The sequence below is a fragment of the Phodopus roborovskii genome, unplaced genomic scaffold, assembly GCF_943737965.1.
Source record: "Phodopus roborovskii unplaced genomic scaffold, PHOROB, whole genome shotgun sequence".
Lineage (NCBI taxonomy): Eukaryota > Metazoa > Chordata > Mammalia > Rodentia > Cricetidae > Phodopus > Phodopus roborovskii.
Window position 1 is genome coordinate 6,850,560 of NW_026126636.1, and position 65,531 is coordinate 6,916,090.

At 52.9% G+C, this 65,531-nt stretch overlaps 3 protein-coding genes across 7 annotated transcripts; all 3 read right to left on the reverse strand.

Annotated features, from left to right (window-relative positions):
• Positions 1-4,823: 4,823 nt before the first annotated feature.
• On the reverse strand, positions 4,824-12,719 carry Dyrk1b (dual specificity tyrosine phosphorylation regulated kinase 1B). Of its 4 annotated transcripts, XM_051207650.1 has the most exons (12): positions 11,779-12,256; positions 10,586-10,749; positions 9,662-9,781; positions 9,376-9,564; positions 8,979-9,126; positions 7,574-7,860; positions 6,896-7,042; positions 6,674-6,814; positions 6,367-6,402; positions 6,087-6,282; positions 5,652-5,758; positions 4,824-5,554 (listed from the first exon to the last, which is right to left on the reverse strand). In XM_051207650.1, the coding sequence occupies exons 1-12, from the start codon at positions 12,239-12,241 to the stop codon at positions 5,183-5,185; spliced, it is 2,370 nt and encodes a 789-aa protein (XP_051063607.1). In that variant the 5' UTR covers positions 12,242-12,256; the 3' UTR covers positions 4,824-5,182. The 4 variants fall into 4 exon arrangements, with proteins under 4 accessions (XP_051063607.1, XP_051063609.1, XP_051063608.1 ...); XM_051207652.1 differs by lacking the exon at positions 11,779-12,256 and adding an exon at positions 12,553-12,719 and having other exon boundaries at positions 6,087-6,402; XM_051207651.1 differs by lacking the exon at positions 6,367-6,402.
• Positions 12,720-12,922: 203 nt separating this feature from the next.
• Positions 12,923-20,779, reverse strand: Fbl (fibrillarin). Of its 2 annotated transcripts, none has more exons than XM_051207659.1 (9): positions 20,647-20,779; positions 16,982-17,170; positions 16,799-16,906; positions 16,619-16,713; positions 15,693-15,863; positions 14,759-14,891; positions 13,755-13,867; positions 13,140-13,285; positions 12,923-13,043 (listed from the first exon to the last, which is right to left on the reverse strand). In XM_051207659.1, exons 1-9 carry the CDS (start codon positions 20,654-20,656, stop codon positions 13,019-13,021), a joined length of 990 nt encoding a protein of 329 aa, XP_051063616.1. In that variant the 5' UTR covers positions 20,657-20,779; the 3' UTR covers positions 12,923-13,018. The 2 variants fall into 2 exon arrangements, 1 of the variants encoding a protein (XP_051063616.1); XR_007835943.1 differs by lacking the exon at positions 12,923-13,043 and adding an exon at positions 14,088-14,161 and having other exon boundaries at positions 20,647-20,656.
• Positions 20,780-23,153: 2,374 nt separating this feature from the next.
• Positions 23,154-56,524, reverse strand: LOC127238879 (IgGFc-binding protein). The gene is made up of 19 exons (XM_051207640.1): positions 56,470-56,524; positions 54,971-55,320; positions 49,159-49,729; positions 47,211-47,815; positions 46,209-46,770; positions 44,322-44,914; positions 40,867-41,452; positions 40,563-40,762; positions 36,677-36,818; positions 34,231-34,568; positions 33,418-33,991; positions 32,519-33,135; positions 31,698-32,238; positions 30,198-30,766; positions 29,276-29,849; positions 27,841-28,040; positions 25,329-25,712; positions 23,405-23,676; positions 23,154-23,314 (listed from the first exon to the last, which is right to left on the reverse strand). Exons 1-19 carry the CDS (start codon positions 56,522-56,524, stop codon positions 23,305-23,307), a joined length of 7,743 nt encoding a protein of 2,580 aa, XP_051063597.1. The 3' UTR covers positions 23,154-23,304.
• Between the last annotated feature and the right edge of the window lie 9,007 nt (positions 56,525-65,531).

The window sequence follows — 65,531 nt, forward strand, 5'->3', positions numbered from 1 at the left end:
CATGAGGCTTGGGGTACCTGTCTAGCACAGAGCCCTTGGTAGCGCACATCACCACAGCCCCCCTCCAACCAGATGGTCCAGAAGGGCCCCCGCAATTTGTACAACCCCTGCTAGCAGATTTGTGAGCAAGAATGGAGGAGCTGTGGGGAAGTGAGCAGCAAGGCCACAAAGGGTTGGGGGCAAGAGCTCCCTCAAGAGTGATCAGTCACCCGCACGCACGGAGAGGAAGCAGCAGATGCTCAGAGGCGGCGGGAGGGTGATGTGCGGTCCTGAATTCAGCACTACTGAGACCGCTTGGTACCTGCCCACCACACTGCCCTGGTCCATACCAGTCACCTCACACGGCGGTTACTGTGCCTTCCAGGCCTGGGCTCCCTGCTCCTATTCTTATACCCACTTCAATCTGTTCCGTCTGTCATCTCACAGGGTTTTCATGCTAGCAATATGGCGGCCATTCTCAAATGTGCCTACCCCTGCCTGCTCTTCCACGTCCCAGGCGGGCACGATTCCTCCTCCCTCCACTCAGGCTGCTTCGGACTTCTCACCCTGCACCCCACACCCGACCACTCCTGCTACCACTATGGCCAGGCCACAGACATCAAAGCCAGCTGGGACGTCCTGCTGGAATGCTCCATGCCTCTGACCACATGGCTGCCAGAGGAAGCCCTTGAACACACCTCACTATGCTAGCTCAAAGGGACTGATGCTTTTCATGCCACTCATGCTGAGTAGAGTCCTTATCACAGTTGCTTGTGGACCCTTGCCCTTGCCCCCGTCTCTCCTGTCCAGTTTCTCTAACACACCAAGGATGCCTCGGGGCCTTTGATCTGGCTTTAGTCTTCTGACAGAGATGTCTTTCCTTTAAGAGACAGGAGGGAGGGCCTAGACCCTACTCCAAATGACTTGACAGATTTTAATGATCCCTCCCGGAAAGCATCACCCTCCCTGTGGAGTGGGTGGGGAATGGGATGGGAGGGGAATAGGGGGGCATGGGAGGGAGGGAGTACTGGGATCGATATGTTAAAAAAAAATGTACACACACACATAAAACAAAAACAAACAAACAAACAAAACAAAACAAACAAACAAAAAACCCCAAAAGAATACACAGCTTCCTCCCTTTTGGCCTAGTCCTCTAACATTTTTCTCAAAGACATCCTCACAAAGTCCACTATCTCTGTCCCCAACTCTCAGTGTCCATGGCTGTCTCCCTTGGCTTTGAACGACAGGGGCAACTGTTTACTGCTGTAGTCCTGGTACCCCAACAGTGCTCACTAAGTGGCAATTGCCTGCAACTGGATGAATCAACAAGCAGCGAACAGGACCCAGGGCTCAACTAGGACATCGTGGCTTCCTAGTAACAGGAGGCTCGATCTGACTTGGCTCTACAACCACGTGCGGGTTTCCCCGTGAGCGAGGCAGAAGCTGCTGCCTCGATGCTCTCCCTGTCCTGCCTAGAACGACACTCCTAGACTGCTTAATAACGCTTCTACTCACCATCCCGTCCCCTCCTCAACATCTACGAAGACCTGAATTCTGACAGAACTCAATGCTGATATTAATGACTGAGTACTCAGGATGGGCTACGGGTAAGGTACCTTGCAATGCTTTAGTGACATCTCTGTGCCTTGATTCTTCATCTGTAGGATGGGTACGGCAATACTATTTAGCTGTGAGAACTCAGTTATCCCATAATTACACAATTTCACCAGTGTATGATTTTGAAAATACTGCCTTAGTCCAGTTAGTTAGCTACAGCTGAGTAGCAAATTATCCTAAAACAGTGTCATAAAACTCTCAATTGCTTATTTCATGACTGTGGTGTATGGACACGGCTCAGGGGGAGTGGCTCAGGGTAGTGTCAGCTGGATTAGAAGATCCACAAAGCCATGCCCATAGCTGCACAGCTGAAATGGGTGGGGCAGACGCTGGACCTCTCTATATAAAGTCAGGGCACCAGGGGTGAACGGAGAGGCCGCTAGACCTGTGAAGGCCACTGGGCTCAGCGCCCCTTGTGTTGATCAAGTTACTGGCCCAGCCCTTACTCAAGGGGAAGGAGATTCCCCACCCTGAGTAGAAATAGCAGAATGGAGACTGTCTTTAAATGTAGCCATTGTAACACCTTTAAAATATACAGCTGGGCTGGACAGGTGGCTCAGTGGTGAAGAGCACTGGCTGCTCTTCCACAGGACCAGGGTTTGGTTCCCAGCACCCACACAATGGTTCACAATTATCCCTAACTTGTTTTAGGAGATCTAATGCCCTCTTCTGACCTCTGAAGGCCACTAGGCATGCTCATGGTGCACTCATACATACAGGCAAAATATTCATAAAGTAAATCCAAACTAAAATCCCAACACAGCTAACCTTACTCTGTCCCATGTTTAAATTCCCCTGCAACTGTCTGTACACAGGCAGTGGGGACTCATGGTTCGCCCGGGATGGACAAGGTATCTCAGTGTCTAGGAGCCAATCATCACATACACACTTCTCTCCGAATAGAGCTGATGCCAGCCCCAGGTCTGCAATCTCTTCCTTGGAGACAGATTAGACGCCTATCAAGGGCTCCTTCAATGCTCTTGATCCTGGCCACTTCTGTTGCTCATTGCTACCTGACTGAACTCCCACCCTGAGACTGAGTTCTTTAAAGCAGGGATGCTATCCTTTCTTCTCTGTTGTGTTTCCACACTGTGGAGTCCCCGGGAGGCTGGAATCCAGACCTATGCTCTGCAAGTACTCATCTGATAGTGAGCCCTGCTGGGTGCCACATCGTCTTCTGTGTGGAAGAAAAAAACAGAAAGTGACCCAAACGCTTGCTTCTAAGAAGTTCAAGGGCTCCCGCAAGGGGGGTGGGAGGGGCAGTTGACAAGATAAATTCCAGCACATGACGTAAGGAAAAAGTTGAAGAAGGGAAAATAGACAGGGAAGTTAGTAGTATAATTCAGAAGAGTGGTCAATGATCCAGGTAAAGGGAACACCAAGCACCAAGGCCCTGAGGCTAGTGTTTGGGGCAGAGGCAGACGGTGACTGCTCCCAGGTCATGTCACAGAAAGGCCTTGGGCTTTTACCCTGAGAGAGATGGAGTCCAGGAGGATTCTCAGCAGAGAGGGACAGGTAGGTGCTCAGAGTTTCTTTGGTTGCGTGGGGGAATGGTGATGCTACATACTCAGCTGCCGGAACTATGAGAGTGCCTGGGAGATACCCAAGGGGTCAGTCAGCCTGGAGCGTGATTCTCAACCACACATACAAATGACAACCCAGCCCATTCCGTATTCCTCACAGGGCCTACATGATCTGGCCCTGCTGATGCCTCCAGCTCAAATACACTTTGTTAAATCAATGACTGGTACACACACACACACACACAGACACACACACACACACACACACACACACCCCAACCTGAGCCTACTTCTTAGTCGTGTGACCCTAGGCAAGTAACTTAACTTCCATCTGCCCTCACTATCCCCAAACTCGCAGAGGTCACTGCAGTCCCTGTCTTCTAGGACTGTTCACTCAGTCTTTTTTACTGGGTGCTGTGTATAGCACGCTTGCCCAGCATCTGGGATCTTGGGTTCCATCCCCGGCACTACAAAAACACATTAAAAACCAAACCAAACCAAACAGAGACTACCAACGGGCACGGGGGCACTCTATGTGCTGGAGACTTCCCTGCCCCTCCCTCCTTCCTCCTTCCACTCAGCCTGTCCACTCAACCATCTGGAAAGCTCATCTGTCCTTTCCAGCCCTGCCTGCCCTGTCACATCCTAGACAGCTCTTGCCTAGGGGGGCTGCCACAAACTGCCAGACTCGAGTCTTTTTCTGCAACCTACTTGCATATTTCAGAAAAACCAGACTATGCACTATGCACTTCCATTGTGCTTCAGTCCCTTCGAAAAGGTCCAGCCCTCTAGATAACCAAAGACCCCGATAAATGTTAACCGGCACTCTCAAAATGACCACCAGTGCCCCACAAGTGACTAGGACTTTGCTCACCATGACCTCAGCAAGGGCCCTACACAGCCCTGCAAGGCGGGCTGACTACGCCCCACCCCGCCCCTGCGTGTAATCCAATCGTCACTCTTGCCATTGACCCGCCCACATCCGGGCCCTAATGCCCCACAGCTCATCGAAAACCAGTCCCCAGCCACGTGCGCAGGGACTTCTGGGCTTTGTAGTTCCCCAAGAAAAGTGAGCAAAGAGCCGGTCTTGTAAAACTCCATCTCCCAGGAGCCACCGCGCCCGCCCGTTGTGAGTGATCTTAACAGTTTGAACCAGGTAGTTCTTGCAAGGCTGGTTGGGAAGACAGCTGGTTCCAAATTGCCATGAAACAAAAATCACTTACCTGGAAGTCAGGGAGCGCCTTTTTGCCCGAGAATCTCAATATTCAGCAATGACTCCAGAATGGGGCAGGATACAGGCGGGGTAAAATCTGTCCCCATAGCCTCTCTGGATAGTACTAAGGAAGGCCTGTGGAGCACACCCAGAGCCTACTGGGTGCCTGCCTGCCACAAAAAAGCCCCTCCTGGGTGGGCTCTCTGGGACCCCTGACAGATGAGGGCTGAACGTTACAGTTTCCAGCCACAGGCCAGAAAGGGGCCTTTTACCCCCGAAAAGGCAAATGTGGGCCAGGACTCTTGTGCCCAGGGTGCCTCTATGGTTCTGCAGCCCGCCAACCTCCTGCCATGCCTGCACCGAGAAGTATGACGTCCCCAGGAAGGATATACCCACACCACAAAGCAGCCCTCCCCACACAACCTTCCCCACCATGCCTCTGAGGGTCAGGAGAGGGGGGCAAGGCCCTGCAAACGCTCAGGCAGGCATGTGAGAAAGCTCTTTACTGGGGTACAGCAAGGAGGAGCAAGGCCATCTCCCCCTACCTGCCCCCACCCCTCCTAGGGTCCTGGGGTGAGGGGGATCTCCCCTCTACCGGACCACCACTGTCTTTGGTACAATAAATAGAAAACAAGGGGAGAGGGGGCCAAGGGTCCAGTCTTAGCGGGGAGGGTGTGGCCAAAACCCCTCTCCCTTGACCCCCTGCCCTGGGCCCCAATCAGTGCAGGCCTCACCCACCCCAGCTGGGTAGCAGCAAGTCCAGTCAAGGGGAGAGATGAGGATGGGAGCCCAGGGCCCCCAGATGGGGGGGTATGGCTTCAGGAGGGGCCCCAGGGAGGGGGCAGGGTCATGAGCTGGCTGCTGTGCTCTGGGGCACACCATGAAGGCCCAGGCGAGGCCCCAGAGTGGCAGGGTCATCAGGGGGTGGGAGAGGCGGTCGACCTCCCGTCATCCGAGTCCGGAGTGCTGAGGCAGCCGGGTGCTGGGGGGCAGGCGCTGGATGAGGTGGGGAGCAGTCTGGAGGGCTGCCCACCAGGCTCACATCCATCAGCTCCGGGGGTGGTGGTGATGTTGGTGATGGGGGACGTCCAAGGCATCGGGGTTGGGGGGGTAACTGGGCCCCAGTCCCTGACAATGTCGAGGCAGAGGTAGGGGCTTGATGTGTCTTGTGGGGCACATCACCCCCTGCCCAGGGGCGCAGAGGCTGGGAGGGTATAACCTAAACAAAACCAAACCAGAAACACAAAGGATGGACGTTGAGGTCCTAAAGTCTTAAGCACCCGTCAACCACCTCCAAGGTCTCCCGGCTCCAGTACCTGGGGGCTGTTCATCTCACAGTCGGTGATGGGGGGCCCAGGTCCCCCACAATATCGGTTGCTGTAGCGGTAGGCCCTGTTGTCACTGGAGGAGCCACTGGAGCCTCCTGGAAGCACCGGGAAGGAGAAAAGAGGGCAGAGGCGGTAAGATGCCAGGAGTCTGTTCGACACCTAGACGCGCTTGGACTTTGAGGCCAGAGCCGTGTGAAGGCTCGAGCAGCCCAGTTTTGAAATCTCCGGGCAGAGCTGTGTGAGAGGGTAGAGTCAGCTTTAGGGGCTGAATCTCAAGCCTCAGTTAGGAGAGCCTGTTGGTCACGTGGGACTGTCCCACCCCACCTCACCCTGCAGCTCACACTCTGGTAGCTCTGGGACAGAGCTACCAGCGGGCGGTCTCCCAGGCTGGGCCCTGTGGCACACGTGACACTGGGCACCCACCAGAGCTGGAGATGGAGCTGGCGGTGCTAGAGGAGGGGCAGGTGTCGAGGGGTGCGGGCGAGGTGGAGGCACTGCTGCCTGCCGGGCCCGTGTTGGTGGCCTCGTCGGCCGTGCGGCGGAAGAAGCCGTGCTGCAGAGCGCCCAGCGGGCTGATGCGGGCGGCGGGCTCATACTCCAGCATGCGCAGCACCAGGTCCTGGAAGCGGAGGTAGTCGGCGGGGCTGTGGCCCGGCTCCCCCGCCCGCCGGCCCCCGGGCCCGCCCGTCTGCACGCCCAGCACCTCCTGCAGCCGCCGTGTCCCGGGGCCCTGGTAATCCTGGCAGGGAGGGGGTGGGAGGGGGGGCAAGAGAGTGGCCGTCAGTGGGCAGGAGGGGCAGGGAGACACACACGGGGAAACAGAGGCACAAGAGAGGAAGAGAGAAGCTAACGAGAGCCGTGGGGTGGGACGGTGATGGGGTAGGGAGGAAGGAGAGGACAGACAAGGTGGGGGGAGAGATAGACCGGGAAAGACACAGGGAGAGGGGAGCCCCAAGTGTGAGTGAGGGGCCACCCAGGGAGGGAGAAGTGGCACAGGGCAGGGGCCGCACCTTCCTGAGTTCCTTTGTCCTTCGTAGGGTCCAGCCACCCCCAGGCAGCCGCTCAAAGTACTTGCGAGCCTTGGGTGCCTGTTCCAACATGGGCGCGGGCGGGATGCCCAACACCTCGACAATGCGGCTCATCTGGTCCACCTGCGGGCAGGCGGCGGTCAGGGGCGCCGGGCGGCCAGGCTCCACCCCTCCACCTCCAGCACACCCCTTCCAGGGGCACACCTCATTGGAGCCGCTGAAGAGGGGCTCTCCGGTGTGCATCTCCACAAGGATGCAGCCCAGGGACCACATGTCGATGGCCAGGTCATAGGGTGTGCCCAGGAGCACCTCGGGTGAGCGGTAGAAGCGGCTCTGGATATACTGGTAGATCTGGGGAAGGGGACAGTTGTCAGGGCACCAGCTCCCTGCTGGTTCCACTGAATGCTCAACTGAAGACAGCCCCTGCTTGAAGACAGGATGGAGCCTCTAGGGTCTCAGTCAGCCATGCTATGCTGCAGAAGCCAGCCACTGTCTGGCTCATCAGTGTCCAGTCTTCCTGGGCCTGCTTTTAACCCTGCTTCCTTCCATTCCCAGCTCTGGCCGCTTTTGTTTGAGAGAGGCTGGCCATCCCATACTGAACTACACTAGTGTAACCCCTCTGCCTGCTCACAGAGGCTGCAAGAATTCAAGGTCCTCTACCTGTGACCTGCAGAGCACAAGTCAGCAGGGCAGGGCACAGGCTCAGATCTCAACCCTTTCTCTTCCTTGCTTGGGTCTCCTTTTCCCCTTCATCTCTGACCCCCTCCCTCCAGACCAGATTCCCTAGGCCCAGTGTCATCTCTCAGGCATCAGCTTCCAGGGTCAAAACCAAGCCATCCCATGCCATCCCACCCATGGCCCTGCCCAGAGTCAGAGCCGCACCCGCTGGCCAAGCTGACAGGAGCTGCCAAAGTCCACGATCTTGATGGCACTGCGCTTAGGATTGCAGAGCAGGATGTTCTCAGGCTTGAGGTCGCAGTGGATGATGCTGAGCTCGGGCGTGGCCAGGAAGAGCAGCGCTGTGCAGAGCTGCTGCGCCAGCTTCCGAGTCAGGTTCAGTGAGACACCGCGGAAGTGTGTGTTTCGCAGGAGGTCGTACAGGTTGTAGGACAGCAGCTCAAACACCAGGCACAGATGATTCCGGAACATGAAGTGCCGCTTCAGGTGCACTGTGGGGGAACAGCAGGCAACAGATGAGGGACAGGTGACAGGACTGGTGGCCTGGGGCCACACAGTAACCTCCGCTAAACTGCAGCGAGCCCTAGGTGTTTGCGCACTGGACTTAGAGGACTCCCAAAGCACGCTAATTCTCTTGAGGCTCTCAGACCTTCCAGTTTCTACCAAAAGGCAGGTTTCTGCCAGCAGGGAACAGAAAGCATGATTGTGTAATCTCAGTGCTTGGGAAGCTAAATCAGAAGATGGCCAGTTCAGGGTCAGCTTGGTATACAGTGAAGCCTGGAATCAAAAAAACAAAAAACAAAACAACAACAACAAAAAAAAAACAAAACAAAAACAAACAAAAGGGTAGAGTAACCTTAGGGTTACATTAGCGTAGGGTAAGGGATGGCCAAAGGGTGGGAGCAAGCACAAGGCCCTGGGTTCAAGCCCCAGCCCCGCATATAACATCCTAATAGGCTTCAAAACATTTCCACGCTTCCTCATTTCATTTACAACACCGAGCCAGGCCTGGTGTGCAGGCATGAAGACCAAGGTCTTCAGACAGGATGAGGAAGAGCATAACAACATCAAGGCCTGTCTGGAGAAGTCTGTCTCAACATAACTAAGTGAAAAGAGGTCTGGAGATGCAGGTTTGGGGTGAAGCGCTTGCCTAGGACATCTGAAGCGCTGGGTTTGATCCCCAGTATGGCAAAACAAAACCCCAAGAAGTATTACCACCACCACCACCAAAAGCCTGAATGAACAAATGAACCTGCTTTCCTTTTAGCTGTATCTGTCTTTGTGGCAAGGGACACTGACTGTCCTTTTAAGCACCTGTCGGTCCCTTTCCTGAGGAACTAAAGACTGAGACACATCTCATTAATTCTGTTGTGTATAAATTGTCCCCTGGTGTATGTGACAGCGAAGAGTGCCTCAGTTCCCTATCTCTAACATGCACAGAGGGATTGCCCTCTCCCTCACTGGGCTGGGGTGAGGTAATTCATGTGAAATGTTTACAGCAGAGTCTGGCCCTTAGTGAGCACTGGGTAAGCCCTGACCGCTGTTAAGCAAGCAGAGACCGCGGCAGGAGACCCCTGGCATCCCGTGCTCACCCAGGCCCAGGTCTCACCTATGTAATACTTCATCTCTGTGTCATGCTGGTTCATCAGCTCCAGCAACCGCAGCTCAATCTGGGCCTGGTTCAGGAAGGCCTTTTTGTTCTTGATGATCTTGATGGCCACCAGCTCTTGGGTCTGGTGATCATAGGCTTTCACCACCTGTGGAGACATGCATAGTTACCTGGGGAGGTGGGAGGCCCTAACTCACAGCCCAGCCTCACATCCCTTGTACTGGATACAAAATAACAGTTCCCTGTGTGGCGTCTTCTTATTTACACTTTTATAGGAACTGAGACAAAGGGGAACTAAGTGGCCAGCTAATACTGGGGGGGGGGGCGGGGGGAGGGAATGTGGGTAAGGTTAGTGGTTGTCTGCATCCAGACACTGCATGAGTGGGGAATCCCACACCTGGCCAAAGGAGCCTTTGCCAATAAGAGAGTCAATCTCGTAGCGCTCTAGCCAGCGCTCGCCACTGCGCACAATGTAGTCGTGGTTGTCGTCGTCATAACCGTGGTTCAGGACCTTCTTCTCCTTTTTGGTGCTTGAGTCCTGGGGTGGCGCCTGTTGGGCCCTCCGCTTCTTCTTCGCATAGTATACCTGCTCAGGCAGCCAGGAAACCGGACCCTTGAGTGGCCTTGGCAAGCAGCCCGGACCCTTCTCAGCACCCAGCCAGGGAATCCCATTCTCCACCCACCTCATTGATGTGTTTGTACGTCTTGATGAGGTCCACGGAGAGCTTGCGCAGCGGGGCTGAGGTTGCATCCCGGAAGGCCAGGGGCAGTCTCCGAGGCAGTAGCCGCACATCAGGCAAGACCTGTGGGGGAAGAGGGACCCAGACACTGAGCACAGACCTTCACCTCCAACTTCCAGGGAGAGAATGGTAAAGCTGATGGCTACTGGACCATGCCCACATTTACCTAGCTCTGCACAAGAGCAGAAGCTCCCCAAGGACAGATCCCATTCAATAGGGCCCATCACACACTGGGGTCCCCCAGACATCTGTTCCTTGCATGATAACGTAAATGTCCTTCCATCCAGGCCCTGGTCAGCTCATTTGCTTTCTATCTTTATTCCCTTCTGAACCTCAGTGAACACACTGAAAGAAACCGGGTTCTTTGCACCCGAGACCACTGTTATTGGGAACCAGGCCACTGAACTCCCTGTATTTCCCAGGTCTCACCAGTGCCTGTGCCCAGTTCTTAACTTGGATTGGGATTAGACTTTTTGGGTTTCCCACTACCCTCGGGTCACTTTTCCTTCCCATCCTCTCCATATCCCTTCCAAGCTTTTCACTCCAGACCTCTGTCTCTTGTGGACACTAAGACCTGTGTTCTGGTCTGTTGTATGCCAGAGGCAGTTCTGAGCCCAACAAACGTTACGCTTAATTTTCTTAACCGTTGAAACCATCAGAGATGGAGGGCCATGGAGAAGCTCAGTACTTCCGTCCTTAGAGCAGGAGGACGTGTGGACTTTCCAAATTCCACCGGAGACTCTTCCAGGATCATGAGGCCTCCAACATCCTCAGAGATCTTCTAACAGTCATGCTGCTGCCTGGAGACCCTTTGACCCTCAGCTTCTTCCTATCCCCGAGCAGGTGAGAAGCCAGCTCAATGCCTACCTGTGTGTGTTCCTGGGGCCCTGGAAAGCCAGAGAAGGTACCATGGCCTGGTGGGACGGCCATGGTGGGCTCAGAGGGCCGCAAGGGTGTGAGGCCTGGAGCGGGAGCCCGGCTGGGGGGCGCCTTCTCGCATTCTGCACCTCGGCTGCCACCGCCGCTGAGACCTGAGAGCAGGTAGGAAGTAGGGAGACAACATGGAACAAGAGGGTATGTAGGTCAGGGCCAAGCAGAAGAGGTGGGCAGGGCAAGGGGGGCACCAGGTAGCGATGCAGAGGGACAGAAACAAGCGGCAAGAGGGTGGGTTGGCACAGCAGTGTCCCTCAACAATGATCAGCCACATAAATGAGGGGACATAATGATAAAACACAAAAGGGAATGGTTAGAAGCACACAGGGGCGGGGGAGTGCGCACAAAGCCAGGGCAGGAAGGACAGAGAAAGACCAGTAATTGGAAGAGCAAAAGAGAAGATAGAAACCATGTAGAGTCTGGGCAGCAGAATCCACTTTTTCTTTCAATTCCTGCTGGTGCCCATCCCCGCAGATAAGGCCCCGCCCTCACAGGGTCTTCCCTCAACACCAGGATCTGGGCCACACAAATCTAGTCTAGCTTCTATCTAGTTCTTTCCACTCCGGAGAACTCCCAGATCGCTCACACCATAGCGGTCCTTGCGGGCCTCCCAGCAAAACCAAGGTTATCTGGGAACTCCTTTATTGCGAGTGCTACGGGTGTCTCAAGCACCAAGGCACTTTCCCCGGAGACCACTCTACACCCCATCAAGACCGCACCCTATACGGGAACCCCGCACCAGGGACCCTTCTTCTAAGTAGTCTATATTTAGGGTTTCCCCCTACTCCTCAGGAAAACAAATGGGAGGTGTCGTTTCTCAACATTTTAAGAGTCGCTGTCTTTTTCTCCCTTACACTGGGATCCTTGCTGTCTGTCCCCTCTCTCCAATATTTCTAAACCGGGTCATTCCACAATTGAGCCTATTCCTAGAAGGGCCCAACAGCCAAATCCCTAAATAACACTCAAGACTTCGCTCCCTGAAAAGTGTCCTCCAGAGCAAAATCTTCTACCTAAGCACCTCCCCCATGTCAGATCCGCTACCCTCCGCCTGGCGACTCCACGTCCCCTTTACTGGGGCTTCACTGACAAACCACGTCTTCCCCGGCCCTCCCAGCTCCCACCCCTACCCGGGTCAGGGCTGGCGCCGGGCCCACGGGGGGCTGGGGAGCGATGGGGCCCCCAGTGCGGTGGGCGAACGGCCAGCATGGCGGTGGCGGCGGCGATGAGAAGGTGGCCGCCTGTCCCCGGCCCGGCCGGCCTGGCCAGCCCCGCGGCGGTGAGGGCAAGCGGGACAGGCGGCCCGGTGGGTGACAACAGCAGCCGCCGCCACCGCCGCCGCCAGGGGGGCGGGGAGAGGAGGGGACGAGGGTCAGACCGGGGCACGCGGGGGAAGGGGACAGCAGGTGGACGGGGGAGGGGCGGGTTAACCCTCGCCCTACGGCCCAGCCCCGCCCCGCGTGGCCACCCGCCCCCAGGGACCCTGGCGTCCCGCCCCCCACCCGGCAGGCCCGCCCCGGCCGGTGGAGCCCCGGCGGGCGGGGCCCTAATGAGCACGGCAGGCCGCACCTCCCATGGCAACAACCACGCCATTGGTTGTTGCTGCCAAGCGCTTAACCAATCAGCACTCAGGGCAGCTGTTGCTAGGCGACAGTGAAGCGGCCAGCGCAGCCGAGCCCAAACAAAGGGCGGGAGTGGGGCCGGGCTGCCCCCTCCCAGACTCCCTTTCTAGACGGCTCCCTCGGGCTCGGCCCCTTCCAGGAATCCGGCTGTAAATAGCCGGGCTCGTCCGCCCCGGCCCGAAGCCCCCTCCTCTCCTTTGCTAAGTCTCGCGGGGTCGGGCAGGGCGGATCCCGGCCTGCCCCCATCCACGCGTGCCGCCCCACCCGTCGCTGCACCGTTACCTGAGGGCGTGGGTAAGGGGACTCAAACTGCTCGGGGAGCCCGAGCTCAGACCTCCCCACTGGCTGAAGGTGTCCGGCGGACGCAGCGAGCCAGGGCCCCGATTACCCAGTAATGCAACCAGCAAAATGGCGACCACAACAAACCGGCCCCCCTGTCCTGGCTCCGCCCCCACACCACTCACGTGACTTAGGGGAGACCTGTGCGCCTGCGCCTTAAGGGCGCAGAGCCGCGCACATGCGTAGCAGTCATCAGTGGAGCATGCACCATGTGACCGGATGAAACTTTCCAAGGCACCCCCCCAACGCACATAAAGTTGGTCAAGGGCGCATGCGTCTTTTGGCTACTGAGCAAACAGCACCAGACAGGGGCGACAGATGAGTACTTTTAATAGAAAACAAAACAAAACAAAACTACACGTGCAACAGTAACAACACACATTTCTTCGAATCCAGACAGCTTTGAGTTTCAGTTCTTCGCCTTAGGAGGTGGCCTGTGAGGAAATCAGAGGGGGTCGAGTTGTCAACATTTTGGGCTCCCCAGGCCCAGGGAGCTGAGGCTGTAAGGCAGAGTCTACCGTGGCACTCACCTGTACACACCTACAACCACAGCATGGTCGCGTTCATAGGGCTCCAGTGTCAACTGCTCCTGGGGCTTCATGTTTTCCTGCTGCATCTTCTTCACTTCGGATGCAAACACAGCTTCTGCCGAGGCAGTGGAGTCAATGCAGTTGGCCTACAGAGGAGCAAGGACGGGAGGGCTGGGTATTGTTTGAAGCTTAAAGTACGTTTTCATTAAAGATTTGGAGACCCGGGGTTGTGCAATCATAGAACTCCATTACAAAAGTTTTAATTTGGCTCGGACTGGAAAAGGATGTCCCAGTTATCTAAGGCGGTGTTTTTTAACTCAGGAATTTCCTTCCATGTCCTGGTAACAGTAAAACAAATGTAGCAATAGGCTAGCTAATTTTGAACATGGTGAAGATGCCTGGGAGTTTTTTGCATTCAAATTAAAATGTTTTAAAAAATGCACTTTGCACTTATTTAATATTTACTCTCTATCACTCTTTACTCTGAAACCTTAAAGAGGACTGAAAGTCAATACTGAGTCAGGCAGGCTAGGCTGAGTAATACGCTCAGACACGAGAGATCAAGCACCCAGCTACACCATACTGTTGCCACCCCCTGACTTCCAACCCTCGTACCTTAATGGAAATCACAAAGTGTCCTCCATTCCGCAGGAAGGTATGGGCATTCAGGGCCACAATCCGGGTTTGGTCTGGCTGTGCCACGTCCGCAAAGATCACATCCACCATCGCTAAGGAAGAAGGGACAGGCGTTACAAATAGAAGCCATCACAGAGCGTCCCAGAGCTCCCAATGGGGGCCTGTGCTCCATCACCACCAGGTTCCTGGGAGTCTCCTGCCTCCAGTCTCACTCCCCACCACAAACCCTCCCTCCAAAGCGCCCCAGAGGTGGGGCCAGAACCCAGTCACATCACTCATCCACTCCTCTTGTAAGCCATGGTTGCCACCTACTCTGTGGCCAGCCCTGGGCTGGGCGTGGGGGACACAGAGACGAGTCAGACCCTGCCCTCGAGATGCTCCCGGGTCTGGGGGGAGACAGACATGTCATCAAAAAGACAAGTAAAGGTGAGCAGTTAAATGCAAGACGTGGTCAGGGCTATTAAATGAGGACAAGGAAAAAACGAAAAAGAAAAGAAAAAAAATCTCCCCCCAAACCAAACACAACAAGAAAGTGCAATGAAAAGGCAATGTTTTTAGGCAGTATGATTTAAAACAAAAGCAAAAGTGATAGAATGAAAATATTGTAAGAATTTGGAAAAGCAGATGGCAAGTATCAAGTACCTCTGGGGGAATTCACAAGGCTTTCCACTTTTATACTAGACCTTTGAGGTGTTTAACAAAAACAAGATAACAAAGCCATTGGGTCATACTTGCTGTGCTCAGGGCTGGAATCTCATCAGATAATATACAGAAAGGCAAGAGGCTTTAAGACACAAACCAGGGCAGTGTGAAAAGGCATCAGGTGTCAGAGAGGAGCAGAAGCGAATGGGACTCAGGGAAGGAGATCAGGGACGACCCGACACAAACTCTACCTGCAGCTCCTCACCCCAACCCATCGGCCTCTTCTGGGAAACGTGCAGTGTCTTACCCTACCTTCCCTAGGCTGCCCCCAGGCCCCTCACCGATAAGCATGCGGTATTTGTGCGGGTGCCGAGCATCTTCAATCACCGGAATAATGTTGGTCCTCTTCTTGGCCAAGTTGATGAGGTCACGGCCAGAACGGTGGGAGAACTCAACTGCGTAGACCAGACCATCCTAAAATAAATCCAACAGTGATGAGCCACTTGTAGCAGGCCCTCAGACCTTCAATCAAAACCCTACTTTTTGCACAAAGAAACGTTTAATTTTCAAACAATCTTATTCTCCATAATGTTAACCTCTGGTTCAGGGAGTTCAGGTGCCTCCCCGAAGCCACACACTATTAAATACCTACAGAAGCCTCAGTTGTGTTGACTGTATTTAGATGAGGTCTAACTACGTAGCTTAGGCTAGGAATATAAAGGTGTGTGTCTTCACACCTGGCCAAGCACAGGGTCTTCATCCACCAAACTGTAGAGTCTATAATTCAGCCACCATCAAGAGACTGTGAAATGGGACACCCAGGAACAAGGTGTTCTCTGCACCAGGAACTGGCATTCCACACAGAAACACAAGCCCACCAGTAAAAACCAAGGACTGGATGTAGGCATACCTGCCTAACATTCAATAGGCCCTAGGCGCAACCCTAAACATGGTATGTGTGCGCGCGTGGGGCCCTCATGCTTGGGTCAAGAGCTTTAATAACTAAGCCACTCTCCCAGATGTGGGACATACATTTCTCAAGAGGGCAACAAAAATAGTTTGGTATCTACACTCCCAGCTCTGGGTCATTTAACCCCGTTCACACCTCCACGCTCACAACTCTGTATTAAAATCCAGAATCCAGGAGTGGTAATGAAGGGAACTCTGCCTTAAGTTGTCCCTCTCACACAATGAGGGATGAATCTGGCTCTACAATCACAGTGCAGGGAAATGGCCAGGTCCAGGTCCCCCCATCTCCACCACCTGTCCACTCACCGGGCCAACGATATCAGAGACGTGAGAGACAGTGGTGCCTGACGCTGCCCCGAGATAGAGCACCTTGGCTCCTGGCTTGATGTGGATCTGGTCTACACCGCCCAGGATTGCTGCTGCCAGCTTGGAACGGAAGGGGTTCCAGGCTCGGTACTCAATTTTGTCATCTCCCTCCTGACCAGAAGAGATGGGGACAGAAGTCAATGCCAGGCTCTTGTGCAGGGTTCCGTTCCCCGTAACCCAGGGACCTCAAAAGAAACAGTGCATCCCAAATGCAGATGCACAGCAGGTACCAGGGCAGAGCCTTCTGCCATCTCAAGGAGGCTGCTCACTTGGGACGGGACAAGAACAACAGACAGTAAATAAATGGTCACAGAAAGCCGGGCACCAGGCATTCCTTCCTGTCCTGGCTCCCGTTTCAGGTGCTGGGAACAACAGTGAACAGGACGCGCATCCTGCCCCTGCCCCTAGTTACGTACGCATTGAACTAACATACAAAGTGGTTCAGGAGACGGTGACAGGCTAGAGACCAAGCCAGGAGAGAGGGTGTGAGGCAGGAGCAGAGCGAGGAAGCTGTGAAAGGAGCAGCAAGGGCTGGGGACACTTTTGAACCAGACCCGGAGGTGAGCAGACGGGCTTACAGCTGGCCACAGAGAAGAGGACACGGGAGAACTAGGGCCAGGGCTGTGAGGAACACAGACAGGTAGGGTGGTGTGACAGGGCCTCGTCAGGGAGACCAGAGGCAGAGGGTAAGGAAGCAGTGCAGAATGGAGCTGGAAAACAACAGGGCCAGTAGTTTGGAGCAGTGTGCACGGCCTCACTAATGCACGGACACCCCTCTGCTGTCACGTGTGGGACACAGTAGCAAGGCTGGCGTGCAGGGGACACTATCAGCTGGGGCTGGTACTCCGGACGGGTCCATGACTCACTGAAATAGAGACTCTCTTCTCCCCATACACAGATTCTCCAGGGACCAGATTCTTCGTGACAAGGGCATCCTCCTTTCCGCGACAGATAAAGACACCTGGTGAGCGGAGCAGAGTAGCGCAGGGTTGAGGACTCTGTGGTCACAGTCCACTTGTAGCCGCTTCCCCACCCACCACACTTACCTTCATGCCGATGTGGCTCTACCATCACATTCTTCCCTGCCTGGTTTCCTCTTTTGCCTCCCCGGCCACCACCTCGACCCCGGCCGCCCCCAGACTGGAAGCCTCCACCTGCAAGAGAAAGCTGCAGGTGGAGAGGGAGGTCCCCACCTCTCCCCCTCCCCCCCACAGGTCAACTTCACTTACCTCGTCCACCTCCTCCTCCACCTCCTCGTCCCCTGAAGCCTCCACCTCCTCCTCCACCTCGACCTCGACCTCCACCAAAGCCTCCCCGTCCCCCGCCAAAGCCGCCTCGGCCTCCTCGGCCTCCTCCTCTACCGCCTCTGTCACCAAAGCCTCCTCTGCCACCAAAGCCGCCCCCACGGGGGCTGAAGCCTGTAGTAGAAAAAAAAACAGAGCTCAGGACAATGAAAGCTAAGTAACAAGTTTAAAGTAACATTACCTGACAGTTCCACAAAAGTGAGAAATCAGCAAAGCACACCACTGTCTGCTCCGGAGATGTCCACTGCAGCCAAAACACAGACCAAGCCACCCAATGTCCCACAGGCAGAGTGGACAGGAAAACAGTAATCAACAATGAAAATGACCTCCAGTTGTGCAACAGATGAACAAACCAGAGCCTCGCAAAATCAGAAAAACAAACTGCTAGAAAACTACACCCAATGACACACACTACTGTTTTGAACTACAGTATCAAGTACCCCAGGCTGGCCTTGAAGTCACCATGTAGCTCCTGACCCTCCTGGGGCCACCTCCTAAGAGCTGCTGGGTCTGCAGGCCTGCACACTGGGCCTGGCACCATATCCTTCTTACAAAGTGCATCAGCAATGGACCACTAAGAGCAAAATATGCCAGAGACTCATTTTATCCTTAGTATCAGCAGGCCCTGCACACACCCACCCCCATCCCCGCTTACAGCAACAGGATCCCTTCTGCCCTCCCCTCCCACGAACCTGTGTATATCTGGAATAGAAGGGCCAACCCTAACTGATGCTCAGTCCTACTAACCCATCTCCCTATTTCAAGATTGTAACATTCCTCCCATCAATCAGTACAGGGGGAAAAAGAAGAAAATCCCCCAGTTTAAGCATGAGCAATGGTCTAGATGGTTCGGTTAGAGCCCATCAGTAAACAAGACCTACGTAGTAGCACAGGTCTGTGATCCTAGCACTCCAGGAGTAGAAGACCCATTGCTGGGTCTCAGACTTAGCTTTTCTATGATGGTTTCAAAAACTTTTGAATACTGAGTGGAGCACAAGAGTCGATCAGAAAACAGTTTGAAGACTGGTGTTGGCTTGATGTAAGCTGTCAGTTCTAAATCTGCTTAAATTTTCGTCAAGGTACCTTGAGACTACACCCGGTTGCCAGCTTCAAACATTTTTTTCTTTAAAACTCTTAAACATTTCCAAGTCTTACAAGATCCCATCCTAGGGCTTCCAACCTCTCCCCTCATTCACAATCCAGTAAAATCAGAACATTTTCTTTGCAAAGAATCTTCCAACAAGGTGTCTTTAATTCCAGCACTGGGGAGGCAGAGGTGGGTCTGAGTTTGAGGCCAGCCTGGTCTACAGAGAAACCTTGTCTTGGAAAACAAACAACCCCCCACCCCATCTCTAAGAAGGCCATTAAAAAAAAAAGTTTCCCACATGACCATAAAGTACAGACCCAAACTGAGACCAATCAGGCCAAGGACTTGCCCCCACCCCAACTTCAGGCTCTCTGCTGGACCCCGCCCTCTCCCCACTAAGCAGCCAGCTTTGAAATCTCTCATGAGCAGCTCCCACTTTCCAGATCCTGCCAACAGGGTCCTGGCACGCCTGTGCCCCAGGTCTCAGGCTTCCCATTCAGTGGTACAGACTCCATCCACCCGGCCCTCGCCTATTTCAGCCCTCACTACGGATTTGTGGTGATTCTGGTGACTGCAAGTGTCTGGCCATCTCCCCGGCCCTGCTGATTCAAGGTCCTAGGTCTCTCCTCAGAGAAACCATTAGAAAACCATCCTTTCCTTTCAGACGAGGATGGTGATGGGGGAGTCCTGGCTCCCCCTCCCCTGTGGCTCAACCAGGAGGACGGCCATGCCACTGTCACTCAGGCCTCTCATGCTGGGAAGGTGCATGGGTGCCGCTGTAAAACCACATGACTTTGTATACGCAAGAGTACTTAGGAAAACAGGCCTGGCAAGTTGTGGGTATCTTCATGGGGAGCAGTGGGTGGGGTGTCAACTCTGGGTCTATTTCATATTTCGGGTCCTGGATGCTCCCCTCTAGTAGCCTTCCTACCTCAGAACCACCAACTCCAGCTGTGAGGCACCACAGGCCCACGATCCCACACTTGGGAGGCTAAAGCAGGAGGGTTAGTTTAAGGTTAGTTAGCCTAGGCGATACAAGATCCCCTTTCAAAACACCAACACAAAAACAGCAAATGACCTTGTGTAAAAATGCCCCCCCCCCAGCCTACAGCACACCCCTGCTTAAAAGGAGTCCAGGCCAGCCTGGTTGACAAAGCAAATACCAGAACAGCTAGCTGGGGTGGTTATACAGAGAAACCCCATCTCAAAGAACCAAACCAAACCAAACCAACCCCCCCAAAAAACCGAACAAAACTCCCCCAAAGCCGATGCTGTCATTCAAGACTCAAACTGTCACCCCCCCACAACTTTTCCTTCTATCATTCCACAGAGAAAGGTTGGTGGGAAAAGCACTCTTGGGAAGAAATCACAGAGCACAGAATAGCAGTACAATCCCTCCACCCTACTCCACCAGACTTCCAAAGCGGCTGAGTCCCAGATACTCAACATGCCTGGGAGGGGGAATATGGGTCACTATGCCCTGCAGTGCCTCTAATCTGTCCACAGGAACATGTGTGCACACACCAGGCAAAAACCCGTATTAGTTAAAACTGGTTCTTGGGCATCGGTGAAAAGCTCACGTTATCATTACTGTAGCACAGACTGGTGTCAAACTCAGCTTCCCGAGTACTGGGATTGACAAGCATGGGCTGTTACCGCCCAGAGTAATATAGTACCAAAACAGCCATTTATCCATTAAGAATCCAAGAAAGAAATGAGATGCTTCTACTGTCAAAGCCAGAACCCTCACCAGCGTCCACCATGCAGTGGATTCATCAGAAAAAGGCGGGAAATAAATGAAGGCTTTTTTTTTTTTGGGTCAGGCCAGGCGTGTGGTGCACACGCCTTTAATCCCAGCACTCGGGAGGCAGACAGCTGGTGGGTCTCTGAGTTCGAGTCAGCCTGGTTTACAGAGAGCGTTCCAGGCCAGCCAGACTCACAGTGAGACGCAGTCTCAAAACTCAAACCCAAACCAACCCCTCTCACTTCTTCTATTCACCCACCGCGCTAAGGTCAGGCTTGCGAAGGTTCTCTCATCACAGAGCAGGGGCTCCCGGTCCCCAGCTCATCAACTCCTCCCCGTCTGGGACCCCGCCCCTCCCGGAAGCGCGGCGACCGAGAAACCTGCGCACGCGAGCGAGCGCCGCACATCACCGACCCCGAGGTCCTCATCCTCCCCCGGGGGAGCTGGGTTGAGGACCTGGGTGGCAGTGACGGCGGGGGACAGTGGGTGATGGCGGTAACAGGGAAGGCTTGAAGGGAAGAGGGGCTCCTGGCTCAGGCCCGGAGCCGTCCCATCTACGACCCAAGCCAAGCGCGGAGAGCGCCCCGAGCCCCAGCTCTGGGCCGGGGTCAGAGGGCCGCGCCGGCCGGTATGGAGCGGCGAGCCTGGAGGCCGGTCTCCGTGAACCGAGCCACCGGCCACATTCCCCGGGCCCCGAGCAGCCACGGTCCCCGCCCGCCGCGCCTGGAGCCCCGCTTCTGCCCGCGCCGCGGCCTCTACCTGGCTTCATCACGGCGTCCTAGTCGCGCGGCTCCAGCAGTCTGCGGCGTCCCGGACTCCACGAGTCGCACGTGGAAAGGAGCGCATGCGCGCGGCGACGCACAGGCGCGTGACGGAGGCGCGTAACCACGCCCCTTACAGCGCCTCCTCTCCCGGAAGTGCATTCTTTGGGCGGGAATTCTGGATGGAACCTCTGCGGACTCCGCCTCGTCGCTTCTTCGCTCCCGTCTGTTTCCTACAGCGCCGAATTCAACCGCTAACCCGCTGCGGCTTTTCCGCAGCACTCCAGAATCAGGGGTTGTACTCAAACTAGATTTTTAAAACTTTTTTCCCCCAAAGGTTTGCTTATTTTTATTTTATCCTAAGAACTGTTTTTGCCTGCAGGTATGTCTGTGCACCACACGCATGCTGTGCACCACACGCATGCTCTGCTCGCAGGGTCAGAAGAGGGCAAGGGATCCCCTGGAACTGAAGTTACATACAGGCAGTTGTGAACTGCCATGTGGGTGTGGGACCCGAACCTGCGACTTCTACAAGAGCAGTATGTTCTCTTCACAGCTGAGCTCACTCTCCAGCACAGCTTGGCGTTCCTTGTTTGCTGTTCTTGATGTTGTACTTTGAGGTAGCGTTTTTTGCAGCGAGGCCCAGGCTAGCCCGGAACTGAAGATCTCTTACGGTCTCCAGGGTGTACCTTGCTTTTCTATACTTTTCCCTTTTTTCACTCATTTGCACCAAGAAGAGGCACCTCACTGCCTGGCCTGTTTCTGGGAATCTTCAGTCACCCTAATGTTGCTGCAGCTGCTCTGAATCCATTGCCCGCTGGTCAGTGTCCACTCTGAAGATCAGACAAGCAGAGGAGTTGCTGAAGGTCCAGTGTTAATGTTGCACCACCAGGGGGCAGCACAGGAGCCACCCGGTCTCGAGGGAAGTAGTCCCAAAGAGCCACAAGGCAGCAGAGCCTTCCAGGCTATGAAAAGGACCATTTGCACCAACCCCACACTTTTTGTTGCTTATCAGGGAAAGATTTTACCCTCTGGCCTGGGTGAAATGGCTTCTGCTGGCATAAAGTCCGTGTAAATAGGCAACAGTCAGGGCTAGAATAGCACCTGCTCCAGCGGGAGTTGTCTTTCAGAATTAAGTGGTTGTAGTGTAAGTTTCCTGGAGGTGCCTGTGGAGCATCCAAAAGCTTCCAGGTTGCTATGACAGCAGACCAAGTGGCTGCCAAGAGGGGGCTGCTTGGATGGTAGTCATTCAAAGCAGCCAACACTTGCATGTGAGGTGTGTGTGTGTGTGTGCGCGCGCGCGCATGCAGAGACCCAAGGAGAATGTTAGATGTCCCCTGTCACCGTCTGCCTTATTCTCTTGATATAGGGTCTCTTCGCTGAACCTGGAGCTAGGCTGGTGACCAGGGAGTCTCCAAAAGCCTCTCACCACCATCCTAGCCTGGGTTCCAGGCATGTAGATGACCACTCAGTTTTGTTTTTAACATATTCGCTGGGATTTGAACCCAAGTCCTCATGTTTGCTCAGCAAGATCTCTTAACCTGATGAGATGTCTCCCAAGCTCCTAATTATTTAATTTAAAATCTTTATTGATAAATAGGTCACATAGTTTGCCCATTCAGATAATTTAATGAATTTCTGTGTGGTGTATCCATCGGAATTTTAAACACGTTTGACAGTTCCAACGTGCAAAACGTGTATTGTTTGGCCTCATCTCCTCCCCATTCCTGGTGACCCGTTTATTTTTCCCATAGCACCCGCTCCTGCTTTCCTGTCTTTTTTTGGTGTGGAGGGGAGGGCAGGCTGAGCTATCCGTGAAGAGTAAGACAGTAGGCAGCGCTCCTCTGTGGCCTCTGCATCAGCGCCTGCCTCTGGAGCCCTGTCTTAACTGCTTTAGATGATGAACTGTTGTGTGGAATTATGAGTGAAATAAACTTTTTCCCTCCCAAAGTTGCTTTTGGTCGTGGTGTTTCCCCCTGCAATAAAAACCCTACCCAAGGGTACATGTAGCTTTCATGTTCTTACAGAAATGTAACGATGGAACTTTTAATATTTTCCTGCTGTAAGTCCTCAGCATATAAATATCAAGTTGGTATATCTCTGGATTGTATTGTATTAGAATGTTTTACTCTAATTTTTTATTTTTAACAGGGTGCCACTGTAGCCCTCGATGGTGTGGAACTCACTGTGCTTGCTCTACAGCCCCTCTTCCCCTCCTCCTGCTCTTAACGCTCTTCCTGTCTCCTCTTCTGTGCTGTACCCTGAGCGCCAGTGCGGGGGGGGGGGGGTCATCCGTGGTTTCATCCATGCACCCCTCCAGTCACCTTTCTCTGTGACTCCCAGTCTCCCAATCCTTCCCCGACTCTGGCCGCCCCTCTGCTTCTTCATCTGCTCGTGCACCCACACGTGCAGCCACCCGTCCTCCCCTGATAGAGACGCACCACCATCCATGTCTCCCTCGGTGGGGACGACGCTGGGGGAGACAGCAGGAGGCAGACGCACAACTTGGGTCTAGGTATTTACTCGATGCTTTCAGATTTGGCCTCGGTGGCTCAGCAAAGGGGAGGGGCAGGGAAGAGACACACAGGGCATCCTTCAATCACTGTAACTTCTGGAAGAGGCAGGTCTTGAAGTGTCCTTTGTCAGCGATGACCGATCAGTTGGAACTGCAAGAGACAGACACTTAGCAACTCATCCTGCAGGCTAAGCACCACCCACACTGCCTCTTTCCCCAGTCCCCAATTCTCTATCCTCACCATGGGGAGAAGTCCGGTGCTCTCCACCTCTCCATCGGTGTCTTCCCCTGAGATTTATGCACATCATTATTCTGGTACCCATCGAAGTTTCCACAGGCCCCACACACCATGCCTGCATGGCCATCACCGACCATCACATTTAGCTGCCCGTCTGTTCCAAGCCAGACCTGGACCCCCGCCTTCTGGTGGACAAGCACGGAGCCATCGGGCATCCTCCGCACAGACACAGAGGTTAACACAGTAGCTGGGAGGTCCACTCGGAGACCGTTCACCTGGTGTAGGGGGAGGGGGAATGAAGAAGAGAGACTTGAGTGACAGAAGAGCTGAGGGACCACCAAGGCTGGAGTCCTCGTGCACAATAGCAATTCAAACAAAGGGGCGGGCCCTGGAGAGGAGGGTATTACAGAAGGTGCACAGGTGGGAAGACAGCTGGAGATGCTGTGGATTGATCGAGGAAGCCACACTAGCAGAATTCTGAGAGGAGGAAGGGAGGAGAGCCGCTGGCAAACAGGAGCAAGAGGAGAGCGCTGTCCTGAGAATGCTGTACCAAGTCACAGCTAAACATTGGTAAGTGTGAGAGTTAGCTGGTAACAAGCCTGAGCTATTGACTGGGCTTATAAGTAAGATAAGCCTCTGTGCGGTCATTTGGGAAGTGGCTGCTGCGTATTTGGGACAGGAAACGACTGCTTACGCACAGCTCACTGTGCATGCTTATGACTCTGTGCATGCAGTGTGACTCCCAAATTAACTTACTAATAATTTCAGAATCTTTTTGTTTAGCGTTGAAGTTGTCAGCGGACGGGGGGGATGGATCAATGGGTCCTCACAGTGTTCTGAAGCCAGGGGAAGAGCTTGGATCAGATGGATAAGCAAGCACCTGAGCAAATCACTCTTCAGGTTCTACTTTTCCCAGTGAAAAAACGACGTAGCACGTCCTGTTTGACGCCTCTCCTGCTGTACCCTTTCTATTTCCTCGCATCCGCTCATTGTAATTATTCTCAGCGATCAGTACAAGCACATACTGGGCTCTCAGAGGGGATCATAGAACCTGGAGATTGACTTGGGGAATCCCAGCGCTTCATGTGATGCCCGCTTGGCAAATCATAGTATTCCACTATCAAGACAAGCAGTGGCAGGCAGTCCAGGCCAGCTCAGTGAGGTGCAGTCCCGGAGCTTGAGCTGGGTCAGTTTCTGCTGAGGTGGCCACGCTGGTGCAGCTGGCACTTCCATCCATGAAAACAAAACTGTCTAGGAATGAAGTTGCAAGCCAGGCACAGGGACTCTCCTCTTTAAACCCAACACTCAGGAGGTAGACAAGGGTGGATCTCTGTGAGTTTAAGGCTCGTCTCTTCTACAGAGTGAATTTCAGGACAGCCAGGGCTACACAGACACATACATACATCTGGTCTTAAAAAAAATAAAAAAAAAAAAAAAAGAAGAAGAAGAAGAAGAAGAAATAGACATTGACTTCGGGGACAAGTCTGAAACCTAGAGGTGGAAGCTCCTGACAGTGTAGTTGGGGTGCTGAGGCCATCTCTGGGTTCCCCAGCTAGGGAGCCAGTCCATTCATTTTCCTTTAAGGCTGTTTGTATTCAATAGCAGCTTCGTTAAGACCAATAGCAAAGCTGTGCTGTTACTTGAATGTAAGAACTCAGGCTAAGGAGAAGGACCTGGGCTGGCCTGTAGAGGCAGGTACAAATCCAGAAAAAGCCTGTGCAGGTGGGTATGAATCCAGAAAAAGCCTGTGCAGGTAGGTACAAATCCAGAAAAAGCCTGTATAGGTAGGTACAAATCCAGAAACAGCCCAGAGATCTGGATGAAGGAAACAGACTGCAAGGCCATTGGGTAGCCAGGATGTAGGCCACCGTGACAGGAAGAAGGAAAGCCCAGGGAAGACATCCATGCCCGCTGTGCCCAGGCTTACCCACACGCCCTTGCTTTGGATCACTGTCACAATTCCATCCTGGAAGAAGATGTGGACCTTGCTCAAGACCTTGTCATTGCCACCGCAAGGCTGGACATCAGCAACCACACGGTACCAGGGCAGAGTCTTCTGGAGTCCCGGGCAGCGAGAAGAAAGCTCATAGGCACCAGGGGAGCTGATGACATTGTGAGCCCCATCGAAGGTGGTGAAGTTGCCCCCCACAGAGAGGGAGCAGAGACCTTTGGCTGGCCAACAATCCCGGACTCCTGCTCGGATCTCGCAGACTCGGCCAGATGGGCAGCCAGCTGCGCGGCATGTCAGTCCGGTGCTTGGGGAGCAGAAACAGCGTTTAATGCAGTCTGAGGTCATCAGTGAGGTGTTCACCTGTGCATGGAAAGGGGTGGATGGTGTGCATTCACACGGGGAGCCTGTAGAAGCTCCTGGTAATAAAGGGTGTGTCCTCCACCCCATGGTAGAGTCTCAATAACCCTCAGATGGATTTGTCAATGAAGCCTAGCAGAGGCCAGGCTGTGCCAAGCTCATGTTTGAACCCAAGAGCCTTGACAGTCCACGCCATCACCACCCTGTCTCAGATTGTGCCGTTACTGTGATAAGAAGCCTGGGCTGGTCCATTGGAGGATGAGTCTCCACACGGTACAAACAATGGTCTCTGCTCAGGCCACTTGCCATGGCTTGAATATGACTTGTTCCCCGAACCCTGCAGGGCTTAAATCCTCAAGGCTTGATATTAATGGCATGAACAGGGTGGAGACCTCATCCAGCTATGGAGTTTAGAAGCCGGGACTGTGATTATGTTGGGAAAGTGTGAATGATCTCAGAAGCTCTTGAAAAACTAGTATTGGCCTATGGCATGTGATCATGGCAAGGGGATCTAGGCCATAATAATTATTAGTGAGGCACGGAACCACTTGGAACAAAACCAAAGCAGGGGCGATGTTTATCGTAAGCAAAACCAGCCACCAGGGGGCTGGGTAGGTTTTAATTCATCCTATTAGTCTGAAATACTAATGACTGGGGCTGGGCATTGGGCCACCCGCCTTTAATCCCAGCACTCAGGAGGCAGAGGCAGGAGGAGCCTGGTTTGTATAGCGAGCTCCAGGATAGTCAAGACTGCATGGGAAGACCCTGTCTCAAACACGAAAATTCTTTTGTGTTTGTTACTGGTTTGCCAGAAGTTTGGTGTGCAGATTGAGGCCCAGAAACCAGTGAGACAACTCTGTAAGCACAATACACATGGCTAAGTCATGTAAAGAAAGAGCCCATCCTCCCTGGTAATGCTGAGTGAGAAGGGTACTCGGGATGAAGTGATGGTAGTGTGTTATTGCAGTCCTTGACTCTAAGGAAGAAACAGAAGATGTGTGGCCCCGGGAAGCTGACTGCATCGCTGCAGTCTCTAAAATGGAGTATCTGTGGAGAAGGTCTTCCGGCTTTTTAAGGAGAGACTGCATGTGGAAAGGGACATACAGCTGCTTCCATGTTGAGAATATGCAGTCAGGGGCCTCCCCAGAGCCTGCACCACGATCTTTGGACTTCTGATCTCCATAAAGCAGCCCTCTCCAGGTATTGTCTTATGGTAACAAAGAGCTAGTGGCCTACAGCATCACCCTCCGCTGTCTTGTTAGGTGACAAATAAGCTCAGAGGGGTCCCAAGCTGGAGTCACAGGATTAGAAACATAAAAGGGGTCATTGCTTGAATCTATTACATTTTGTAGTGATAGAGTAACATTAATCCCATGAAGATATTTATTATTACAACACAGGAAAACCTGACTGGAGGAGGTACGGTGGGTGCTAGGGACATTTCCGAGTCCTGGAAGCCATGGGTGGGAAGCAATGGCCTGATTCCCCCCTTCCCTCCCCCCACCTCCCGAACCAAGACCATTAACCCCTTGCCCTGGGCTCTGTCCTTAAATCTTATTCTTGCCTTTCCCTCCTTGGAGGAGGTCATCAGATTCTGCTTCCTCAGGGGCCCTGGGCCAGAGAGAGAAATGACAACAGATGCTTGTATTGAAATAATGGGTGAAGTCAACCGATAATGGTATTGAACAACTGGGAAGTTCCTGGTTTTGCTCATTATCATCTGTCACGTGATTGGTTTTCGTATTCTCCCAGCAACCATGCAAACTGACTCAGGGGTAAAGGAGCCACCATGTTTGCAAGAGAGTCTCAAATGGTTTAGCCTGGCCTACAGAGCAAGTTCCAGGACTGGATCCAAAGATACAGACAGAAACGCTGTCTCGAAAAACCAAAACGACAAAAACGCAATGGTTTAAAGGAACTAACAGGCACATACTCCCAAAGAGGTGGTAGAGTGGGCGTGGCATCAGTGGATGAGCCCTGGCCAGTGTGGGGTGACTCAGTACAGCCAGCACAGCTGGGAACAGGTGGTGGCCCCCTGTGTCCCAGTCCTTGAACAGAAACCCAGAGCACAGGGGCTCCGAATGTCCCTCCAGCTCCTCCACCCCTGCTGCCCGCTGGAGTCCCTGCTCACCGGCATGTACTGGCCATTGAAGGTGCAGCCGCAGTCGTGGGCAGGGATGCACACACCCTGGGAGAGCAGGAAGTGATCATCACACTCACAGCCTTCAAAGCACTGAGTGGTGCATTGGGTGAGGCCAGAGAGCGCAGCACAAGAGTCCTGGCAGGAGCCTGTGCAGACAGAGTAGTGGCTGTGCGCAGGACACTGGAGAGCTGTGGGGAGAGGAGGTAGAGGTGGTCACCCCTGCTGCAGGACACTGATTAACTGACCTCCTGTCCCTGGTCAGGACGGTGCTGAAGATGTGAATACTGAAGGCATCCTCAGCCCTGTCTTACGAAGCTCATATCCAGGTTTATAGACGGCTAAAGCCGCCCTGTTGCACTGTGGGAGAATAGTTAAGAGGGGTCTGAGACCGAGTCAGGACTGGAAAATGAAATGCCGGGCCAGGATGGAAAGGCATGGGGGAAGCTTGGGCGTGGATTCAGGATCAGCCATAAGGCAGGGGTGGGGCGTGGAGGTACAGGAAGAGAGTGGGGACAGAAGAGGAGACCCGAGAAGAGGGTGCGGTGGGATAGAGTGGGCAAGCAGATTGTCGAGATGGGATGGAGAGGTGGAGCAGAAGACTCAAGCGGCGTTGGGAGGCTCTGACAGTGCTGAATTGGGACGGGGAGGGGCCAGGCAGAGTCTCTGGTGGAGACAGGAAGAGCAAGCAAAGGACTGGGATGGTACACGAATGGGTTCGAGCGAGAGACAAGGATGTGTGAGAGGCACAGAGATATCAAAGGTAAGGCGCTGGGCGCCAATAAGTGTTGCGGACCCGTGTGACTGTCATCAGAGGGTCACTGGGGCAGAAGAGAAGGATCAGGCTGGGGGTGAAATGCAGCGGGTGCAGAGATGTTTAGGACCTCCCAGGGCACATGTCCAGAGAGCACAGGGTAACGTGGGCCTGGCCTACTGTCTGGGCTAGAGAGTGTCTGCAGCCAAACCCGGACTGTTGCAATGCTGTGGGGTAGATGACGGTCGGGGTCTAGATCCTGCCAAGGAGGGAGAAGTGACCCTTCACTGGAGCGCCAGCGACCATGGGGCATCCGAGGGGACCTGTTCCTACCCTGTAATTTGGAAAGAGGTTCATTGTCTTGGATTGGGGATTGCCTGTGGCCTTGGTCTGAACACATGAGAGGCTACCCGGTGTGAGGGAGGGGTCAGCTCAGGACTCTCATGGGCTCTCAATCCGTCCAGATCACCACAGAAAGCTGGGAGCAGCCCTGGGAAGGGGTGGGCGTGAGGTCTGGGGGAGTGGACTCTTGACTGGAATCTGAGACCCCCGAGCCACAAGTGACGTGGGAATGCCACAGCAGATGCCAGGGCAGGGCTGGGGGGAGGCCCTGTCACAGGCAGGATTTCCCCAGGTCCCAGGAGGTCCCAAGAGGGGTCCCCAGACACTCACGGCAGAAGCTTTCTGTCCTCCAGGGTTTCACGGTTGCACCAGCTGCCTGACAGGCTGCAGTGTAGGCTGCCAGGCTACGGCACAGGTATACTTTGTTGCCCGTATGGGCGCACATGTCAAATACACATTGGTGGAAGTATTCTGTGGCATTTAGAACCTGGTGGCAGGCTGCGAAGGGGCCTTGGGGGTTCCAGATCAGTCCACAAGCTTCGTTTTTCTCATATGCCTTTCTCTTCTCTGCCAAGCACACAGGGCAGCCTTGGGGCCCACAGCCTTCACCACAGCCTAGCAAGGAGCCGGGAGCTCGCCATGCAGCTCCAAAGGCCTCCACGTTGGGGGCTATGGCTCCATTGGGCAGCACAAAGTCGTCTCTTTGGTTCCCATTGAAGTTGCCACAGAGGCCACAGATACGTCCATGGAAGGGACTGGGGATGGCAATGAGGATGTGGTTATCACCATCAAAGAGCATCTTCAGCCCCCTTTTCGTCTGCAGGAGCATGTTTCGGCTCTCAACACTTATATACAAGGAGCTGACAGCCACAGGCAGGGCCACAGCTTCGCCGTCCACAGTCACCTGGATGGAAGGGTCAATCAGGTTGGGGGTAAGAGTACATCATTACAGAAGGCCCTGATTGCTCTGCCATAGAATCTCATCTCTGTTAGATCCTCATGGATGGCTAGGTACATTTTAGTTGAGTGGAGTGAGGCCAATTTAGGCTCCCAGGGTAGGGATGGAGCCATGTCTCCAGTAGCTTTCAGGGTGGACCCTGACTTCCTCAAACACCATGTTCGATGGTGTTCTCAGGACTCTCAAGTTGGTGAACGTCCTCTAAGACGCTCCAAAGCAGGAGCATGACTCCAGAGGACCCGTATGTGGGCCTGTGTCTTTATCAGGACCTTGGGCAGGGTTGTGTCCACTCACCTGCGGCCCTTGAGCCAGGACCACAACCTGTCCTGACACGGTAACCACCACTCGCTGGGGTTCACCCGCCAAGTTCTTCTCCAGCACAATGGAAAACTCCTCATCTCCAGGTTTCGGGTGACAAACTTGTGCCAAGATGTAGGAGCAGGAGCCGTGAAGGTCATACACCAATCCATCAGGTGTGGCGTAATGAATGCCGTCAAGGACCAGCATTAATTTAGAACTCTTGGCATAGCAGGCACGGATGCCATCCACTAATTGGCACTCCTCATGGATGCCACAGGACTCAATCTGGCAGGTGACCTGCCCGTTTGGCCCACACTCACAGAGCCACTCACACTCAGGGCCTGGGTAGAATGTAATGCCTAGCTGGTAGTAGCGTCCATTGTAGAGGCAGCCACACTGGCCCACAGGCACACAGGTGTCACCACTGAGCACAAAGCCAGGGTCACAGACACAGCCCTCACGGCAGGTGGTTTCACAGCCCTTGGGGGCCGAGAGGCTTGGGCAGCTCACAGGGCAGGAGTCACCACAGAGCTCATAGTGACTGTTGGCAGGACACTGGAGGGCTGTGGGGACAGAACAAGGAAGAGTCAGGCAGAGGCAAAGGGAAGAGCAGAAAGGCTTGTGGGTAGGAGCCCGCTTGAGATTTCCCAGTGCCCCTGGCTTGGCATGGGACTTGATGTAGAACGCATAACAGGGGCACTGATTTGGAGTCTCAGGGGTGGGGGTGAGACCAGGTCTCCCTGAGAAGGGTGTGTCATCCTGACGAGTACTTCTAAGTGACTGTCTGGGGTATATGACCACATGCATCTGATCAGAGCAGACTAGAACTGGCCATGGCTATATCGGGGTGTGTGTGTGACCAGGCACCCATGTGTGGGAGATCAGTCAGCCTGATTGAAGAGAGTGAAGACCGTGTTAACATGACAGGAACGCCCACTGTTCCCTCGGACACCCTCCGTCTCAGGGTGCAACTCTGCCAGGGTGTTTGTGATTGGGGTGGGGTGGGCCTAACCCAGCAGATCTGCTGCCCCACACCTCCTGATCCAGTCTGCTTGGATCTGCCTGGGACAGGTCCAGATTCCAGCTGAGGGTATCTGATGTCTCACCAATGTGTGACAGGCGGTGTATGGTCTCTCCAGACACCATTTGGCTATCTGAACATCTCCATGTGTGCAGTTATAGTCCAGTGTGGGAGATGCTCCAGGGACCTCTGACCCGGTATCAGTCACTTGGCTGATGGGTTTCTTGCAGAGTAACTGACACTATCATATTCAAGTCTGCTAGCAGAACCTCCCAGAGTGTGTGCACCCAGGCTTTCTGACTTTGGGTGTGTAACTGGGTCCTTCCCTACCCCACTGGTGGTTTTCATTATTAGTACTGGGTGTATCTCTGACAGCACGTGGTGGGGATGGACCTTGAGGTCAAGTAACAGAGCTCCTGGAAAGGGCTGGGGGAGACCCTGTCTGTGTGGAGCTGCACGGGGCAAGTACTCACGACAGAAGTCTGGCTTCCTCCACTCTCCAAGTTGGGCCCTAACATCCTGACAAGCTGCCACATAGGTGGCCAGGGCAGGACAGAGACCTGCTGGATGTCCCTGAACCTGACAGGCATCCAGCAAGCATGACTCGAAGTACTGCGCGGGTGGCACGAGGCTGTGGCAGGGCGCTAGCGGGCCTTCGGGGGCCGAGATGATGCCGCAGGCGTCGGGGCCACGGAAGGGTTCCTGTTGCTCAGGTGTACAGGGCTGTGGGCAAATCCCAGTCACACACTGGTCACAGCCCGGGGCTCCGCCCACCTTCCAGCCCTCAGGTTTCCCATCTACTGAAGCCAGGTCATCTTTGGGATTTTTGTTGTAGTTCCCGCACAGGCCACAGAGGGCGCCTGCATAGGCTGCGGGCACGCGCAGGCGCAGGAAACTGTTGTCAAAAGCCAGGGAGAGCCCGAAGTTGCTGTTTATCACCAAGCCTGTGCCGCTCAGGTGAGCGAGCAGTCGCGAGTCCAGCTGGAAAGGCAGCATGATCACCTCTCTATTCACCTGTGGATGTGGGAGGGAGGAGTGAGTGGAGCGGCTGTATAAGGTTCTAATTCAATCTACACCATGTGGAATTTGCTCTTTAATCTGCGGTGAAGTAGGTGCTTCCTGCAGCCCAGAATGGAAGGCTGAGTCTGTTTCTAGCCTGCCTGGTCCCACAGGCTGTAGGCTGAACCCAGCATCATATCATGGTCCTGCCACACTGGGAAAGGTGCTTCAGAGAATGGTCCATCCCTCATTCTCTCCTGTACAGCAGAGGCTTCATGAGCCACAGCCCACTCACCTGTAGCTGTCTTGGCCACTGGGCACTGAGGGTCAGGTTGAAGCCATAGATATTCAGGGTGACACGTCGGAAGTAACTGACAGCCTGGCTGCCCCTGTGCTCATTAGTCACAGTGACTTTGAAGTATTCGGTCTCTACGGGTGGTGCATGGCAGGGTGCACTCAACAGGTACTCGCAGGTGCCTTGGAAGTCAAACTGGTACCCATCTAGGGTGATGTAACGGGGATCACCCAAGATCAGGCACTCAGCTGTGCTTGTAGGTTGGCAGCCGATCTGGCCAGAGGGCAACAAGGCACACTCCTCATCTGGTCTGCAACTGGTAGACATGCAGACCAAGGAGTCACCTCCAGGTCCACAGTGGCACCTCTTAGAGCAGGTGGCATCAGTCCAAAACTCAGTGCCTGCTTCATGGTATGTGCCGTTGACCCAGCAGCCGCAGCCGCCATCTAGGGGAACGCACTGCTCAGCACTCAACACGAAGCCCTGGTCACACTGGCAGCCCTCCACACAGGGCCCATCGCATGCAGCTGGGGTTGTGTGGCGTGAAGGGGGTGGGCAGCTGGCTGGGCAGGGTGGGCCGCAGAGCTCAAAGTGGCTGTGGTCAGGGCAGGAGATCTCTGTGGGTGGAGGAAGGGAAGGAGAGAGATGAAGGATGGCGTTAGAGTGGCCTCTGGGGGCAGAGTGGGCAGAAACACCAGCAGGGACAGGAGGGGAAGGGGAGACTTTACAGATGCGGAGACACAGTCAGGGAGGGAAGCTGAGACAATGGAGAGAGATGGCATGAGAGACAGACAGAGAGACGATGACCTGGGGACCCACGCACACAGACACAGACAGCAGAAAGACCGCAAGTATGGGAGTAGGGCCACCCAGAGCTTGCCCTGATCCCCACCACTCACCACAGCCAGCCTGAGTCCTCCAGTCCTTGATTTGGATGCCAGCAGCCTGGCAGGCCTCGGCATAAGAAGTCAGTGCCTGGCATAGTATGTCCTTGACTTGACCACCCAGGCAGATGTCCTGCACACAGCCCTTGAAGAAGCTCTCAGGAGGTACATGGGCGTGGCAGCTGGCGAAGGGGCCCACTGTGTCAGGAGCCAGAGGTCCACAGTAGCCGGGACCCTCATACTCCTCCAGTCGGTCCTCTGGGCACACTGGGCAGGAGCCCCGGCATTCATTCCAGCAAAGAGGGTCCCACCCTGGAGTCTGCCAGCTGCCACCCCAGGTGGGTGCGGAGGGAGCCGCTGTGCCGTTAGGGAAGACTTGGTCATTTTGGGGGTTTCTGTCCATGTTTCCACAGAGCCCACACACTGCACCATGGTAGCTACTGGGTAGTACGACATGTACTCTCCAGTTCCAGTCGTAGGTGATCCGAAGCCCGAAGTCAGTCACCAGCACAGCCTTGGAGCCTCCATGAATGACCGAAATCCGCCCACCAGCCAGGTAGACAGGCAAGGCCATCAGGATTCCATTCACCTGGGGAGAGAGGGAGGCGGATGGCACAAGGGACAGAACAGTGCACTGGTACTGTGGTCTCTGCCATCTTGTTCCCTCCCTCCTTCTGCCAAGGGGTTCCTCCTGACTGATATTATGGTCAGCACCAGCTCTTGGGAACAGCACCTCGCATCAGAATCTATTTTTTAGAGCTCTTGATTGGTGGAGAGTCCAAATCTGGCCTCCTTTGGGTGCTTGAGTGTCCGTCCTACTGAACGTACCTGGATTCTGCCAATCCCCTTCTTGAGGATGTCGATGCTGGTGTTGTAGACAACCACAGTGACTCTCTTCACATTGGACACAGAAGGATTGCCCTGGCTCTCATGCTTGGTGACGACCGTGAAGGGGGTCAGCCCGTCATTGCTGAGCCCAGGACACACACTCCCCGTTAGCAGGTAGCTACAGGTCCCGTGGAAGTTAGTGTTCAAGCCATCGAAGGAATAATAGTGCGGGTCTCCCCACACCCAGCATTTGGCATCATAATTGGGTACGCACACACCCTTACCACCTTTCTCTGTACATGTTTCCTGTGACCGACAGGTAACACCTTGGCATAGGTCTGTGGAAACAGGAGATGTGTTCTTGAGGGGCTGCCCAGCACAGCATTCCTGCTCCCAGAATCTAACTCAGAAGTCACCAGGAATATTGGTTCTGAATGTTGCCACGGGGAGACAGACCTGATTCCCAGTAACAGTGCTGACACCTAGGTCCTAGGTCTTAGGGTTGCTGTGGGAAAAGTTGGAGATGGCTCAGCAGCTGAGAGCACTTGTAGCTCTTGCAGGAGACCCGGGTTTGACTCATAGCACCCACACGGAGGCTCACAGCCATCAGTAACTTCAGTTCCAGGGGACCCAACACCTTCTGACTCTAGCTCTCTGACCTTAGGCTCAAGACCTTAGTCCTGGGATTTTCTGATTGAGATTTCTGTGTCTGTGTCCCCAACAATCCACACTTTGACTCAGCCCCCAGTCTAAATCTCACGGCCTGGGGTGCGAGCTCTGTTCGTGGGTGGTGGCGGCTTCTGCCTTAGGAGTCTCATTACTGAGGCTTATTTTGGAAAGCATCCATGTCCAAGGCTCTGTGTTAGTGTCACTATAAACATGTCTCCAGGCATGGGACCCACATACACTCTGGGTCCAGGCATTCACTATATCCATGTCTCCAGGCATGGGACCCACCTACACTCTGGGTCCAGGCATTCACTATATCCATGTCTCCAGGCATGGGACCCACCTACACTCTGGGTCTAGGCATTCACTATATCCATGTCTCCAGGCATGGGACCCACATACACTCTGGGTCTAGGCATTCAGCCTTTGAACTTGATCCCCTGTCTTGTTTCCTGTTTGAAATCAGCCTGGGAGTTTTGTGAGCAGAAGGTGCTGGGAAGTCTGTGCATGCACCCGCGTGTGTGTGCGTGCGTGTCTGTCTGTCTGTCTGTCCCTGTGTCTGCTTGTGGTCCTGTCTGTCCTCACAACCTGCTCTGCTCTTCCAGCAGCTGCTGTGCTGTGGGGCCTGTGACAGGTGAGTCACTGGCTCTCTAACAGCTCACCTAGACACCCTAGGTGGCTGCTGCCAGCTGAGTTTCTCCAGCACTTGAAGGCATGAGGGGGTTGTTCCCTCCTGCAACCTCAGCCTGCAGGATCCTCTGGTGCAGTGGCTGCAGGGGTATCTTCTCTAGTGAGGTTGGAGGCAGGCTTAGGGCGTGGCACTTCCCAATCCTGGCCTTCCTTTGTGATGAAGGAAGCTCTTAGAGTGCCACTCCACGTATCTTCTGTGTGCGCTGGTACGCTGGTAGCACCTTTCCCCGGCTTTAGCGCTATGACCGACCGCACTTAGGGTGCTGCGCATGCCCAGGCAAGCGCCGAGCCACATCCCCAAACACATAAGTCACTCGCCCCCGTTAAGCTTTCTTCTGTTGTGACCCTGATCAATGTAACCCATTCCTCAGTGACTCTGAAATCCTCCTCCTCATCTCTGAGTGTCTCAGCTCAGTCCTCAGCTCTGGGATTATTCTTTACGCATTGCAGGAGAGGGTTGCCGTCCAGGAAAGTGGTGTGAGGTTAAAATTGGGTCCCCAAGTTTGGATGAGTGGTGCCCCTTCTGAGACATGAGACATGAACCTCTGCTTGAAGGGGACCCCGTAGTCAAGGCTCTTTCTTTACTTTGTCTCTGACTCTGCCCTGGGATCAATGACATTAGAAATGCAGAGCTGTCATTTCCCAGTGCCCCTGACTCTCGATGCTGGTGTTGGAAGTCCCATGTGTAATCCAATGAGTCAGTGGCCAAGGAGGCATAGGACCTTCTGGTGTTTGTGGTTGTAAATGAAGCTGGGTTGCAGTGAGCAGTTGTGCTCCAGGCCACGTGGCTTGCAAACTTAAGTAATTACCATTGTGCATTAAAGAGAAAAAGCTCACCAGCCCTGCAGCCTTCCCAGGGCCTCTGACATGCACCCTCAAAGTCTTGCCCTGAGCTTCCCGAAGCCCCAAATCCCTTAAGGTTCCTTGACACCCAGACTGGATGACCTCTGTGCTTGGCTCCTGGAATCCCAGCCCAAGGTCTGACACCTCAATCCCCCTGCACCTCCCACCATTACATTATGGCGCCCTCAGCTCCTAGCCCCTGTCCTGTGTCTCCCCACACCAGCCCAGCCGCGCTGCCCAGTACCTTTGGTGATGCAGGCCAGGACACCTCCTGAGGGCTCGCACACCTGTCCTGGCTTACAGCTGTGCTCCTTACACACCATGCCTTCTCCTGCATGGCACACACACTGCTGCTGGCAATTTCCAATGAGAACGGACTCCTCTGGCTGTGGGGACAGAGAGCATGCCATCAGTAGCCAGAGGGCGGTGCCGACCCTGCCACCTCTAATGTTCGGGCCCAGAGAGAACTGGGGTACACAAAATGGCAACTCTCTGCAGTGTGGTCCATTGCCAGTGAAACTGAGGCCCAGCGTGGCGTCGAGGCCTGAGCCACTCATTTCTTCATTCACTTTGTTCACGTTCACCCACTCATGCTGAAGTATGCACTGCTTAGGAGAAGTATAGTTCAATAGTCAATGGAAACAAAGCGGGCCAGGCATAGTGCTGGTTGCCATTATCCTATCACTAGGGAGGCTGAGGCAAGAGGATTGTGAGAGTCTGAAACCAGTCACTTAGCCACACACCAAGGCCATCAAGACAGCAGCAGCAGCAGCAGAGGAAGCAGAGCAAAGTCTCTGGTGCAGCTTGCTCTTTCCAAACTCTGGACAACACGACTTAATGTCTTTGTCTCGCTTTCCTCATTTGCAAACCGTAGATAACAATGGGCCAGAACTAAGACAGCACAACGGAGTTAATAGAACGTGTAAAGTACAGGTGAAAGCTAAGAGACACCTTTTCAATAACCCAGGCTGCTCCATAACAGGGCAATGGTGAGGCAGGATGGGGACAAAGACAATTATTGTTAAAGCTAAGTGATACGCAGGTATACGGTGATGTTTCATTATATATGTGCTATATGAGCACGGTTATATACGGTTCTCTCTCTCTCTCTCTCTCTCTCTCTCTCTCTCTCTCTCTCTCTCTCTCTCTCTGGTGTTTCGAGACAGGGTTTCTCTGTGGCTTTGGAGCCTGTCCTGGAACTAGCTAATGTAGACCAAGCTGGTCTCGAACTCACAGAGATCTGCCTACCTCTGCCTCCTGAGTGCTGGGATTAAAGGTGTGCGCCATCACCGTCCGGTGATATACTATTCTGTCTCTGTGGAATGCATATATGTACATCAGACAGGTCTGTGGTCAGTGCCACCCACACATTTGCTTTCATTACTGTTGCTCAGGGGAGTACAGTGAGGGTATTGCTCTCAACGTCTTCTCAGTTCTACAAATGAGGCAGGGTTTGAGCACACACACACACACACACACGCACGCACGCACGCACGCACGCACGCACGCACGCACACACACACACACACAGACACGCACACACACACGCACGCATGCACACACACGCACGCACGCACGCACACACACACGCACACACACGCACGCATGCACACACACGCACGCACGCACGCACGCACACACACGCACACACACACGCACACGCACACACACACGCACACGCGGAGGAGGAAGCGGAAGGAACGAGCAGCGGCTCTAACACAAATCTCCTCTTTGTGTTATGGGACAGAGGGGAGGGCACATCTCTTCTTGGGGCACTGACCAGCTGTTATACACTGGGGCTGGAGAAATGGCTCAGTGGTTAAGTGTGGGGAACCCCAGAGCAGAGTTAGCATCTTAACAGCCATCCTTCCTACTACTCTCCTAGATACTAACATGCTGGCAATTTTCCATTCCCCTATGACTGTTCTCCTGTTAAGCATGCAGCCTGACCCTGAAAGAGTCCCAGCTGCAGGCTTACCGTATAGCAACTCATCTTACAGCGGAACACCTGCATCCTGTTTGGAAGGACACTCTGCCTCCCTTACATCTTCCACATTCCCCCTTGGCCCATTCCCTCTACTTTGGCCTATTTCTCCACTACTGAAGCCCTGTGGTTATATTCATTAAAGGAGACTTGATCAGAACACTGTCTTGTCTCCATCTCTTGTCTCGTAATTCTCACTTCCTCCCTCAGGGTCCCCGTCGACTGACCCTGCTGGCCGGGGCAGTTAAGAGCACTGGCTGCTCTTCCGGAGGACCTGGGTTTGATTCCCAGCACCCACATGGCGGCTCACAACCATCAGAACTCCTGTCTCAAAGGATCTGATGCCATCTTCTAGCCTCTTTAATGACACCTACCAGGGACACACATGGTGCACAGATATACAAGCAAACAGAACACTCACACATAAATGTAACGTAAATCTTAAAAAAAAATTATAGCCATATTGTTATGATAAATTACTTGCTTTCTTACTGTAAGTGCTCTTTCTGCTGTTCATTTTCTTGCAATTAAGCAAAGATATCTGAGGATCAGGTAGTTTGGCTCCCCGCTCAGAAGCTATTTGACATTTGGCTCTCTTGCTGCCGAGGCTTCCTTGAGCAAAAGGGCTGTCACTCAAGCGAGCCAGCCAGACTAAGCTCATGTCAGTACTCCTTGGATTTGTGGTTCTGGCCCCTGGAGGGGAAGCTTTAGCCAAAGCTTTTGGTTTTTACCAGACTTTTCCCTATCACAAATCTCTGAATTCTCCATGACTCTGTGCTGGAGAGGAAGTGCTTCCTTCCTCTGGTGGCAACAGTCATTGGCTGGTGCTGAAGGGGCAAAGCTGTGCTTGGTGCAAATGTCCCTGTGAGCAAAGGAAGCATGCTACTCAGCTCACCTGGTGGGTCAGCCAGGAGACAGGCCAGTCCCCTAGGCCACCTTCCCTGGTGTTAGAAGAGGGGGGTGAATAAAAGGCCTCTTCTGGGGGGGGGCTGGCTTTTTTTTTTTTTTTTTTTTTTTTTTTTTTGCCTGCTTTTCAGTATTGAGCTGGGAACACGAAGAAAGGGACAAATCAGCTAGCAGAGGGCAGTGGCATCAGAGACAACGTGGTGGCGAGGGCTGCAGCCAGCAAGCTCAGGTGTAAAAGCCTCAAAGCTTGACAGCTGAAGAGGAGACCAGCTGAGCTGCTTGCAGGGCTCAAGTGCAAAAGCCGCAGGGTGGCTGGCTGCCCGCCAGCTGAAGGGTGGGCGCAAACAGCCCCAGTGGGGATAGAGCGGGGTGGCAGAATTAGGAAGGACGTAGAGTGGGTGGAGGGAGGACAGGACGAGGTACAGAGCTAGAGGAGAAACAGCAGGCTCTGGTTGCTGGGAGAGTTCCAGAGCCCATTTCATCCAAGGGACTCCCACACCCCAGCCTAGCGTGGAACGATGCAGCTGTGGTGGCCAAGGAACCCTTCGTTTCCTAGGCTGTGATGCTTCCAAAATGAAGGATCTTATTACCCAAGCCGGAACCAGAGCTGTGACACTAGAGGCCACCACCTGCTCTTGCAAGCTCGCTAATGCCAAGCACCTGCGGATACAAAGTGCTCAGGATAGGCGGGCAGTGCTTTTACTCCCAGCACTCGGGAGGCAGAGGCAGGCAGATCTCTGTGAGTTTGAGGCCAGCCTGGTCTACAGAGCGAGTTCCAGGACAGGCTTCAACGCTACAGATAAACCCCATTCTCAAAAAACCCAAATCCAAAAAACAAAACCAAACCAAACCAACAAAAGTGTCCAGGGTTGTCACTTGAAAAGCTTTTCCTTTCTCCCACATCTTTATCTCAGCAGAACAGAAGGATTCTGCCCAGCTGATGCAGAAGCATCTTGGCCCAGACACAGGACAAAATGGTTAAGTCTTACCTTTAAAACATCACTACCCAAGGGGACATGTGGCAAGATCCTTTCCAGTACCATGAGGGGCGTAGAACCGAGGGAAGGAAATTAAGGTTTGGATGAGGACAAGGTGTACCCAGTTGGGATAAGGGAACGGCATAGATGTGGCCCGGGAGAGAGTCGGGAGGTTGAATGGTGGGAAGGCTACAGTGCTGATGAGCATTGGGGCTTGGTTCAGGAGGAAGTTCCAGGTTCTGTCAAGATGGCTGGGCTCCTACCTCATAGTAGACCCCACTGTAGTAGCAGCCACATTTCTCCATGGGCACACAGCCTGTGATGCTCTGCAGGAAGTCACTGTTACATTCGCAGCCCTCGGCACACGTGTCCGGACACTCTATTGGAGTGGTGATGGTCGAGCAGCCCAGGGAGCAGGTGTCAGCACAGACCTCATAGTGGCTGTGAGGGGGGCACTCCATTGCTGTGAGGAGGGAATGCTGGTTAGGGCACAAGAGTGGGGGTGGGGGGCTACCCATTCTGCTCCCCAAGCTTCGCTTTCCCCAGCCCTCAGTGTCCACCACTCACGACAGAAGGTTTCTGTCCTCCACGGCTCCACTTCCCCTCCAGCTGCCTGGCAGGCGCTCACATAGGCGTGGATGTTGTTGCAGAGAATGCTCAGGTTGCCGCCTCCCAGGCAGAGGTCAAAGACACAGTCTTTCAAGGCACCCTGGGGGTCCAGCAGCTTGTGGCAGTCAGCCAGCGGCCCCGTGGGGCTGGAGAGCAGCCCGCAGAACTGCACCCCATGATACTTGTCCTCCTGCTCAGGGCTGCACTTTGGTTTGCAGTCCTGGCCTGGTTTGCAGGCAGGCAGGCGTATGCAGGAAGAGTTTGGCCCAGCCTTTTCCCAGGAGATACCCAACTCACTGGGACTGATTGCCTGTGAGCCATCAGACTTCTGGAAGTCATTCTTGGGGTCATCATTGTAGTCCCCACACAGGCCACACATGTGTTTATAGTAGTTATGGGGGATGGTGACATGCACATTGTTGTTGAGATCGTAGGACAGGTGCAGGCCAAATTTGGTCCTGATTACCACATCTATGCCATGCTGGAAGGCCTGAACACTGTCCCCGTCCAGCATAAAAGGCATCTTCATGTCCACACCGTTCACCTGGAAAGCAGGGAATGCCAAAGTTCAGAGAGTACTCTTTCAGACCATCCATCATTAAATATCCCTAGTCTGTCCATAGGTGTTCCGGTCTGACTCCGAGATCTGGAGTAACCCCATCTTTCTGGCCCTCAGTTTCCATATTTGTAAAGTATGTAGAATAACAGTGCCTTATCCTAGCCAGGACCTTGAAACGTGACCATAGCTGGAAAAGGGTCTTTGTTGGTGTGATTAAAAGTTGCAGTCTTGACATGAGAACGCCGTGGATCCCTAAACCCAGTGACAAGTCTCCTGTGAGGCAGCAGAGTAGGACAGAGGCCACAGAGAGGGTGGCATGGGAAGACCCAGTAGCCAGGATGAAGCATTGACACTGTAAGCCTAGGGACAGCCTGGAGCCACCAAAAGCTGGGAGGCAGGAAGGTTCCTCCCCTGCAGCCTCTGGAGGGGTGTGGCTGTCTTGACTTTAGATTCCACACCCAGAACTGTAAGAATATAAACACATGTTATGTTAAAAAAGTTTTTAAGTTACATTTTATTTCAGTACTTACTTGTGGGAGGGAGTACACACATGGGCATCAGAGTGCACCACTTGGGAATTGGTTGGAGAGATTGAATTTAGGCCATCATTTACCTGTTAAAGTCATCTCACCAGCCCAACATGTTAATTTAAGTCCACCAGGAAACTCTCAGAGGTCTCAGAGGGGTACCGACCTCACCAGCCTGGGTGAGGGGATCCTTCATCACCAGGTGCCATGGTGACTGAAAATGCAGGGACTGAGCCCCGGGGCGCATGGCTGGGCTCTTGGAGTCACCTGTGTTTCTGCTTCCTGTCTGCCTAGGGGGATCGGTCTGTCGGTCTGTCCGGTGCCTTACCTCCAGAGTGTCACTCAGGGAATCTGATACATGACATGGACAAAGGTTTGCACTGTGGACCCCGCCCCTCCCCAGTGGCTCCTCCTCCCATGGCCGGGGCTGTGTCTGCAAGTTTTCATCTGGACAGTCAAGGGCACTCAGAGCTGCTGTCAGTGTGGCTGGATGCAAAGGCAGGCTCCATTCCTCATCTGAAGGTCACCCGAGGACTCTGGCCCCAACCAGGTCTGGGAGCTGCACCCCTGGCCACCACATCTGTGCCTGTTTCATCACACACACTCTGTGCACTGGGTTTCCAGAGCTGTGAGGAGGCAGGGAGTGGGCAGGGGAAAGACGTGCTCTAGACGTGCTCTAGACATCGGCAGCCATTTCTCCCCAGCAGGCTGGCCATGAATAGGGAGGGGCAAGTCAGTTAACCTCTGGGCTCCGTTTCTCCCTGTGCAGTGAGGGACAGAGACTGTCCCCATGTGTCTGGAGCTGCTTATTTGTCAGGTGCTCGTTAGGGAAGACTCTGCGTCCTGTAGCCCATGTTCAGGGCATGTGACAGCTCTGGCGCCTACTGCTACCAGAGCAATGGCTGTGTGCATGTCAGTGGGGGATGTTCCCAGTGTACCTCAAATGCCAGGCTCCACCTCAGACCCAATCCTTCCAGTTCAGGAAAGCAACAGGGTGTGGTGCAGGATCCACTGTGCTGTTTCTCAGCAACATGCACCGTGTCTTTGCTAAAGGATTTTATCACAGAGATTGGGACCTTGTCTTTCAAACAAAGGAAGCCAATCATGGTGCCTTCTCCAGCTACAATCTTAAGGTTAAATTGATGGTGAGGGTGACAGGTGCTTAGCAGTGATCAAGCCTGGGAGCAGCATGCAAAATGGGTAGCTGCTGTACTGTTGTTACTATGGTTGCTAAGGGATGATGGAGTCATAGACTGTCCTCTGTCCTTGAACCTTTTTCACTTCCCAACTTTTCTATGCTGTGACCGAATCAAATGCTCCTTGTGGGTAGGAAATCAAGGAGGTGGGTAGTAATTTCCTGTGAACACACTTCGTCCTTGAGGGAGGCTCATGAGGGCTCAGAAGCTCTAACGGGAAGTTCTGTAAGACTAAAGACATAATAAGGACTCATAACTCACAAGTCACAGGAAGTTCCTAAAACTTAGCAGATCCATATGATTCCCTCTTCCCCGAGGTTATATAAGCAACAGGACTGCTGGGATACTCTCTCACTTGCAGAACTAGCTGAAGGTGTTGCAGAAAGCTCCACAGTTTCAGCATCCAAAGTCATCATATGTGCTGGGATGGACTTTGCCTTCCCAGCTTCCTTTGAGTTGTTTATGCCCCATGAGTGTATATTCCTTTAAGCAACCCAATAAACTCATTTGGTTTGCCAAGTCAGACTTAGGTGGTATTTTTATCTTGGCCTGTCATTGGTTCCCATCTAGGGGTGAGTAGTATGTGTGTACTTGTGTATATCGGGGATCCAACTGTGTCCAACCAAGAGTGAAAATCTTTGATCTTGACGGCCCCTTTCTCCGCAACAACCAACTGCCCTCCTCACAGCCACTACGAGCTGTGTCACCGAGGCTGTCCCTTGACCTGTGGAGACCTGCCAGTGCCTGGAGGCTGTGGCTCAGATTGCCACGAGGCCTGTGTCTGTGATGAAGTGTGTGTATGTGCACGTGTGTGCGCGTGTGCGCGTCTGTGTCTTCCCAGAAAGCGGCACACAATAGGCAGGGACCAGGTAAGGTGGGAGTATACAGGAAGATGAGGAGAGAGTCAGTTAAGGGTAGATCAGGAGAGACAAAGCCGTATGGGAAGAGGCCTCAGGTCCCCGAGGCCGCCTTACTCTAAGCTTGCTATCAGTACCTCCTCTTGTTGAGGACATACTTTCTCACATTCTTTCCTGAGCCTCTTAACCCCCTCCTGGACTGAGCACCGTCCACGCCACACCTCACATCTCAGCCCCTGAGGGAGCCTCCTCCCATACCCGCCCCGGCTCTCACCTTGACCTTCCATTGATTCTGCTCCAGCTGCAGAGTGTAGTTGTCCACCTGGATGGTGATCATCTTAATCGCACTGACTTGCTGGTTGTCCCAGGGCGCATTCTCCTGCAGTATTGTGAACTGTTTTAGGCCCGGCCGGGTCCAGCAGGTCTGAGCCAGCACAAACACACAGGTGCTCATGAAGTCAAAGCTACGGCCGTCAAAGGTGTTGTAATGGGACGTTCCCGATACCCGGCAGGTGGCTGAGTCCACAGCCACACATCTCAGGATGCCGCTGGACACCTTACAGATTTCATGTGGGCTGCAATATGAGGGCTGACAGGCCACCAGGCCACCCTTATGGCAGTGGCAAAGCGAATTGCATTCAGGTCCCGGATAGAAGTCATCTCCCACATGGTGGTAAATGCCCTGGTATACGCAACCACAGGAGGACAGGGGTATACAAATCTCACCACTGAGGACAAATCCCTCATCACAGACACAGGCCTCGTGGCAATCTGAGCCACAGCCTCCAGGCACTGGCAGGTCTCCACAGGTCAAGGGACAGCCTCGGTGACACAGCTCGTAGTGGCTGTGAGGAGGACAGTTCATTGCTGCAGAGAGAGGGGCCGTCAAGATCAAAGGTTTTTACTCTTGGTTTGACACAGCTGATTCTCCAATATACACAAGTGCACACACATACACACGCAAACACACAGGGACGCGTGCACAAAGTGGCCCTATTTCAAGAAACCGCCCTGTTCAGTAGGATCAAGGGAACACTTTTCAGCCTTGTTTCTGAGCCTCAGAAATAAGAGTCAGTTCTGATGCAACTGTGGTTTGTGGTCAATCTGTAATATCTTTAATGACAGTACTCATATTGGGTATAAATGCTAATACGTGTGACATATTTTAAATAAGCTTATGCATGCCTATATGTAGAATCTATGTAGTATGTGAGTATAGCATGCTTCTTCATTTTATAGTATTAATAAGATATTAGTTTAGTAATTTCAAATATTAAGTAATATTTGGTAATTAAAAATAATTACTTATACTACAGTTTAGTGAAAACACTCAGTGGGGAGATGGCTCAGCTGTTAGGAGCACTTGCTGCTCTTGCAGAGGACCTGGGTTCGGTTCATGGCACCCATGTAGTGGTTCACAGGAATTGTAAGTTCCGACCTAGGGCATCTGATGCCCTCTTCTGAATGTCCATTGGTGCATAGATGCATATGTGGGCAAAGCACCCACACACATACAATAAAAATAAATAGACCTTTATAAACAACCAACCAACCAAATCAAACCCTTTCTTATTTCCCTCCCTAAACACTAGCCACTCTGACTTGTCAGTCGAGCAGCTCTACAAAAGCGGAGGAAGCACCCAGCCAGGCAGGCTGGACTGAGCACCCTGGCAGAACTTGCCAAGCTTGGGTCAGGCTCTATGACCTCGGTGTCACATAAAAGCAAACCCCAAACCACTGAAAGCAAACCAGAACTCCCCACTCTGAGCTACTGCAGCGCCCCAAGCTATTGCGGCGCCCCATGCTGTGATACTGTGGCTCCAGGCACACTGGTCATTTAAATGTAGTGAAAGAAAATGAAGAGAGAAGGCTCTGTCTTTTAGTCATAGCAGTCTCATTTCAAATACACGACAATTTCCTATTGTCTCTGACTGATGGTTGTCACTGGCAATCAAACTTGGGGTTGCTAGGTGTACTCGGTCACAAGTGCTGTTGTCTATGACTTCTTAGTGTCATGTTGCTGTCCCTCAGTTCCATGGCATAAGCACAGCCCCTTCCTCACCCGGCGTCAGCAGGCTTAAACAATGCGACTTGCATGGTAATGAACAAACACCAGATCCAACCCCCCCCCTCGGCCCGGCTTGCCACTCCCGGTACTCACGGCAAAGTTTCTCACTCCTCCAGGGATGCACAGTGACCCCTTCAGCCTGGCATATGGTGGTGTATGTGGTCAGTGCATCACACAGCGGCTTGGTTTGGCCCAGCATGCGGCAGCTGTCATACACGCACTCTATGAGAGCATTGTTGAATGCGTGCACTTTCCAACAGTCCCTGAACGGGCCACTCCTGTCACCGAGGACCTGGCACTTCTTCTTATTCTGTGCCACCAACTTGCTGCTTATGTCAGGGCACAGAAGCTGTTCGTCTGTCCTGCAGCCGGGCTTCTTTGTCACCAGCCACTTCTTCCCAAAGTCTCGAGGGTCAAGGGCTTCCCCTTTATTCTGCACACCCAGGTCATCGCGAGGGTCGCCGTTGAAGTTCCCACAGAGCCCACACACAGCTTTAGCATAGTTGCTGGGCACCTTGGCAGTCACGTGGGTGTCCCAGTTGTAGCTGACGGCCAGGCCAAAGTTTGTGCGCAGCATGGCGTACTTGCCTTGGCGGAACACTACGATTTTTCCACCTGCAGCTTGAAAGGGCAAGTGGTGACTGATGCCATCCATCTGGGTAGAGATGCAGGACCAACAGTTGAGGGTGCCTGCTTTGCCCATCATCTCCCCAGTACCAATAGCGCTCTGAACCTCTCTGTTTAAGACCTTTGTTTTAATACACATTGTTAGTTAATATCCAAGCACTGGGTAAAAATATCATGTCAGAGAGATGGGAGAATGTTAACACCTTTTAATAATTGTGCCCTCTCTTTATCTGGAGACTTTCCATACCAAACATGGGGTGGACGGGGGGGGGGGGGGGATACAGAGCCTAGCACAAGGAAAGCTATGTTTCCCACTTTTAATTTGTTCACCCCTTCTGAAGGAGGGGTAGCAGGGCCTAAGTCTGGGGTGTGGACCTTAGCCATGAGATCATTGACTGAGCCCCACTCCACCCCTCCCCTGCAGTCACTAATCTTTCAGTGGCCTAATGCTTCGACCGCAGTACTCACCAGTACTTTGCCTGGGTAGTCCCGGGGCACCTCCAACTTCACCCCATAGACCTCCAACTGCACAGAGTGCACAAAGCTCACACTCTGGCTTCCCCGACGTTCGTTTTCCATAACCACTTTGAAGTCAGGAAGGGAGGGGTGCTGGTTACACGAGGCGGTAAGCATGTAGGTGCAGGTACCCATGAAATTGTAGCTCCGCAAATCCAAGCTCAAGTAGTGAGGGTCTCCGGATGCCTGGCAGCTGTGGAAGTATTCTGGGTAGCAACCCAAGAAGCCATCCTGTATCCCACAGCGCTCCCCAGGCAGACATCCTGAAGTGTCCTGGCAGATCATCTTCAGGGTGGCTGCATCGCAGGTGCAGCGGCGTCGGCATAAGTTGTCAGCAAACACTTCCTGACCCGGGGCCAGCAAGCGGCCCTGGTAGGTGCAGCCACAGGACGATACAGGCACACAATGGCCGCGATTGGACACAAAGCCCGGAAGGCACACGCAGCCCTCCACACAGGGGCGCCCAGAGCAGTCGGTGGGTGCAGCTTCTGAGTTGCAGGAGGCTGGGCAGGCTGGGCTGCAGAGCTCATAGTGGCTGTTGGCTGGACAGGTCAGGGCTAGAGGGTTGGGGAGAAAGGGTTGAGTTGTGCTATGGTGCTCTCTCAGAGCTCCACACCCCTCAGTTAATGGCACCCATCCCTTCCTGATGCTCAGGCCCCAGTGGCCTCCTCCATCCCATCCCTGGACGACCAGTCAGTGGGCAAATCCTGCAACTTTCATAGTCGGAGCCCACCCAGAATCTGTCTTCACAGCCCTCGAACCACAGCAGCTTCCTGCCTGGTGTCCTGGTCCCCTGTACCAAAGCCTACAGGAGCCCATATAGCCTGGATTCCAACACCAACACTGTCCTTGCCTGGGAGTAAATGGGGTGACATAACACTGATTTCACGGGGTGCTTCATGCCATCACTGGGACAGCTTAGCTGACCCTATCACCTCGCTGTGCCCTGGGGGGAGGGCCTAGTGACACTGATTTCCAAAGTCTTCCCCGGGCTTCCAGATACCATCACAGGATCTCGCTTTCTTTGTTCTTTGAAGGTTGGTCTGCTAACTGCCTGCATGTCGCTCCCCTTCCGGGATAAGTTCTACCGAAGTGGGGGGATAGCCTGACTCAGTCACACTGAAGCTTTAGCACCTACCGCTGGGCCTAAGAGATGACCCCTTTGTCTTGAGTTTGGAGAGACTTACTGGGAGGCTCACTGGACAATGGGGCGTCATAGGGATGCAGGAAGTCCAAACAGTGTCTTTGTCTCCCTTTGGTCCTATCACCACCATCTCCCTGAGCGGCCACAGGCCACAGACACGTTAGTGTGAGCTCTTACTGTGCATAGCGCATTGCCAGCACGGGAGAGGCTGCTGGGAAGGCTCGACGCGTTTGTTGATGGAATGAGTGACTGCTTCCGTGGATGCACATCTGGCTAGTCATCTGTGGCTTAGTCCAGAGGCAGGAGAGTCATGGGAGTCATTGATTTTTGTCTTGTAACTTAGCGGACTACCTTGCTTGTGGTTCCCTGGGTCAGGAGCCCACAAGCTTCTTCCCCTTTCCGGCTACTCCAGTCCTTCCCATCCATGGGTTCCGAATCGGACATTCCTTTTCTAGGAAGACCTTCCCCATCACTGTAGCGGGAGTCTTCATTAACTTCCCTGGTCTCATCCCGCACCCCTCTCCATCTGCTCTACAGTTTTGCCTTAGTACCCTGTCTCTCATACCAGCCATTGCAGTCTATCCCTATGTGTAGCCTTGGGCTCGCTGTGGTGGAGCTGGGTTGTCCCGGACATCACAGTGTTCCTGTTATTGCCTGTCACCAGGCAGAAACGCAGTCAGTGCCCAGTTACCAAGCAGATTCTGTGGTTCCCCGGCCCCTCACCAAGTCCTCCCCCCAACCCTGGCTGGGACTCACGGCAGTTGGTTCGAGACCTCCATTCCCGGACAGAGATGCCCAGGCTCACACAGGCTCGAGCATAGGCCCTGAGGCCCCGGCACAGGGTGAGTCGCTCCCCTCCAGTCACACACATGTCATACACACATTCCTCCAGGAAAGGCTGGGGGTCCAGGAAGTCATGACAGTCAGCAAATGGGCCCATGGACAGAGCTAGCAAGCCACAGAAAAGGTCTCCCTGGAACATCTCGGACTGGCTTGCGGTGCAGGAGGAGCAATTGCCGTAACAACCATCCTCACATAAGTTGTCCCCATCATCCAGCTTCCAGCTTTTGGTGAAGTTTAGGACATCAGAAGCTGGCTTCCCATCAGGCCTGCGGAAGTCGTCAGCAGGGTCCCCATTGTAGTTGCCACACAGCCCCCACACCTGGTCTTGGAAGCGCTTGGGCAGGCTGAGTGTCAGCTGGCTGTCCCAGTCATAGGTGACCACCAGCCCAAAGTCCAGCTCGATCACGCCCTGTATCCCGCTCTGGAACACGCGCAGGCGACCCTCACTCAGGGAGACAGGGAGGCTTGAGTACTGGTAGTCGATCTGCAGAGAGGTGGCAGAGGTCAGACATCTGTCTTATCTCCCCTTCAGGCCTCATGTCCCCAGCTCTAGTCACACAGGACGCCTCCCCTCCTTGTCCTTCCTTCGTCCTTCCCAGCTGAGCCTAGGGATGCTTGCTCTTGTACCTCTGGTGGCCCAAGTGTTCTTCCCTGAGGTGCGCGGAGACCCCCACCCCAGCTAATGTCCGCTGAGGTGTCACTGACTCAGTGAGGCCATCCCTGCTCGCCCTTCCTGTTGCCCCTCCTCCTCTGCCCTCCAGTCCCCAGGGCAGCTAGGCTTCTCCCACAGTGGGCTAGTTTCCTGCACTCTCCATCTGTCTGAGCCACTAGAAGGCCCCCTCAGGGTTCTGTCTGCAGCATCTCCAGCAGTGCCTGGAGAACAGCAGGCTCACTACAAGCATGCAGCCGCAGCCAGCGTGCGGGAGGAAGCGGGCAGCTGTGGTGGCAGCAAGGGGCTGCAGGGGACCAGTGAGAGGCAGGGTTCGCGTCCCTGAGATGGGGGGGGGGGTGAGCGGCAACCGGCTGCTGTGGGCAGAGCCAGTCAAGACCAGCAGCCACCAAGATGATGACAAGTCTGTCTGCCGCAGGCCGCCTGCCTCATTAAACCGCTATCACAGTACTGCAGGGTGCCAGTTTCCTTTCTGTTTCTGAGATGCAGTGCTCTGGGCAGAAGCATCTTTGGGGGAGGAAAGGGTTTATTTGGCTTGCACATTCAGATCGCATTTATCAGTGAGGGAAGTCAGAGCAAGAATGTAGCACAAGAGCTCGAGAAACCTAAGGAATACTGCTTGTTGGCTGACTCACTCCCAAGCTATTTTCTATAGGTCAGGCCCACATGCCTGGGGATAGTGCTGTCCACTGTGGACAGCCCAACCGCACGCAATGGCCAAGACCATCCTTCACAGATATGGCCAAACTGCTCTAGACGGTTCTTCCAGCGAGGCGTCTCTCAGATGACTTGAAGGTGTCCAGTTGACAGGGCTAGCCAGGACAATTGGAATGGGCAATGTTGGGCACAATGAACTGGTGAATCCTCAAATGGCAGGCAACACCAGCTTGCCGCCATCCCAGATCATTCTCCCTGTCCCGACTCCTACATCCGCATCCTTCTCCACCCCGGGGATGCCAGGAGTAACTTTTGAGGATTCTAGCCTCTGAGGAACGGAACTTAACACTTGTTGCTAACTTTCAAATTCTTCTTCATACCAGGTAAGAGCACCTAATCCTGCAGTGGCTTTGGGGGGTCTTAATTTATTTGCATTGAGATCTGATCAGTTCCATGGCGCATGCACAGAGGAGCTCTGTATCTAAGTCCTGACTGTCCAAGAAGTTTCTCTGGGCATGAGGGATCTGGTTTCCCACCTCCCCTGTCTGTTTCTGGTCTTGAGGACATCAGGATGTCTCTTCCTCCCTGTCACACCTGGCACATGGCTCTTTTTGAGCAGTCCTGACTGACATTTTGTTTGCTGGGTTTTTGTTTGTTTGTCTGTTTTGTTTTTTGAGACAGGGTTTCTCTGTATAGTCCTGGTTGCCCTAGAACTAGCTCTTGTAGACCAGGCTGGCCTTGAACTCACAGAGATCCGCCTGCCTCTGCCTCTCGAGTGCTGGGATTAAAGGCACGCGCCACCACCACTGCCCAGCTTTTGTTTGCTGTTTTAATGTATAGAACTGGTGGGGTGACCTTTGAACCTCAGCTGGGAGGGAAGCAAGTCCACGACCAGATCTGCATAGAGTGGGGTTCAATTCTTTTAACTAGTTGCAACAGAAAATTTAAAATTCCCTGTTTCTAAAATTAAAAAGTTAAATTCTCCATTAGGGACAGAGCACTGCAATATAATATGGCCTAAGTGTGCATTGTATGGAAAAGCGACATTCCTCTTTAATGGGTCATTGAATTTTTATACCATTTTGCAGTTGGAATTGCTTTTTAAAAATACACCCCCCCACACACACATATTTGTGGTGTGTGTGTGAGAGAGAGAGAGAGACACACACACACACACACACACACACACACACAGAGAGAGAGAGAGAGAGAGAGAGAGACAGAGAGAGAGAGAGAGAGAGTACAGGTGTCCATAGGGCCTAGAGGCATCAGATCCCCTGGAACTGGAGTTACAGACAGTAATGAATCATCATATTGGATGATGGGAATTTTATGTAGATGATGGGAACTGAATTTGGATCCTGTGGAAGAGCAGGACACAATTGAACCATTTTTATATAACCAAGATACTTCTAACAGTGGGAACCAATCTTGGGTATAAAGATCCCGGACATCAACGATAACCCCCTTCTGGTTCACCACGAATACCCGAAGGGAAGGGAATCAGTGCAACTGTAAGTTCAAGCCCTGCGTTCCCAGGAATTCTCAGGACACATTCCACTGCCTTTTGATGGACCCAGCTGGCTCCTCCCCTTTCAGTGAAGCTGCTGGAGCGTCAAGACAGACACCTACTTGATGCAATGGTGCCTCTACAATGGCTTCTTCCTGCAGAGGCCATCAGGGCACCCAGTTTCCTCTGGGTGTCCATTCCGGTGCGACTGAGGGCAGCTCCCACTGAGGTGGACCTGGTAGGTTGCTCAAACACCCAAGGCTAACCCAGCTGCTGTTGGATCCACATCCTGCTTCTACTTACAACCCGTTTAGGTGGTCAAAGGCTGCTGAAACTCTTGCCAGCTTTCCAGCTACCCCTCTTGGGCTGCTGTAGAAGGCCTTGTCTTAAGCAAAGCTAGTGAGACAACTTAGTCCCAATAGTCCGTATTCAAGAGATGTGCTACCAGTTTAAAGACAGGAGGGACTCAGATTCCAGCAATGACAGATGCTGGCTGGACCCCATCACAAAGGCACTTGAGCCAAGAAGCTTGCAAACGATACAATGCATTTCAGGAGAGCTGCCGCTTCTCTCAGCCTCGTTCCCAAGACTTCGTCAAACTGCAGCTGCTGTACTAAGTTACAGCCAGAAGCCTCCAGAAATGCAAGGTCAATCTCCTTCATTAACTTGGTAAGATGTGCCTGATACAAATTACAAGCAATTAAGGGGGCAGGGGCATGGACCTGGACACAGCCTAGAGAGTCTACAAGGACTAAGAACATTAAAAACAAACAAACAAACAAACAAACAAGCAAAGCACCTGCTTTTGGGATGCATCCCTCCTACTGGGTTGCCTCATCCGGCCTTAATAGGAGAGGAGGTGCCTAGTCTTACTGTGAGTTGATATGCCATGGCTGGCTGATGTAGGTGAGAGGTCTGCTCTTTTCTGAAGAAAAAGGAGGAGTGGACTCGGTAGGGATGGGGGGAGGGGAGGGGCTGGGAGGGAGGAGAAACGGATTGGGCATGGGAAAAATAACTAGTTAATAAACAATTACAAATAATTTTCACTATGGAAGATAATGTCTGCAAGTGAGAGGCTCAATAAACCCCCCAAATATAACTATTAACAAACAAACAAACAAACAAAAGAGAGAGACCAAATAAGCCACCAGCTTTATCCAAAAGTTGGATGAAGAGTTGAAAACTTGGAACTAGAGCTCTGTCCTATCGCGGTAAATAAGGATCAGGATAAACAAATAGGCTGAAAAGATGTTTATTCAGGGAGAAATAACTTACAACCTAGACAGATGAACACCAGGAAATTCAACCCGATCCTCTCCTGTCCGAGTCACACCAGAAAGAGAGACGCCAGAAAGAGAGCGCCTTTCCTGGCCCCCTCTGACCTCCTTCCACAGGTCACTTCCGCCCATGGCTCCACCCCCCAATGGGTGTGGTCAGTGCCAGAGAAGGACTATCTCACTACACTGTCCTCAAAGTGGAGAGGCCGCTGCACCCTGTAAGAGCTATCACAATCATCAGCTTCAGCTAACCTGAGTCCTCCTAAGCTAATGGCCTCCTAAGGACTGAGGTGGCTTGGCGGGGGTTCCCACGGCCTATTCAGCTTTAAGCCTTACTTCCCTGTAGCCAGGGAACAGCTGAGCTTGAGGTACACATGCATAAGCCTCTGACTTAACACCCCTTAACAGAAAGAACCGATCCTACCGTGCCCTCCAGGCAGGCGTTCCTACAGCCATGACAGTGTAGCCTGGCTGATGGCACCTACCACCGTTTCCTGTATGTCCTGAGAGGTCCAGTTTCACAGTCTAGGGAGTGACTTAGTCTGTAAACTCCATGCCCAAGTCACCCTTTTCCCAGAGAGGTAGAAAATGCAGGCAAAAGTGACATCGACAGATGAGCCCGGAAAGCCTCCACATTGCTGACCCGACAGAGAGGGATGATGGGAACCCCGATGGAGCCTGTTGGGGTTCATCTGAAGAAGGACCACAGACTCCTCAACTTACAGCAACGTTTTGTGTGACAGGAGGCACTCGAGAGACTCGGAGCCACACCTCCAGATTTTAAGTGAGATTTGATCACCTAACTGGCTACCTTAAAAGACTCCTGTTAAAAAGACAGCGGAATGTCACTTTGTTCAAGACACAGGCTGCTAGTGAAATTGTCTAAGACATGCACACCACAACGGGTTCTTCCAGCCTTACCAGCATCAATGCCTCACTGTGCTGGGTCTTAAAGAGGCGTTACAAAGATTGATTTACTGATTTTTTAATGCATCTGAGTGTTTTCCGGATGGATGTGAACATACAGTAGCCACAGAGGTCGGAAAAGGACAACGGAGGCCCTGGAAATGGAGTTGTAGGCATGAGTGCTGGACACCAAACCCCAGTGATTCTCAAGTGCCTCCACAGACCAACAGACATCTATCTGTACGACAGGGAACCAAAGCTACTCAGGTCAACAGCAGGGTCACCTCACAAGACAGGCCACCATGTTGTGATCACCCCCGGATGAGAAGTACTGTCCGCAGTGGCCAGACCACACCCATGGGTGGATGTAATCACTTCACGGGGACCAGCTTGGGTCCCTTGAGAGCTGACAGCAATTCCAGCTTCTCCAGAACTCATCTCGAACCAGAGTGGCCATGATGAGCAAGAAGCCACGCCCTAAGCACCTGTGTCTGCTCTCTCCGCTGTGGACTCCTGTTTCCTGCCCCCATAAGCTTGTAAAGTTCTTGCTGATCCCCTTGAGAGACGTCAAGGTTAATTGTTCTACCCAAGCGGCCACATGGAGCAAATCACCTCTACCACCCATCTCTTTGGCTGGCGTGTTGGATGGCCTTTTTTTGGACTGGTAGTTTAAAAGCCTGAAACTCAAAGCCTTGGGGAACTCACCCGGGCAACGCCTATTTCTCCATAGGCCAGGGACACGGTATGGTTGTAGACATGCACGGTGGCCAAGCGCACGTAGGAGACTTGGCGGCTGCCCCGATGCTCATTCTTGGCTTCTACTTTAAAGGCCAGCAGGGATTTCTTGGTGCTGTGCAGCTCAGCCATGGTGTAGGAGCAGGTGCCCATCATGTCATAGCGGCGGCCATCGAAGGTCGTGTAATGGGGATCACCCTGGGCGCGGCACACAGCTGTGGACTCTGCCACACACCTGGCCTTCCCGCTCACCATCTGGCAGCGGTGCCCAGATGCACACTGAAGGCCTTGGCAGGAAGCCTCTGCTGGGGAGAGCCGAGCTGGGGGTGGGGGAGAGAGTCGGAAACAGAGTTAGAAATGTTCACGAGGGAGGAACCCTGGGGCCTCCTTCAGTGTGGACTGTGGGCGGTGGAACTGAACCCAAGGATTGAGTTGCAATCATTATAATTAATCAATTATCTACCCACCCTATTCTACTAGTCACTTATAAAGCGCCCCTTGAGATGGGGTGGTGTTTTCATCAGGATGAGAAAGCCTTGGGTCTAGGTTCCCAGTTTGAAGACAATCTTGGAGGAAACAGCCCTTCCTGGTCAGCCCCCGGCCCTCAAGAACTCTCTCCCTCTGCCCCCTCCACCCTGGCCCTGGCAACAGCTCAGCCTGCACCACCCTGACCTTTCCCCACAAGTTGATCTAGACGTCACACGCATTCATTTGTTCACTCTCATCACAGTCCTGTTGAGGGGGTGGGAGGGTCGGGCATTGTCCCCACTTCACAGCCACAGCCACCAAAGGGGCTGAAGGTCACACAGGCACAGCTGGGTTTAACCCCAGGCCCGCTGACTCTGGTCCTGTGTCCTCACAACACCGCAGCTGCCTGGTGACATCTGCATGGGCTGAGCCCGAGGTCGCACACAGGGCCAGAGCCTGTCCCTTAACTATGCTGAAGCACATGAAGGACCCAGGGAGGCTGGAATGCAGAGATGTGGCCACACCGGAAACAGCACCATGGTCCACCTGGCATAAGTTACCACCGGTCGCTTTTGCTGACCGGGATTATGGTTTGCTGTCTTATTGTTCAGGCGGCATCTTCTACCTTCCACATGAAGCTGGCTGGCTAGCTGAAGCGTTATAGGAAATCTCCGACCCATATTTTGAAGTGCTGTGGGAGCTTACGTGTGATCTCTGTCTTTATAGTCTCTTTGGTGTGTACAGGAAGAAGAAGGGAAGATGAGGACCGTGGAAGCATAGACAAAGTCTCCTAAAAATAGAAGCCACTAGACTTTTCAACACTCCAAACACGCGGGAGGGAAATCCCTCCTTATATTTTCACAGGCTCTCACTTCCATGTCAGCTAACCTGGGGGATCCTGGGAACGGATTACGGAAGGGCTCTAAACGAAAGATGCTGATCCAGGCAGACAAGCTTCCCAGACACGAACAAGGACATGGGCAGGGTTCAATCTGACTTACCCCACAGGAGGGCTGCTCCAGCCCAGAGGGCCCAGCAGCTCCTTAGGGATCCCATGCCTGCGGCAAAGAGAGACAGAGGCTCATGTCAGGCTGCCCTGTGGTCCTGCTGGACACTGGAGATGGCAGAAGGGGACAGGCAGTCTTGGGACTGGGGCTACCTGGGTGCAACAAGGCCGAGGAAGGGAATAAAGTTAGGTAGGTAGGACGAGATGTGTGCACGGTGTGGGCGGCTTCTAGCCGGTATGTTGGGGCGTGAGCTAGGGAATTCAGAGTCCAGGGAAATAGGTAGGGGAATTGGACAGCCAGATGACCCGAGGGAAGAAATAAGAGGTCTAGAAAGAAGGATAAGGGGAGGACAGTTGTCCTATTTCCATGGAGAAAACCATCCCTTCTCACCTGCAGGCCCCTGGAGCTGCAGGACCACACTGTGGACTGAGCTATATAGTGGAGTTTCTCGTTCCCTCAGGCCACACCACTGGTCCCAAGCCAGGCAGAGGGATGCCAGCTTCCTGGAGGAGGGCTGCTGATAGCAGGCCAGGTCCTGAGCTTTTGTGGAGGGTGGAGGATGAGTCTGTAGCCTGTGCTCTGAGATGAGTGAGTCCAGGGGAGGGGGCTGCATCCCAGGGGGCATGGGAAGATTTCACCTGGAAAGAGTGGTGTCCTTAGGGGGACACCTGGAGGGCAGTGTGCCAGTGGCCTGGGTGCCTTGGGCAAGGGAGTGGGGATTGAAGGGTCAGGGTCAGGTAGCATTGGTTATGTTTGTTGTCTTGCTGGCCAGATTCCTATCTGTGGTCTTTACCTGTAACACTATCTAAAGGCCCATATCCGGGTTCTGGCTCCTTGCAGTCCCCATGGGCCGATCCCTGGTCCAAAGCCACTTACATCTTGTTTCTAAATCCCGGTGAGGGTGGTTTTCTAGGGATGTTGAGTCTGAGGCTCTGACTTGGGTTCTAGTGTAGGGCATGATGTTTCCACCCCAGACATGATTTGGTTTGGTATTTAAGACATTCCCCTGCTCCATCTCTCTCCATGAAGAAGGGGCTGGCTAATTGGGGGAGGAACCACCTACCCTAGAATTTTCCTGAGATACGATATGGTGCTCTCAGGGTGCAGAGGGTGTTTAGGATTTCTGGGATGTAATCTGTGTCTCCCAAAAGACTAGTACAACCTGTGATGCTATTGGCTGAATCTGACTGTCTCCCACAGGCTATTGTATTTTAACACATGGTTGCCAGCAACCGAAACTGTTTGGTGAGGTTGTGGAGTGAGGGTTGGGGCACGAGGCCTTCACACACGGAAGCAAGCCACGAGGGGCAGGCCTTGAAGGTTATACATACCTCTGTTTCTGTCCTGCCCTCAGGCTTGCTTGATGCAGCTTCTACTTGGGATGCAGCCACTTCAGCCGGGATGTCCTGTGTACCACGATATACCTACCCTCTCAAACCAGGGGCCAAAATAATTTCTTCCTCTCTCATTACTTCTCTTGGGTGTTTTCTGTTTTTGTTTTTGTTTTTCTTTATCACTACAATGACAAAAGTAACAGATAGAGTGGACTGGTCCAGATAGGGGGGCCATTAGTATAACTAAATCTGACCATGTGGTCCTTGCACCTTTGGAACCGGTTTGTTCCTGAGATAGCCATGGAAGGATTTGGAGGTGGGGGCTGGAGGAGCCCCAGAAGGCGGGAGCAGAGCACACAGGGCTAACGCGGCGGAACATTTGAAGGCGCAAATGCCTATAGAAATGTGGGCAATAGGGTCTGTACCCACGAGGTTTCAGGCAGGAACAGTGACTTGGGAGTCGGGGTAAGGGCCATTTGTGCTCTGTTGCTCCCCACGAACAGTTGGGTGAGGCTGGATCTAAGAGGAATGGAGGGATTTGTTTGGTAGAGGAATCACCACTGGCTCCTTCTAGTCAGGCATGTGGTGGGGACGGAGGGAGGAAGTGGAGAGGGGAAGTGGGACTTGGGGCTGGAGAGCACTTGAAGCCGCAGGTAAGGTGAGTGTGAATAGAGCAGTATGGTTAAGGAGGCGCTTCACACGGTAGGAAAGGCGCCCCAGGGAAGAAACTCCTCCTACCTCGGTTGGTTTCCAGGGTATGAAATGCACGGAAGGATCTTCTTCCAAAAGAGAAAAGTACAGTCAAAGGGGGCCTTGCTTGGAATGTCTGTGTAGGGAAATATTTCCCCGACTCAGAGGCACAGGAACTAGGTGGCCACTGTAGCCATGATCCGGATGAGCGGGGCTACGTCTTGAGCTGGCAGCAGAGCTTGGCACTGCGCATGCGGTGCTGGTTTTGCAAGCATGCATGAGGAATGCAGTAGCGACGATGTGCTTGCAGAAGCTTGCACAAGGTTCCAGGAGACAGCCCCTATCAGCTTCTGTGTTGCATGGACAGATTCCGTGCAGGGCAGTCCTCATAGTCGACGCCGGAGGTAGTGGAGGTGAGGTCCATGTTGCCATGGACACCCTAGGATGGTTGTGATGCCAGGAGCATTGCATGTATGTCAAGGGAAGCTACAGGCACCGATGGAGTCACTGTGAAAGGTCATGTGTGCTGCAAACGGCAAGGCCACAGGGGTAAGTACCACCAAGCCCTTAAGAACCCAGACGGTACCAATGAAGAGACCATGCGCTCTAAATTCTGGGTTGTAGCTACAGTGTTTAATATTTGTCCTATTGGTTTGGGACATGGCTGCGCTTCAGTCTTTCCTTGTTCCCCTTCCCCCACCACATCCCTCTCTTGTAGAGTGGGGCTATTTACTCTGTGCCATTGGGTGTTGGGAGAATGTGGATGTTTTATTATTAAGGGCTCATAGCTAATGGCACCTCGAGGCGCAGACGAGACTGTCGGATTTGTGACTAATACCGAAACTGCTGAAATTTTGGGGACTCTTGACGCTGGGTTAGCCATTTTGCGTGATTGGATGGCCATGCGTCGACTGGGACCAGAGGTGGACGGTTAGGGTGTGAATCTGGAATGCTCCCAACTGATGTGTTCAAACACCTCTGCGTGGGAACATTTCACTGCTGCGACAAATGTGATAACCTAAGGAAGGGAGCCGAAGGGTTATTTTAGCTCACAGGAGTGCTGACTTAGTCTGTGGACACCTGGGTCCATTGTCACTAGCATCATGGCAGGAGGGCCTGGCAGAAGAGAGAAAGTGGCTTTCCAGGACATTCCCTCAGTGACCTCCTTTCCTCAACCTGCTTCTCAGTCTCCACCGCCTACCAAGAACTCCACAAAACTGTAAACGCTCTAATGAATTAATCCACGGATCGTGTCAAAACCCTCAGAGTTCACTTGGGGGGTGGGGATTGGGGCTGGCAAGACAGATGTGCCGTGAAGGAAACTGCAGCGGCATCTTGTAGCTTTGTCTCTGACTGTCGAGGGCACACTTTGAGTTGAAGGTCCAGTTATGAGGAGCCACAGGCGAGCTCTTTCTGTTGTATCAGAAGCCCAGGTGCCAAGGACCGTCCTCGGTTCTGCCCGTGTACACCACTGTGGGATCTGCAGCCTCTAAAGAGCCTGGCTTACTTATACTGCCCTCTGCATTGTGATTTTGTTCCTCTCTTGTGGCTTTTCAGGAGGATCATGGGAAGAAAAGCCCTAAAAGAGAGCTCCCACCTGCTAAAACTTGAAAAGGGGAAAGGCCACCTCATTCCCATGACTATTCCATCTGCTTCATAAATATGCATAGAAACCCCTCTACAGATATCAAGCCTAAGAGTTCATGCTGCTGTCTTCTCATTTGGGTCAGCTTGTCCCAAGCTCTCAGGAGTGTGCCGTCCTTTCCCCTTGCTTTGCTTTTAACAAACTTCTCAAACTGTCCGTGTTCCTGAGTACAGCGATTTCCTTCAAGACCAAAGAGCTGAAGAAAAAACTCCATCCCAGTCATAACTGAGATAGCTCCATGTACATGCTCTATCCTGGCTTGCTCTGCAATTCTTTTTTTCTGTGGGGTTTTCAAGAACCTTGCTTCGTGTGAGTTGCAGCCCTTGCAGAGGTTCTGCTCAGGCATGAGCAGCAGTAATGCTGAGCTCCAGCCCCACTGTCATTATAGAGAACACCTAGTATTTGTTGCATGCCTCTGTGCTGAACATAGGGAACTCTGGGGAGATTTCCATCCCCCCCAGCTGAGTTAGGTGGAATACTAGAGTCTTACTCGAGAGGACATGGACATTGGAGGTACGTCTTCCCTGCAATGCCCTAAGTTACTTTCTTGAGTCTGATAAAAACTAGCCAGCCATAGGCAAAAAAACCTCAGAATGGCACATGCGCAGTGCTTTGCTAAAGGCTCATGTAGAGCGCGTGCGTGCGTGTGTGCGTGCGTGTGCGTGTGTGCGTGGTGTCTGAGTGTGTGTGCATGCGTGCGAGCGTGCGTGTGTGCGTGTGTGAGTGTGTGTGCGTGTGAGCATGCGTGTGTGTGTGCCTGCGTGTGTGAGTGTGTGCATGCGAGTGAGCGTGCGTGCACATGTGTGCGTTTGTGCGTGTGTGTGTGCGCGCGCGCATGTGTGCGTGCGTGCATGCGTGTGAGTGTGCGCGCGCGTGTGTGTGCTGTGCGTGTGCGTGTGTGTGCATGAGTGCGTGTGAGTGTGTGCGCACGTGTGAGCGAGCGTGTGTGCATGCGCGCGTGTGTGTGCGCGTGCGTGTGTGCATACGTGCATGTGTGTACGTGTGTGCGCGTGCATGTGAGTTTGTGTACATGCGTGCGTGCATGTGCATGCGTGTGTGCATGTGTGCGTGCGCGTGTGTGCATGTGTGTGCATGTGTGTGTGTGTGCATGCGTGTGTGCAGCATGACCTGAAGCAGTCTCAGGACCTCAAACTCATCCCTTTGCCACATGCTGAGTTGGACCCCGATGCCCTGGCGTGGGGGAATTGTCATCTGGGCCAAGGGGAAGAGGGTGAGGCTCTATTCAGCCTGGGCAGACTCTAACTGTGCTCTATCTAGGTATTTTGGTCTCTTGCCATTTTAAGAAGAATTGGGATAATAAAAGGGGACAGAACTGGTCGGAGGTCCAATCTCAGGGACGGTAGCCGGTCCAGGCCCCGAGTTATAGCACTCATGGCTGGAAGCACAAGGGAGGGAGAGGGCGGCTGAATCCGAGGACCCTGGGTGAAAAGGCTCATCTCCCCTCCCCCACCCTCCCCCAGCCGAAGGCATGGATAAGGGACACCTTTCTCCTCACAGCGTCCTGTCTTTCCCTTCTGGATGTGGAACCAACCACCCATCCCCCAGGCCTTGCCCTTTGGCTACATTGATTAAAAATGGAACTGAATTTGAACCCCAGCTGCTTAAGGAAAAAACCTCGCTCTTTCTCTGTAACTCAGCTCGGATGCAACAGTCTGGATGCTGTGGAGGTCTGGGCTAAGAAGGGAACTCCAGGTTTTAACAGTGTCCTCTAACTTCCAGGAACTTGGGTCCATGGACGAAAGTTCCTCGTGCTCAGATCTCTGTGGCAGGAAGACAACCCTGACTCCTGTAAATGCTGTAAGTTGGGTCCTGTTGGTGAGCCTGCTCCATTACTCAACACACGTATCCCTGGGTGAATACTAGGGGGGGGGGGAATGGCATTATGTAAATCTCATTTTACAGAGGTACAATCGAAAAGGACTACAAGGCTTCTCTAAGATGCCCCCACCCCAGCTCCTGATGGAAAGGATTGCAGATGAAAGTTTCTGTTCTGCCTGGTCCCGCTGCCCCTTAGCCCCAAATAAACTCACAGAGACTTATAATAATTTATAAACTGTTTGACCCATGGCTCAGGCTCCTTATTGGCTAGTTCTCTTGTAATTATCAACCCATTTTTATCAATCTAACTAATTCCACGTGCTCTTGGCTTATCTGGTAATACCCTGGCATGTTAGTCCTTCTGCCTTTACATGGCTCCTTTCTGCCTTCCTCTCTCCAGCCTTCTCCTGGTCTGGTAGCCTGCCTACGCTTTATGCCTGTCTACTGGCCAATCGGTGTTTTATTCATCAACCAATATGAAAAACACATATACTGAAGGACATCCCCCATCGCAGGGTGATCATCCAAGTGGGGAAATGGAAAGGATGAGCAATTAGACAGATGCTAAGTCCTGAGATCTACATCCCAAAAGCACTGGCTCTGGAGATTGTGGGTCCTGGGTCCAAGGGACTATTTCTAAGAGACACTGGGATCTACACGTTCATTAGCTAGTTCTCTGTTAAATGGAAAATACTGTAAAAAGACAAATGCTCTGGGCTCATCTTTCCATCAGGGCCTCAACAGTGAGACTCCTGTCCAGCATGTATTCTCTCTCCCCTGGGTCTTTATGAAAAAACAACCATTTGTTATGTCCTCCAGGTCCACAGAGGAACCTGCTGTATCCTGAGCTGCAGTTACAAGGGTAACACACAACCCCCTTTCTTCCCCCTCTGTGTTTTTCTTTCTTCTGCATTAGTAAGTGACTTTTGTGGTTCAGTGTGCTTTGTCCTTTGAAAGGTTTCTTGTCATGGGAAGCTCTTGCTGGTTTTAACATGCTAGATATGTTAGCCCATAGCATAGACTCTGAAGAGGAGGATTCTGCCCAAGGCTCACAGTAGACAAGATTATACACTTTAACATTATGTGGACAGGTAACTTTCACTTACTTTATTCTGCTGTAAATGTGATTTGAGTTCCACTTCCTTTTTCATATTAAAGTTTATAAAAATATGGAATTATCCACAAATTCTCTGTATGGCTCCGATCTTAGCGTACGTGCTGCTGAAGCGAGCATTTGTCCCCCTTTGAATAAGCGGGTAAACTGTGTCCGGTTGCTCTGTCTCATTGAGGAAGGAAGCCAGGTAGAAAGGAGCCAAGCAGGGGATAGATGTAGAGAAGGATATAGATGTAAGAAAGGGCAGAAAGGACTTGGGCATAGTAGCGCACGCCTTTAATCCCAGCACTCAGGAGGCAGAGGCAGGCAGATCTCTGTGAGTTCGAGGCCAGCTCTGTCTACAGAGCGAGTTCCAGGACAGCCAGGTCTACACAGAGAGACCCTGTCTCAAAAAAAAAAAAAAAAAAAAAAAAAAAAAAGAAGAAGAAAAAGAAGCAGTGGGGTGGGGGGTAAAAAGAAAAAATATTTTGAACAAGGAAGGATTTTGTACAGTATAGGAAAGGTGAAGGCACACTAGAAACCTTAAGTATGTTGCAAAAGGTCTAGGTAAGTAGACAATGACACTCCAAGATTATAACACACTCACACACACACTCACACACACACACACACTCACACACACACTCACACTCATACACTCTCACACATACACTCACACACACACACACACTCACACACACTCACTCACACACACTCACACACACACACCACACACACTCACACACACTCACTCACACACACTCACACACACACACCACACACACGATTCAAATATATTGCAGGGCAATAGTGGTGCATGCTTTTAATGCTGTTGCTGGAGAGGCAGAGCCAGCCTGGTCTACAGAGCGAGCTCCAGGACAGCCAGCGCTACACAGAGAAACCCTGCCTCAAACAAAACAAAAACAAAAACAAAAAACCGAAAACAAAAAAGGGTTTACATTTTATAAGGCCAAAGCTTGGCATACTGATATAAAACAGAAACCTGGCTCTTTATTTAGAACAAGGAGGTTTTCCTAAGATACTGATCTGTTCTTGGTAACGTTTATAAGAACTGGCTTAAAGAACAGATATTTCACTCTTATCAAGATAATTACTTGTGTTTTCTGTTGTTTGTCAGGGTTTTTAACTGTGTAGACCCCCAGGTTGTTAATAAACTCAGGGCTTATTTAAAAACATGTTCATTTGGAATGTTACAGAAAAGTTGGAATGAAGGCTTACCACTTGCTCTTCAGGATGGATGCAGATTCCCTTGGGACAGGAGTGGGGGGGGGGCAAAGCTTGGCGGTCAAAGCTGAAGAGGGTAAGGGGGCCTTTGCCTTGCAAGGTCATCCAGGACCTAGGAGACAACATGACCTCTAACATAGCCCTAGAACTCTGATGTCACCTGTCCTGTTGGTCAGGAAAGGGGTTAGATGTCAACAGTACCCATCCTGTAATGAGGAGAGGAGAATCAGGGAGCGGGGACATGTCCCTTATGTATCTAAGAGAAACCGCATGGTCAGCAGGACCCTGATACATCAGCACAATGGAGGGAGGAGAAGCTAATGGATCTAAGGGCCACCCCAGGCCCCCGAGAGTAACATCACCGAGTCTTCATTATCTTACCAGTAAAAGAAGAAAAGATCAACTGTCAGCCACCTACATGGTCTCCAACACCCAGCAGGAAAGTGCAACTCAAAAGTGAGGTTAGGGTCGGTGAGACAGCTTAGCAGGGGTAGCAATTCCGGCCAACCCCGACTTCCTGCGTGTAACCCATGGCACCCTCAGGGTGAAAGGAGAGGCTCAACTCCCACAAGTTGTCTTCTGACCTCCACATATGTGCTCTCTGTCTCTCTCTGTCTCTCTGTCTCTATCTCTCTCTGTCTCTCTGTATCTCTGTATCTCTCTCTGTCTCTCTGTCCCTCTATCTCTCATGGGATGTGTCTGGATAATATTTATGCCCACCTGTACCTGTGCCTCACTAAACAAATGCTTTCTTGACTGCTTTGAACTATCTTTTAAGATACCGTATAGTTTTCTGTTAAAAACTAATTTATCTGGTTCCGAGTGAACGGCAACCGACTCTCTGTTTAGGATCTCGCCCATGGGGGATATTCTCTTGGGGGACTGTCACCACAGCTAGGTCTGTCATCCTCATCCTCAGGCTCAATCTATACTCTGCTTTATTCCAATCTGCAAAATGTATCCACTAATTTTTAGCCCAGGGACCCCCAGGATGTGACTGAGTAGTTAGCACATATTCAATGGTCTTAGCTCAATCCATCTCGAATTCTTGTTCCTTTTGCCTTATGGGGGCTTCCAGAAAAACAAAACAAAAGCTAAACATCTGGCTCCTCCTTATGGCACAACGGCCTTTTGATTCCTTTTCTCTTCCTTCCTGGATGTTCCTGTCTCTGGGTCTGTTTTCTCACTGCTAGAATTTCCCCATCATTCC

Excerpts from the sequence above, each read along its gene's own strand:
- LOC127238879 (XM_051207640.1), bottom strand. The coding sequence starts at position 56,524 with ATGGGATCCCTAAGGAGCTGCTGGGCCCTCTGGGCTGGAGCAGCCCTC. Across the intron at positions 41,453-44,321 it reads AGAATCAATGGAAGGTCAAG|GTGAACGGTGTGGACATGAA; the intron begins GTGAGAGCCGGG and ends CCTGCTTTCCAG. Across the intron at positions 23,677-25,328 it reads TCCAAAGCAAGGGCGTGTGG|GTGAACGGTCTCCGAGTGGA; the intron begins GTAAGCCTGGGC and ends CCCCTACACCAG.
- Dyrk1b (XM_051207649.1), bottom strand. The coding sequence starts at position 12,241 with ATGGCGTGGTTGTTGCCATGGGAGGTGCGGCCTGCCGTGCTCATTAGG. Across the intron at positions 6,403-6,673 it reads GGACAAAGGAACTCAGGAAG|GATTACCAGGGCCCCGGGAC; the intron begins GTGCGGCCCCTG and ends CCTCCCTGCCAG. Across the intron at positions 5,759-6,086 it reads CAGCTCCATCTCCAGCTCTG|GAGGCTCCAGTGGCTCCTCC; the intron begins GTGGGTGCCCAG and ends CGGTGCTTCCAG.
- Fbl (XM_051207659.1), bottom strand. Across the intron at positions 16,714-16,798 it reads AGAGCCACATCGGCATGAAG|GTGTCTTTATCTGTCGCGGA; the intron begins GTAAGTGTGGTG and ends TCCGCTCACCAG. Across the intron at positions 15,864-16,618 it reads AGAAGAGAGTCTCTATTTCA|GAGGGAGATGACAAAATTGA; the intron begins GTGAGTCATGGA and ends TCTTCTGGTCAG.